This window comes from Rhipicephalus microplus, chromosome 8 (assembly GCF_043290135.1).
Source record: "Rhipicephalus microplus isolate Deutch F79 chromosome 8, USDA_Rmic, whole genome shotgun sequence".
Classification (NCBI taxonomy): domain Eukaryota; kingdom Metazoa; phylum Arthropoda; class Arachnida; order Ixodida; family Ixodidae; genus Rhipicephalus; species Rhipicephalus microplus.
Window position 1 is genome coordinate 94,582,476 of NC_134707.1, and position 72,089 is coordinate 94,654,564.

Here is a 72,089-nt window from a genome sequence, read left to right on the forward strand (position 1 = left end):
GAGTAGTAAGACTCTACGTACTGTTGCCTCTGGGACAAGTTCTGAAGGCACATGGTACCGCGTGACAAATAATACAAGGGTTCGTTATGTGGGCCTTGAAAGTAAGGCGGGTTTGCCAAGCAGCGACTGAGGTTGTGGGAAACCGGATTTTCGGAGACGATGCACACGGTGCACCTGGGCGTTTTTTCTTAGCCATAGAACTCGCCATGGCACGCCTTGTGGTCGAGCCTTTCCGCCGAAGTGCCGTGGATCACGTGGAAAGGGGCAGGCATTTCGGCGTCTGCTCAAAACTCGTTCAACTTGTGGCTGGTACTGAACTCATGAGGCCATTAGAAGGCGAAGTCGTCGCTCGCTTTGACGTCGTTGCGTGTGTAGTTCTGAGGCTGGTTGAAAGCGAAGTCACGGCCCATGAAGGGGTGGTGTTGGACCCTGGTGCGTGATCGTTGTGTACCGAGGCGTTGTTGGTACGCTCTGAGCAGTTCGTTACGTTGTTGATGTCACACAGCGGAATAAGTGTCGTCCCGCTCATCGGCGGCAACGCAGGGTTTCGGCCGTGCAGCAGTCAGTCGTGAAATGGTTGCGTTTGGCGCTGTCAAAGCATAGCTTCTCTGCGTGAAGCCTTTTCCGCATCTCTTCCGGAGGAAGAAGTTTGGAGCAATCCTGGACAGTGTGTTCGGGGGAGGTGAACAGGACACAGAGGTGCGAGTACAAAAATTGAAGTTCTACTGATAAAGCTGCAGCGCACAAGGGTGGCTGACGGATCGGCAAGTCTTGCTGCGGAAGTCTCCGACTTGTATATGATATTGTTTGCGAGAGACCCTTTCCTCCCGTATCTCTACTTGTACTTTCAAGAAGCTCAGGAGGTTTTTCACTTGTGACCGGGATTTCCGGGATGCTGTGGCGTTCTCAGTTAGCATGGTTTCCTTCTGCCGTTGTCGATAAAAGATGCTGAAGTCTGGAAGTAGCGCCTTCAAGAAGACGTGCCGCCGCACCATGCAATATTCTCCTGGAGACACTGCGGGACCTCCTAGGGCGTTAGTGTGAAATGTGGCTTAATCATATAGATTTCGTAGCTTGGTCACGTCGTGGGAACTTCAGAGTGGTGTGACTGACGGCAAACTTTCGAGATGGTCGTCGACTAGCAAGTCGCGGCGAAGCGGCCCGACAGGACGATAGTTATAGCGCCAGAACAGAACGATGACACAGAGACAAGAAGGACATGAGTGCTCGTGTCCTTCGCGTCCTTATTGTATCTGTGTAGTCGTTCTGTTCTCGCGCTATAACTATAGTCTCGTCTTACCGATTACCCCAAGCTGCCACACGGTCTGACAACATATGAATGGCGACGTAATAGTTCGCTTCGGTCAAGCGAATGCCTCGAATGACTGACTGCGCTGCCCCGGCCAGACATGCTAATAGGTATAGACACATATTGAGTTTCGGGATTCAGTCGTTGTGGATGCTTGCTTGTAGCTGGTCCCGACACCCTTGCCGGTTGTGGCGTCCGCCTGGAAAACTCGGGACGTGCAGCTTGGGCGTTGCGAGTTGAACCGACGTCGTGGGAGTTGGAAGGCCGGGTGAATGCAAGTTCGTCGCTGGCAGCGATGTGCCTGCCAGGGGGTCAGCGAGTGGAGTGGTCGCGACGTCGACGCATGCTGGTGGGGTTGGCAACTACGACACGATTGCACGTCGAACCCTTCCCTTAGCGCAGATAACGCGATCTTCCCATTCGCCGGCGGTGGTCCAGTCTGCCTCGAGGTCCTCATTATGTAGCGCAGCTTGAATCTCCTTGTCGAAGGTGACGAGGTGCGCGTGTTTCGCCAAAATGATGTCGATGAGCTCCTGGAGCTTGTGCGCCGGGGGCCATCGAGTCCACCAGCAGGGTGTAGAGAGTCGACATTGCCTTGGTGAGGACTGTCCGGCAGAAGCCATGCTGCACTCGGATTTGGTCTATTGTCGAAAGCCGAGGGCCAGACAACCGGGTGGATCTCGGCACCAGAACGAAGTGTGAGAAACGAAGAAAGGGACCCGGACTCGATGGCCTGGCTACACAGAAGGTCAAAGGAACAGCTGATCGAGCCAGCACCCCTGGTTCGTGCTCGTTCCCACCACGCCTTCTTCCACTTTCATTTGTCACAACCACATCGCAAGAAATGAGCAAAAAAGACACCTAGTACCAATGACAAATTGAGACTCGAACCCGGGTCCACTGGGTGCCATCCTAGTACTCTACCACTGAGCCACGCCGGTGCTTGGGACTCGTTGGCGAAATTGCCTTCGGCAGGCTTCATGTCGGGAAAGCAATCGTGCAATCACGTTGACATGACTTATAAAGCGTTTCAAAACACCGAAAGAACAAGCAGTCGTCTCGCAATGCGAATAGCGTAGCAAGTATGTCATTCGATGCCCCGACCCATTACGAAGGTTGTTTTCGTTCATGTAATAACTCTGGCGCATACACATTTCGGATTTCCTTCCTCCCCGTAGTCAGTCACTCTATGAACGATTGGCTCAAAATTTCTTGCAATAATTCAGCGTTTCCAAGGTTCTCAGAAGAATGACGGAAAATAGCATAGCGAATGCCAGCCTACTCCTCTAAAATTTTTAATAGTAATGCCGTAGTGGGCATCAAGCAACTGTGCTTGCAGCAGCTACAAAATCAGTGCTTAGAAAAAGCACTGAAAGGCTGCTACTCTAGCTTTGGCTAGGACTGTGCTCGGCCTTTCACGCAAGCATGGCGTTTTTTTTCTGGGCGTTATCGCGGCTTTCTTGGACTCTAAGTCAACATACGCAGCAATCATCTCACTGGAATTACGGTGCTGAGGTTTTTATGTCATATACCACATATTTTATTTCTAAAAGCAATAAAATGAATTCGTGCACTTGATTCAGTTGTACAATAACTGTATAACATTTATATAACAAACGCCTGAAGTAAGTGCTTTTCTTTTTTCAACATTCATTTTATACGTTCTGTGGCATTGCATTCCGAAAAGAAGTGGCTAGCCGCCAGCTCGTCTAACAGTCACAGCTGCCGCGTTGTTAAAGTGTTGCGAATTATTTTCTTCCCTGTCAATACCAGAAATACTTTTTGAACATAACTCTATGTAGCGGCAAAGGTGAAGGACCAAGTGGCTTAGCTAGAAACTGAAACCTAACACAAAGTGAGGCTAGCAGTGAATTTCCAGCGCATGCTCCTTCTCAGCTAATATGTTTCCCTTAGTTAATTTTTCATTTGTGCCATTCAGTTGCAAAATATATACTTCGCCATGCGTTTATCCTTGCTTTAGTCTGCTTCATTCTCTAGTATCACACACAAAAACTGCAAGCAGGGTTTGGCTCAAGCCACGTCTAGGGTGTACTATAAGTGAGCGAGTGTCAAAGAGGGCAAAGAAAGTCAAAGTGCTGGCAACGGCCGCAGCACGACAGCTCAGAAAGTGAAGCCGAAAGAGGTTAAAGCCGCCTGTGACTCTGTGATCGGTAGCTTGTAGCGTGTCGGCATTCATGAGTTGTGCGCGTATCTACCGAATCTGTGCTCAAGTAGACGGCCCACTTGCCACTCTGTGGACCTTATTTATAGTTGCTGCTGTAGCTGGTGGCGCTTTAGTGGTGGTAGTATTTGTTTCAGCCGTATTGCTTTTATTTTGTCTATCGTTTCTTAGAGCGGGTCTTAGGATACGCACTGTTCTTAAAAGGAACGTTACATGTGAAACACTGCTCTTGAAATCCGACAGCGAGCGTAAATACTAACAGCCCACTTAACGGGGTTTTAGATATATATGAAAGAAAAAGTATGTCCCCCAAAATTTCAGCGAATACAAAACACTGCCTGCGTGTGTTCCATCCGCTGGTCTTCACTTTTGTACTCGGCATTCGGTAAGCGGAAAACAGCCAATCCTTGAATACTGCAAAAGCAACGATACCCTGTATATCCTTCAGTGTCGCTTCCGACTCTAAAAAATGCTATTTGGATGGTGGATTTATTGAAGCAGTCATGAGGTATGCACAACTATGTAAACAGGTACGCAGAGAGCTCACGCTTCTAGAGCTACTTTCCACAACTTGGATGTCAGTCAAAATGACGCGCACGCTTTAAAAACTCGCGTCTTGTACACAGCATCCTACCACACACAACAAGATTACCAAGTAATACTACATGGCGACGTGTGCATTCCCAATGCCACATTCAAAACTCTATAAAGCACAGGCCGTCTCGGTGCGCTTACTTTAAATTCATTTGTACCCGTCGTTAGCATACCTAAATGCAATTTATCCTCACAAACTTTCCGATGCCGCCTGTGCCGCTCGCGGGCAGACCACTACGGTAGCACACATGCTCTGTGAGTACGGGTAGCTTTTACCGACTTATAGCAAAGCCGAGTGGGATTCACTTCTGCGCAGCCCAGAACTTCAGGACTAAGTCCTGGCCTTGCAGTGTGTGCGCGACAAGGCCGTCAGGCTAGACCTGCCGGTCCCCACGTGTGAGTAGCCGGGTGACGCGTGGCAAGCTCAGCGCCTGCACTGTATCCTAATAAAGTTGTTTTCACTTACTCACTCACACGTTATTATATTACCTACTTTGTAGTTTAATACGGGTGACCCATTACAAAAGGTGCACATGATACAGTGTATATTCCCTTGAGACTACGTAGTGGGTACATGGTGAATTTGAAACTACATTGTGCACACAATTGTACATGGTTTAAAGCATGCCACCCTTTAAACAGATTGCAGCCATATGCAAAATCTCCATTGACAAAACACCCTTTCAACTTTATTGATTACAATATGAAATTCCACAATTTCAACTGTTCGAGTAGCATCCTCCTGTGGGAATAGAAGGCGTGGCCACTACTGTAGAATAACGAAGTGTGCACTAAGTGGTTGAAGTACGCACTAGGGAGATGTCATCCCTAGCCCTTGCCTCTTTTGAAGGCGAAGCCTAAGGGCGCTGATTTTTTCTCTTCTACATAGCCTGCCATTACGTTCGGTATTAGCATCGCGGGATTACTCTTGTCGCTGCTTGCATAAAATGCAACGTTAAGTATCGACATTTCAAGCCCTTACGGGTGATCCCCAAAGAGAACCCCATCCGTCAGCTTCCCGCAGAACAGCACTATACAGTAGTCACCTTCACTGGGAAAACATTTCAAGTTAACAAGTCTCAAGTTTAAAGGTGAGGACATTTAAACCAACTCATGTTTTAAGCTTTGTTTCTGATTGATTGGTTTGTGTTTCCTGATTCATGATTTATGTAGGTTTCAGCTGGGCACGGTCACAAAGTGTTTGTCAGTGTAGTTATGAACCTCTAAAATGAGTGCATGTAGCACGCGTTTTACTTACATTATTTTCCTATTGATTTTAAGTATGGCGGTTGTTTCTAGTGTACAATTGCAGCAATGCAGAAGTCCTAATGAGTTTCAAAGTGCAATCATCGTGAAATTCGTTCAATAAAATTAAAGTTTATTACAGGTACTGCGGTTTGCAGTACACATGCACTATATGCATAATGATCTTTTTATGAACCAAAGCTTACAGCCAAAAAAGTTATTTTATAATGCGTGCTGAAGTTTATAGAATTGCCAAACTCATTGCCGGCTCGTGTGTCCTAATGAATACCTGCACTTGAACAGTATACATGGAGTGTTCTAAAAAGAAAACACACGTACACAGTCGATTGCAAAATGAACGCAGTGAAATTGTAGATGGCTTAAGTATTTCTTGCGAGATGATAAAAACTTTCAGTAAACAACACCATATTCGAAGGAAGTTCATAATCAAGTGTTTTACAAATGCTACTGTCATCTTAATGACGTGTGTTTTCAGATGAACAGGAAAAGCAGCCAATTGAGCTTAAGTAAGTCTTGCGGTGCTTGCTCTCTAAGTTGCATTCAAACTGAATCCAAAGCGCTCGAGGCTTGGTTTTCATTTCGTGCCCGAAACTTAAACGGCGGGTTCTCGAAGGCTACGCCGTGGCTTATAGAGTAAACTTCGGGTGTCTCCAGTGCAAGGGCCAAACATCAATTTTTTTTTACGCTGCATCATCCCCTTTTGCTCGGCGTCTAGCCTTTCCCATCGATTTGAGGCAAACTAAAACGTCGGCCAGATGTTTTACTTGTTCATGTCCTTTAGCGCATTGTAGTCTAATGTGAAGAATTGGGCATTATTAGAAAACAACGCTTTCAATTACGCGGCCGGCAGTAAGTATCACTTTATTCTTGTAAGTCGGTCGTTAGGGGACACACGTTTTGGACACGAATTATAGTTTATATTTATAAAAAACGTGCGAAATTTTCATGTGATAAATTCAGACAATCCATAGCACGACTTCGTCGCTGCTGCAGTTCAGCCCCTGCCTCTCGGTCATGGGTATCTAGCGCGTTGACGAGGCAACTGTGCTAATGTCAATATCTTCACAATAGTTTTACTACCATGAATACTCGCCATTACTTCTCACGGCACATAAGAAATCAATCATTATTTTATTACTTGTACGTTTTACCCACCACATCGCGACGAATTTCGAAGTCCTTATCGACTTATCATATCCTTTGTCAACATCTCTTGTTTCATTGCTTCGCCTTCTTTCACCACCAAATGGCTCTTGCACCAGAAACCACCACACATCATCATCATCAAATTTTTCAATGGCAGAAAGGTGGGCATATATGTGGCCGCATGCTTTGTGCTAAAAATAAATAGCATGCTTTGCGGTGTTCAGGTACTTAACGAAGTCGAAAAAGAAAGTTCTATCTATCCTATGTTCTCTTGTATTCAACTTGCATTACCATCATACTTGTCTAAGAAAATAGTTCAGGACAACGTGAATAAAACGTTACCGTTTATTCCACTGATGCAGTGCTTAAGTTATGAGCAAAACGAGAATGCCTGAGTCAATTTATATCTTGGGAGTAAAACGTGAATGCTGCAGGCATCAGTGCGTGGCGTACAACTAAACCGTGACAAAGTGAGGCTGGGATGAATAATGAAAAGAAAGAATACTACAAAATTTGCAGATCATATATTTGTTTTTGGATGTCATGAAATAAAATGTTTCAAGAACTTTTTTCCACAACTCTATTGTTCCCAAGAAAAAAGGCTAATTCACGCTACTGTGTGAAACCTAAAGACCGCAAAGCGGGTTAACCTTATCGACACAACATGGTTTGCTTGACTGATGCGAAGTCTGTTCTGAATGTTGAAAAAGTGTAATCAAACCACAGCGTGCCGAGTCGAACCAAAGTATGTTTCCTAGCATGAAATTGCGAAACGAAATACTGACACAGGCTTGATTTAGTGTGGCGAGTCCCGTCAACACATCTGTTATTCCGCAAATGTGAAGTATACAAGGCAAGATTTAGGTGCGCCCCGCTACGGTGGTCTAGTGGCTAAGGTACTCGGCTGCTGACCCGCAGGGCGCGGGTTCGAATCCCGGCTGCGGCGGCTGCATTTCCGATGGAGGCGGAAAAGTTGTAGGCCCGTGTGCTCAGATTTGGGTGCACGTTAAAGAACCCCAGTTGGTCTAAATTTCCGGAGCCCTCCACTACGGCGTCTCTCCTAATCATATGGCGGTTTCGGGACGTTAAACCTCACATATCAATCGAAGTGTACAAGGCATCAACCGATGTCCATTGCACAAAGAGCGAATAGAATAAAGACCCCTTTATTTTAAAGACATAAAGAGTGATTTAAAATCGACGCTAGCAACGAAGTGTGCCGACGAGCGTATTGCTCAAGTAGGGCGTTATTCGCTCTTTTCTAATATGAAAAATTATTTTGAATGGGCATTGGCCATTTACATGGATTATTGGGGAGTTTCAAACTGCCAATGCTACGCCCACCAACATTCATTTTTTGCCGTGCACTTGAGGTGCGATCTAGAAAGTGAAGTGTGGGAAGCAAATGTGACAATGCATTGTACTTTTCATAACACTCTCCCCAACTTTGTGGCCGTAATTCACACGAAATATTCAAAGATGTGGTGAACAATTTGTACCTAGTAAATTATTTGCCATGATGTACCATGGCGTGAACAGTTTTACTGCACTATGCTGAGATCTGTAGTGCCATCATCACCATCATCATTTCTCAATCACCGCGCCGCGCCTCTCGCGCAGCTGGTGCTAGCTCGAGCTGCGCGAGGATTAGAACAAGCTAGCGCACTTGGTGTGTTGGACGTGGACAGCCACCGCGGCTCCGTCTGAGGCGTGGAATAAAGTGGCGAGAGAAGACACGACCACGTTAGCCGCCGTCTCGTCTTCCTCTCTCGCTACATTGGTGACCCGGAGAACACGCCCTTCGCCGAGCGGCCCGCTGCCATGTTCCCGCAACTCTGCGCGCCAGTGCCGCCGTTCCAATCGACCTACCCCAAGGTATGGTTCATGCAGCTCGATGCCGTTCTGGCATTAAATGGCGTCATGGACCAGCCGCTGATGCACGCCATTCTTCAAGACGCCCTTCCGGTAGAGTTGCGTCATCTCTCTGGCACTTCAACCTCCAGCCAGCAGCCTTACGATGACCTCTGCTCTGCGGTGCTTGCCAGCCATGGCCTCACCTACCACCCGCTGCCGTTCACCCGCGACTTACAGGTTTCGTCTGCGTCGCAGCGTGCGGTACCCTCCGGCCCGAAAGTCTTCACTGACCGGGACCTAACTTCCCCGACTACGTCTCCTACAACATCCCGGCAACTATCAACGCGAGTCCCGCGTACGAATACCCATCCGACGAGGTTCAGAACATTCGTGCTGCACGCGACCAGTCAGCCACGAAATCCGACGAGCTTCTTCAATACTTTCCTGTAGCCAACGACCGGGTCGCCACGAGGTGCATTTTTTCTAAGTACTCGGCCGATTGTCCCTCGGGCACTCTCGCCACCCGCATGTCTTCTCCGGCCTACACAGACCACGATTTCTCAGACATGTCAGACTCCACGACGGCTTCATCGCCGCATGCCCCGGAGTCTGCCAAGACTACGGATATCCTCACGCTCACTATTCGCCCCTTGGTCGCAGAGACTTCAGCGTCGACGATGTCCGAAGGCGCCTCCCCACCCACCTCGACGCTCTCTGCGTCCTGCCAGCAGCGACCATCTTCAGCCCCGCAGTCTCCCGCAGCCGAAGTTAAAGTCATAAGCCGTCAACCACAGCGGGACTTCCGAGAGGCTGCGACTATGACTGACGCAGCTGAGGACGACGTACCTGGCGCGCCTATGGCACTGCAGACTACATATGCCACACACGCTGTAGAGGTTGTCATCGATCATGCAGACCTGCACACCAAGCCTCATGCGCGGAGAACCGATGGTCTTTCAGGTGTGCCACCCGATCCTCCATCAAAGCTCACGTCTTCTGAGCTTCACAACTATTCCCCAGAGCATTTGGCGCCGGATGCAGTCCGACACACAGGCTCGTTGGTAACAACAGCGACGACGAGCGGTCCAACTGCATATCTGCCGCCCTTGATAGTATGCCAAAGAAATCGTCACGTTCGGCATAGTACAGAGAGGCCCTTTTTCAAGCCTCTTGCTAAACAGTCATGTGTTGCAGCCTTGGCCTTCAAGACGGCGCAAACACCTACGAGGTTTTCCCGACGCAAGGGCCAACCACTTGCCATTCACATGACTAGCCGCAATGCACGGCGTTTCCGCATCCGTCGACTCGGCCACACGCCCCGGCATGCCGGTCGCAGTGCTACGCGGAGGCCGGTGTTTCATCGACAGATACGTCCGCACCAGCACGACCGCGACGCTGGACCTTGTCGACAGCATGCTCGGCACCCTGTGCGCTGTCCGAGACCCCGCTGTGGCTGTGAAACTTCAGTGCTCGGTCATCATGGGTGCGTTCCGATCCTTCACACTATTTCGCCCACATTGCCGGTGCGAGCTCTTCAGCGCCTGTCCACAGTTCCAGCTGTGGGCACGTTTGTCAGCCGCGTCTACTCGAAACGGCGGGTGCGCATTCGAATGGTCCCGCCGCGTAATTGTGGGATGGACGTGTCTATGAACAGAGCGACCCGGAACTTCCTCCTTCGTCCCTTGCGCTTCTCCCAGAGTCGCCCACCGGAGACTCACTGCCTACTGATGGCCCATAAACGTTGACAACCTGGACTTGCCAAATGAACACTGTATGGATTGCCGTTCATGTATATAGCATTTGTCGCTCTCTTTCTTTTTTTCATATGCCTTCAAATCGCGCAAAGCGCTAGGGGGGGAGCCCTGTAGTGCCATCATCACTATCATCATTTCTCAATCACCGCGCCGCGCCTCTCGCGCAGCTGGTGCTAGCTCGAGCTGCGCGAGGATTAGAACAAGCTAGCGCACTTGGTGTCTTGGACGTGGACAGCCACCGCGGCTCCGTTTGGGGCGTAGAATAAAGTGGCGAGAGAAGACACGACCACGTTGGCCACCGTCTCGTCTTCCTCTCTCGCTACAGATCTAAAGGTAGCTTTGGTTGTACTCTAACTGTAGTGTTCATACAGCAGCAGACATGAGCTTTGAAAACCACGCCGACTGGCTAGCTCGGTGTTCATCCTTTCAAATGCACCCGATAACACCTGCCGGAACATGAAGTTTATTTTATGTTGTTATGCTGGCGTTGTTCATTGTTCTTGAGCTTCCCCGTCGTTTTCACGCTCTTTTGGTTTACACTGGCGCCGATGTGCCCGCCTAAATCAGGTGGACATATTTCCACGTAAATTAATGTATATAATAAAAACTCAAATTAGGAACATGACAGCGAAAGCTTTCTAGGACTAGCAGAAGCCAAAAATTTGTTTGGAATCGGCACCGTGAACAAGTGGTCTCCATTAGCTGTACCATCAATTACATCATTCTCAGCGGATTACGCAAGCACGCGTGCTATTGGGTGCGTCATGTGTGACGTCATTCTCTTCATCACATCCGGGGCATCGAGCACGCGCGCATCTGTTTCTACTGAGACTTTCCACATGAGTAAGACATAGATCACTTTAGATGAACACCGACACTGATAACGTGACAGAGCTCGTATTTACAGGGCTGATGGTGCAGTCCGGGCACAAAAAAGAGGCCCGGGAGGCCGACTGCCGTCCGGAAGTGCATACAGATAATCCGGCAGCCTTGAAAGCCGCTCTAAATGGTGAACAGGAATGAAAGCGCCGGTGTCGGGTAGATTCTGCGATCCACGCCACCGAGTTATCTCGCAATGTTACATGCTTGAAACAGTGCTGCACTGGACAAGTGCCGTTGGAGGCATGAGAGCGTCGAAGTGACAATAACGAGCGGCACGTTCAAAGGCCCGCTTTTAGCGACAATTTCTCCAGCGCACTCTGGCTTCGGCTGCAATGTCTATGATTACCTGTGGTTCCAGAATAACCACTATGATTACCGCATTGCGAAATGCATTTACCCGCTCATTGCACTCCCCATGACTATGATCATTGAAGCACAATGTACAGCATATGAAATAGACACTATAGTAAACCGAACACAAACGTGTGTTAGACTTCATTATAATTCGCGAACATGTAACAAATGTTAGTAAAATGCTTCAGTGCAGCGTCAGGTTGATTCCACTGCTACACACCGGGGCGGTGCATTTCAGCTTTCGCTGGTTACCCATTTTACAGGGTGCATGGGCAGCGAATTTCCTTCACTTTGAATGCTTCATTTATCATTAGCGCACGCGCGGAGTGCATGAACTTCACCTTCCATTGCAGATCACGATAGTCTAATCAGGGCGCATATGCATCGCCTTGTGAATTGATAGCCTGCTTTGGTTCTTGACGCAGGCCTCAACCAACGCAACGATTGCGCGCGTAACATCAGCTGTTTCAAAGTATGATTGAGTGCTAACTGCAAGCACAGTTGTGAAGTGCCTACTAATTCATCGTTATTATTTTGAAAATGAGGGAATGGTTTGATACATGTCTGTAGAGACCCGTGAGGATATGAAGCAACGCGAGCCTTTCAGACGCACATACCGTTATTCCCATAAGGGCAACGGCAACCCCTAAGAAATTCGCATTGATGTGGACGCCATACTTTCCTCTAACCGTTATTATGAGTTACTCTATGCATTAGGCAGCACCTGATGCAAAATTAGTTCTTACCCTTATCAACAACATAATCCAAGAGGTCTGCTACTCAGGTACACACATTGACACAGAGATCCGTAGTGGCTGCTTCACAACTTCGCCAGACGCATTGCAGCACGGCAGGTGCTTCTTAACTGTACCCGCAGTAGGCACGAAGGGTTTTCTTTCCTCGATGTATGACTGAGGTGTCCACATACAAAATGACGCTTTGCAATTGATTGTGGGACAATGGGAAATGGGCCCAGTAACGGTGTCTCACTCAAGTTGAAGCGTTAGTATCTTCCAACTGTTAAGGAGAAATATTTGTGCCAGGGTGCGTCATGATTGAAGCAGGTCATTTACTTTGAGTACACGCATCCGATAAAGTTGCTTCCTTTTTTCCAGAATCAGTTCGGTCATGAAGCGGCTGAAATTTTCCCGGGTACCGTTTACCACTGTTCCGCGACTCTTCTCCAGTAGTGAACAATACAAAATTGAGATACTGGAGTTGAACGTGCGTGTAAAAATAGATTTCCTACGCTGTTGACTCTTTCGAAACATTGAGAACAATAATGCCACCGAGGGCATTGCATTTACACCTTTAAGCATCCGAAGTTTTTTTAGTTACTGCAAGTACGATGGTAACGCTAGCAAAATGATCTGCACAGCATCTTTCTTTCCAATGCAAACACCACATTGAGATACTGGAGGTGAACGTGCGCGTACAAATACATTTCGTGCGCTGTTGACTCCCTCGAAACATTGAAAACGATAATGCGCCGAGGGCAACGCATTTAGACTCTTAAACATCCGAGACGTTTCATTCACTGCAAGTACGGTGGTCAAGCTAACAATAGTAACTGCACAGAATCGTTATTCTTTGCAATGCAAACTCAACACAGCCCAGTGTGAACGTGGCCTAAAAAAAGCCATTCACTAAGAAATGAACATGTGACGAAGAGCGTGAGGCACACAACGACTCTGTGCTATTAGTTTTCTACGGATGTTTAACAAAATAATTCAAGCGTCGTGTAACATACAATACAGATTTCATGCAGGTGGCTTCATTTTTTCTGCCAGTTTTCTGTCAACCAAATGAGAAACTCAGCGCCAGCGATTGACAGTTGGAGTTCATCGTAGTACTAGTGTAGTTTGTCCGAAAGAAGTCGGACACAACTTTTGCAACTTTCACACGGCTAAATTGGCTGCTAAAGGGATCAAAGCCTAGCTCCGTGCACGGTCGATTGTAGTCGAAGTCCACATCGTAGGCGGCCAGCGTGAAATTTAGCTTCAGGTTGAATTGTTTGCCGTCACATGCCTGCAAAAAAAAAAACACTCCATGTGTCACAAAGATCGTATAGAGGTAGTTAGTGTGGTGTAACTTTTCGCAATTTTTTTAGTAAAGCAGATGGTGAGAAACAGGGCGAAGGGCTCTTTTAATAGAAAAAAGCTTTTTATTATCAGCTTGACTTCAGCCAATGCAGAGCAATGGCCTCTTTCACGTTCTGCCAGTGAACCGAGTCCTGTCTTTTTTTGCTGCCACTATACTTGCGAGCTTCTTAATTTCATCTGCCGACCCACTTTTAGGCCTCGCTCTCACGCGATTCGCTTCTCTTAGGGTCCAGTCAGTTACCCAAATGACAGGTGATTATCATGCCTACGCACTACATGGCCGGCCAATGTCTATTGTTTCTTCATTTCAACTATGACATCCTCAAACCTTGTTTGTTACTTAGTCCACTCTGTTCTCTTCTGGTCCCCTAAGGTTACGCATATCAGAGACATTTACATCATTCTCTGCGCTATCCTCAATTTAAGTTAAAATGTTTTTGTAAACCTTCGCGTCTTTGCTCCGTAGGCAAGTACAAGTGAAATACGGCTTGTAAATACCTCACTCTTAGGGTATAGTGGTAGAACAGAATTCATGATTCGAACGCTTGCCGAATGTGCTCCCCTGCACCCTTATCCTTTAGTTATTTCACTCTCATGGTTCACTCTAGAAAATCGAGTTTTCGGTGTCGGCAGCATTTTTCATAACATAGGTTGCGTATGGTAATTGCCCTATTAGGATAGTGACTGACCGAGTACCGCAATTCGAGACTGCCCTCTTTCCCGAGCTACTAATTTTGCTCGGTACACATTGTCTCCGCACGTCCACCTACCATTCATAGACTAATGAACTCGTGGAACGCTTGCATCGGCAACTCAAGGCGGCACTGACTGCCCAGGGCACGCCATCACAATGGGTCCACCGTCTGCCACTGGAACTTCTCAGTATCTGGTGCGTTTTGAAATCGGAGTTTGGGTGCTTGAGCGCGGAGCTTGTCTGCGGTACTTCGCTACGTCTACCCAGTGACTCTTTCCCAGAACCACGCTCGGTAGCTCTGTCGGCTGACATATATGTCCATCTTCTTCGGGGCCTCTTCCGGGATCTTAAACTTTGTCTTACAGGTCCTCTTTCAGAACGCACACCGTACATCACATTCAACCGGACCAATGAAACACACGTGCTTTTGTGCTTCGGACCTATTCTACGTGCTCTCCATCAACACTACCTCAGCCCATTTCCGGTACTAGAGAAACACAAGTTAAACACAAGTTGACATATCTGGTGGATGTTCATTGCAAGCTTATCACCATTACACTCCAGCGACTGAGCCAGCCTACTGTGTGACTGCCCCCACACATGCTCAATGTGTCTGCGTTCCCGTTATTGCAGGTGCTACTTCAACCCGAGGAGTTTATGGAAGTTATGTTCTCGTTCGGAGGCCATGCTGCTCTCGACGGGGAAGAACTATCCAGCACCACTGGCATAATCAGCATTGCATCACAAAGGAAGAAAAGGAATCGGGCGGTGCGGCCGCAAGGCTGGTGTCATGGGCGCAGGAAATAAGAAAGTCAGTATTTTTTGCGTTCTGGCGATAGAATGATGTGTCGAGTGGCTTTTTCATGGGGCACCACACAATGTAAGTGAGAATCTCTACTTGACCGACGAGGCCATTGACCATCGCTTGATGCTGCCGTACACGCTACCGTTAACCATGGCTATAGAAACTCTAAACAGCCGGTCTCTCAACGCACATGCTTGAGATACAAGGGGCGTGGTTTCGTGCTAAGGAATGAGGCGTGCTCTTTCTCACAGAAGCGCGCAATGCGGCAAGACTGATCATCAACGTATAGGAACTGGTCGTGTGTACTTGGGAATCGTTTCGTTGCCTTCGTCGCCCACTACAGAGAGAGAAAGACAGAGGGGAAGCATAGGAGCGAAGAGAGAGAGGGGGAATGCGCAGGTGCAGTGGGGGGGTGGACGCCGCCCTACTGAAGAAGGGTTTCGTTGACTTCGACGCCGACTTGAGAAAGATACGGGGAGCCTAGGAAAGGAGAAAGAAAGGAGGATGTGCGCGATGGGCAGCGGAGGTTTGGACGCCGTGGAAAGGAGGGTGGGTTAAATTCAATGGCATTAGCTGCTTCATATCTAAAAAGTTGGAGGATTCTTGAGCTTTTTCTTCAATAGCGATTCGCGAAAGCTCAATGTGGCCCTATCTTCATGAACTTCTCGAGTGCCAGCCCAGCTTCGCTTCTGAGTGGGCACCTCAACCACGATGCGAAAGAAGGAACGTCTGTGCATGTAACATTGATCCTTGAAAATTATGCATAGTGCAAGTTCAGCTGACAAAACTCCTACATCATAACTCTTCCCCTGGAAAATTGGCGAACTTGGCACAAGAAGTTAGTAAACCAACATTTAATTCTGCGAAGCTTCTCACTTCGTTATTTTTTTACCGTGATGGTGATTAAATATGTCTGAGCACTTTGAAATGGGTGAGCTTTTAAACCCGTTATTCATAGTGCAACTAACATTCTTGACGTTTGATGCGCTTCTGTGATTCTCCCACGCAGCAATACATGCTGAGTACTCGTTAGACAGAGCGAGGTAATGCTGTACAGAGATGCAACTGTTCACACATGCGCCTATTCTGTACGATATCGCACGGTCTAACTTTTAACATTACATGCGTTAAGGAGACTGCCTGCAATGCATAATAATTGTAATGTAGTGTTTTATTTTGCTGCGGCAGCATGCAGTTCAAAGAATTGGCGTGGCTCTGTGGTGAACAATTCTTTACCAGCAGTCGTCCTCAGCTTGAGTCTGACTCGCTCGAAGTTTATTTTATATTGCTGGTTTATTTGCACATATCTAGAACTTTTTCGCTCAGAACGAACCACGCCGGTGTTGATACCAGAGTTTCTGTGAAATGAGCTGTTTATTGCTAGTATATTGAAAAAGGTATGGTATTCACCAGTATTGCTATGGTTGCATCGGTCAGGTACGTCAATGCCCTCTTTTCCTCCAGGTTAGAGGCAATCAAAGGCAGATTAGCAGGCGCAGCCCAGTTTTCCTTGCCGCACAGCTGTAAAATAAGCCGATAATAATTAAACCAAAGCACCCACGAATACTTTGTGAAGCATATCTGTTAGAAGGAAACCTATTTTTCAAAACGTTCACGTGAAGTACAGAATTTTAATAGAAACCAACATAACGCGAGTGAGCCTCAAAGTTGTTGTAGCGCCAACGAATAGTAAAGCTGTCTCACGGCGTTGTGTAATTACTCACCATACCGGGATCCCCTTTTTCGAACTGCTCAAACAGGCAGAAACTAAGTGTATTTCAGCTGGTGGTCTGATAGGGTGTTGTTGGCGGCATTCGTTCAGTCATCCTAACACTGTAACACAATTGGTTAACGAGGCTCAGAAATAGAGACGCAATATTGGAGCACACTAAGTCCTTCCCCTCAAATGGGAGACAAATGGAGTGCAAAAAAACCAAGATAGTCAAAACTATCTCTGTCGTGGTCTCAAGGGCAAAGTTTTCAAGCCCTCGGCACACTGAATTGCATAAAGGAGTACTAACTTATATTACAGCATATCCACAAAGTGAAAGATGATGAGTGGGGTGAAGCGTCCATCTCTCCGTGCGTACGTTCATGCGTTCTTAATCCATACATGCGCCCCGTACATGCGTTTGTTCATGCTTCCGTGCGCCCATGCTTTCGCGTGTACAACCGAAATAATTTTACACGCGAGTGCTGTCGTAATCCCAAAAATATGTGAGTGAAAGCGAGGGAAGCACGCCTACTTAGACATCAAAAGGTACGCTTGGTGTTTGCTTCACACGACTCGTGCAGCCTAATGCTACGCAATAGCCCATCAGAATCCTCTCGAAAATTGATCACAGGCGTGTTGAGAACCACCTTGTGCAACTCCATGCGCCACACGCAACATCAATAGCACAAAACAACTACTACTAAGTGGTTCTAAGAAAGAAAGGAAAAGAAAAGTGAGCCCCGTAACTGCCTGCTGCAGCGAGCGACACCCCAACAGTAGCTCACAAGAGATGGGGGTGAGGAGAGATTGAACGAATAGGAATAAATGTGTAGAGAGAGAGAAAGAGGCGTGAGGTTGTAAGCCAGAGAGCGACGACATATCGAGGGGATAGGAGAGATAAGAAAGATGGAAACACGGTCACAGGATGGGGCACCACTTGCGAGAGCTCTTGTCGGCGTCAGGAGATGGCGTAGAGCAAGTCCAGTCGGTCATAGCTACACTGTCGTCGGAGGTCGGGGTCAGGATATGACGTAGGGCTAGCCGAGTCGGCCAGAGCTACGCTGAAGTCGGAGATTGCGAGGGCACATCCGGTCGGCACGGAATCCGGCGAGCAAGTGCAAAACAACGCGGTAGCCACGTACGATACGATGCGCCGTCCGTTTTCGGCCCAGAGCAATTGGTGGCGCGTCGACTTCTGCCACGGAGCCCCTCTGCCACTCGAGAATCTTTAGTAAAACCTCCTTGGCTCCACCGAGCTCCCGCAATGCGAGCGCCCTTCCATGCCAGAGCATTGATAGATATGTGTGGTTTAACGTCCCAAAACTACCATATGATTATGAGAGATGCCGTAGTGAAGGGCTCCGGGAATTCGGACCACCTGTGGTTCTTTAACATGCACCCAGATCTGAGCCCATGGGCCTAGAACACTTCCACCTCCATCCGAAATGCACCCGCCACAGCCGGGATTTAAACCCGCTATATGCGGGTCAGCAGCCGAGTACCTTAGCCACTAGACCACCGCGGTGGGGCCCACGCCAGAGCGCACTCCTTATTTCGTGTCATTCTCCGCTACTCCGACCGCGCCACCTGCTGCGATTGCTAAGGACGATGATAAGCACGCGCGCACGCAGATATTTCTATGGGAGATAAAATGAAAGTGGAGAGATAACATCTGTCGACGTTCGGACACTGCCGAACGCCGAAAATTTACCTACCATGAAATGCATGCGCGCATTTAAACCGTAGAAGTCAATAGTTTACTGGAGTCGCACTGTAGAAACACCACATAAAGATGAGAACACTTTTGCTTCAGCGTCACAAAGGAACCATCACTTCAATCAAAAATACTTTTTTTCTGCCAGATGTCTCTGGTCTACCTGACAAAGAAGCAGCTGTCTACATTGAACCAATGTCATGTGGTGGCACGTACATAGACAGGGCGGAGTGTTAATGTTAGAATAAGAGAACATAAGACGGGTGTGCGTAGCGAAGGCCTATCGCGCGTGGCTTCGCGTTGTCGGCAGTGCGGATGTAGTACACCCCAGTTCAGTGAAACCAGCAAAGTGTCGCCGTAACATAACCACACCGCTCGATAGATTGTTTGATTGATTTGTGGGGTTTAACGTCCGAAAACCACCATATGATTATGAGAGACGCCGTAGTGAAGGGCTCCGAAAATTTTGACCACCTGGGGTTCTTTAACGTGCACCCAAATCTGAGCACATGGGCCTCAAACATTTTCGCCTCCATCGGAAATGCAGCCGCCGCAGCCGAGAATCGAACCCGCGACCTGCGGGTCAGCAGCCGAGTACCTTAGCCACTAGACCACCCCGGCGGGGACACAGCTCGACAGATTACCGTTAATTGGCACATACAACAAGAAATTGAATCATAAATCAGATCCTCGTCTGTAGCTTTGCAAAACAAGATTTTTATGTTTGAATGGAAGATACATTGTTTTCGTGTATTTTTGTTGGTTGCTCACACCTGTTGTCATAAGTTTACGTGCGTTGATGTCATCTATATGAGGCCACGCTTGGGTACATAATTATGTGCTGCACATGCGAACAAATGGTGAGTTGAGAGTTGGCGCTTGTTTTTTCTGTTGCTTTTTTGTGTGCATTCGTCTTTTTTTGTGGCGCCGTTTTACTAGCATGACTACTATGGGTGACTACTACCTGCTTCATGTCACCACTTGTAAAGATGCCACCCCGAGTGATACGTGTGTTACGATGTGCTATTGCCTATATGCATAACATAATGCTCTTTACTAGTTTATGTTTATTTGTTCATTTCAACAAAACTCATATTTATTGAATATGCTTGCCAATATGTGGTGGTGATGTCACTAGTTTTTTTCAGACCACCATAGAACAACAGGACGACTATCCCCAAATGTCCACTCTGCAAGCACCTTGAAGCATATGAACGTCTGCTAGAACAGGTAGCGGACGTTCATAGTAAGCGGACAACAAGAATAACCGTTATATGTTTTTTTATAGCTTCGAAAGCCCCGTATGAACACTGGCGGTACGCTTATTTTTAGGATGAGTTAAATATGCATATCACTCACGCCTTTGGGGTCCTCGTAGTAGGGCATCTCGTGGTCTTGGCAAGGCTGGAATAATTCATACTGGTGGTCCTGTGTTAATACAGGCTGGGCAAGCCTGGGGACATAGTACACTCCTTTTAAACTGAATGAGATCGCCAGAGGGATTGAGAGACTCAGCTTTTCCACTTCCCGAAGTACCGCCAAGCTTTCGTTCTGTAAATGTAAGCGGAAAAAGGTACGTGCATAAGAATTGGCTCGCGCATGTACTAACCTAAGCATCACGAGGATGCTTGAAAAAATGAAATACACTGTCGTGGCGGAGGTCGTCATAACGAAGTTCACGGAACACCAATATGCTATCTTTCCGATACTACATTTAACACCGCTTGCACTCACGGGAAAATGGAATAGTGAATGGCTAGACGCGCAAGCGTCTTTTTTTTAACTCGATCATGGAACTTTTTTATATTCAATCGTCGAGGTCACAACCCAACTTACCCTAAGGCACCTTTACACTACAAGTGTTAATTGAAGCAAATACGTACAACAGTATGTCCATAAGAGTAGTCTCTTCCACGCACGAGGTTCGGAGGTAGGGCGTCCATAGCCACAGGAAATATGCGGCAGTCGCTGAACTTCCTCACCGGGTAGCTGAGGTGCGAAATGGCGATGAACATCGATGGAGCAAACACGGTCCTGAAAAAAGCAACAGTTATTATTACAGCGAAAGAACTTTGCTGATGGCAAAGAACGATAGATATAAAGTCACGTATTTGAATATAAATGGCATGCTCTCGGTTCCCATCCACACTTACTGTTCGTGTGGGGAACCATAGGTTAGCGCACATAGGGGAGAAGGGGCGAGGGGGGTCATAGGAGACTCCGACTTGTGGGCACGAACTCAACCCCGCACATTGACAGATTGGGAGGGGGCACCGGTTGAATTCCATACGTTTACATATTACGGTGGACAAGCCAGCGACTCACCTTTGTAGCCCCTGACGGGGAGGAAAATGAAAAATTCGGTCAGTTGGATTACGTTTGTGTTCGAAAGTTTGGTTCAAGAGTACCGAAAAACATGTACGAAAGAATCTGGCAAGGACAGTGGGCCCTGACGGGGTACCCTGCGCATGCCTACGATGAAAACTTCTATATTGAAAAGCAGCATCGATCGTGTGCTTGTAGGTGAGCTGGCGTTCCTCGTATGCGAGTTATCGAGTTGAATTTCCATTTCACGTTGTCACATTTCATCGTTGCCTCGATCTGAACACTTGCCCATCGTCGTCGCTAGAAAAGGACCCACTTACTGGTATAACTGAACATAGAGTACGCGATTATTACTCTTGTGCAATGAAACATATGCCATTTTCCACTAATACACGAAAGCGCCGGCTTGGCTCAGTGGCAGAATATTGAGCTTGCACTCAGCGGACTAATATACGTGATCTATATTGCAGGGGACCCACTTCATCAAATTGAGAACCTGGCTACTAGCTGGATTGTTCATGGACAAGCCAACGACGTAGTAGGAACTTGTAGTGGTTGTTCTCGGCTTCAGGTGAAGGTACAGCGCCTGTAAAAAAAGAAATTCGGTAAGCGCATCCTGTACCCATAAATGAATGCAAGTAGCTGTACAAGGTCGCCGATTAGTACATCGCAAACTGTACGAGACGCTATTGCGGCCGATGTGATAACTAACAACACCAAAGGTATGCGGAATAGTTGTATTGTTACGTGCAAGAGAGTGTTATCTTTAGGGAAAGGCTCAAGAACATAGATTGGGGAAGGCTTACAAACTTTTGTGGGCTTTAGTGAGTGCCAGTTTAGCTCTTTCTAGCAACATGGCCACCCCAGGTGACCACCATTTCTTCATTTCGTTTCTCTTAAAACACGTGAACTCCACATGTCAGATTTTCTTAGCACTTTTTAAAGCATTTCGCATTCTGACAGATATGACGCTACTTCATAGGGGTTCAATCTGACATGTTAGGTTTGCTTTCTTCCAGCTGCTGTGCTTTTTGAGGCGTACTTGACTGTGAAGAAGAGGTATTTTTATGTAGATAAAATTACGTACTGTACCCACTACGTTTATTGTGCAGGAAAGCATGTTGTGAGTAGCTAACGCTAACGACTACACAAATAAAGAGTTGTACTGGCACAGAAAGTGACCGGTAGACTCTTACTTAATGGTGGTTACTTACGTTGACCACTGATAATTTTCGAACTGAAATTGCCCTTTTTTCATGCGATAAAATCATTTCCAGCAAAATATTTTGCTATTTTTTCACTAAAGCTCTGTTTCCAGCCACAAATGTAGTTTTGTGCATGAAAGAGTTCAAAAAAGGTACCCAGCCTATGTTATTCGCTTGCGCTTTAAAAAAAATCCTAAATACGGTGTGTCACTGCAGTCAACCTTTTCTCAAGTGACCATGTCTTCTTTAAGGTAGCAGCTACCGCTGCTTGAAGAACACAACACAAATGGGGAAATGTTATTTTCAACGACACCACAATTTTGACTTTTCAGCACTTCAAAATTCTAGCATTCCGTAAAATTGTGTCTTATCTGAGTACGAACAATCACTATCTGTCACTATCCCCTAAATTTCGATGACAGTGGTGGTATTCGGTACCATAGAACGCCCGTAGTGTGAAATGTGGAGCTCGCTTGGGAAACCTGGCATGATGCGACCTGAGTTTGAACTTTATGAAAGAACAAAGTACCAACGTGTCCCGACACGAATAGACATGCTTAGCTGTTAGTGCTGGTCGCGTTGCTGAAGTTATGTGTACCCACACGTTGCGTGCAAAAATAAATCAAATCAACGGTAAGCAGAGAGATAGTCTCGGTGTTGTGTCAACGAAAGTGAAGTGCAAAACACTGCAAAGAGCAATCAGGACGCAGACGCTGGTGTTTATCAACAATAACAAAGCAACACAGTGTTGGTTGAAAGCATGGGAAAAAGAAACAATCCTGGTCACATTCGGTGTCTAAAAGAAAGAGGTGACAGGTACACAAAAGCTGAGCAAGCTCTGTAACGGCCACTCGAGAAACGTTGAAAGAACGAGCAATTTTACGCATGAATAGAAGCTGTAGGAAATCTGTCTGATCTTTCAACTGTGCCAACAGGGGATTGATTGCTATACGATAGTATAGAATGAAGGCCCCGCCTTCGCTCAAGAGGTTCAGTGAGCCAAAATTCGCTGGGTTGAGCCAACAATGCTGAGAGAAAGAACCACCTTTAATGCACGACTCAAAATAATCATGGAAAGCGTTTCGGACTGGCTCAACACGGCACTAACGAACACAAAAACCCGGAAGGAACAATCCCCGCAGACTGCTGGTCAATCGAACATACGTAGTGAAAAAAAACGGCAGGAAAGCCATCACTGAACATATAACATCATGCCATATAACTCCCTCGTAAATCGCCGTGCAATACGGGCCATCGACTCGCCTTATAGCCGACGCCCCCAAAACCCGCGAGGCGTTGCCCCTGTAGCACGCACCGAGGAAACAACCCTTGCACCTAGCGCGTCCGACGCCCCATACCATCGCTCGCCTGCCACCGAATAGCCTCTGGGCCCATCTCGTACTCTCGTACTCCTTTTTATCTGCCTGCCATTTTACCGCCCCCCGTAGCTTTTTTGGATGCTGACGCTCGTGCCACGCATGTGCAATGCGCATGTGCTCTCCTCGCCCGGCTTCCACCGTGCGTTCTACTGATAAGGGTCCATATTTCCGACAAGAAATAGTACAGGAACAAGAGCAAGAAGATTGTATGAGTAAGTGCGATGCTTACCAACAATCTCTATATCATCACGGCTTCAATAAACACCTCTTAGTTGAGAAGAGCACTGAGAAACACCGTGTAGCGTACTCGCCCTAAGTAGGGGAGAAAACAATACGCCTACACTCCTTGAAGCAGGAGACAAGTGCTAAATTATCTGGCACGAAAAACAGGTTCCAGAAATTGATGGGCCATCTCCCCGAAGAAAACCATATGATGAGATCCCTAGCACTAGCGGCGCGCACGCCTTTGACCCGGCTGAAGCGTGCGTCAACGCGGGTGGTGAAGCGAAACTCGGTGTAGCCTTCACTAGAGTAAACATTTCTTTGACACGCTAAGACACGGGAGGCGGGTTGGGTTTCATGTAAGTTCAATCGCAGATAAATGAGCCTAAAGAGTGTTTGCACTCGACATGTGGTCGAACAATTCGAGCAGTGCGGAGGTTGAAGCGAGTTAGAAGGCGCAAGAGCCGGAAACTGCCACGGGTGAGAGAGTGACGTGATCGCGTAGCTGCGACTTGACCTACTTGGCATCGTTCCAGCAACTGCGGCGGAAAAAACATTGTGCAGAGCGTTGGTATGGACACACTGATGGACAGCGTTAAACATACTAGTGAAATAGCAGCTTCGCATCTCGAACAATAACACAAAAGGTACGTGGCTGCGTATCTACCACGGCACGCTGGAGGTAACGGGAGGCACGTCGGCTGCGTGTGCACTGTGCGCCTCTGCATACGATTTAGTATACACACCCAACTATAATTATTGCAACCACCAACATTCAACAACCACTACGTTCCCTCTCCCTCTAAACCACTGGGTGAGAAAAAAAATCAAACGTGCCAGTCAGTGCATGAGGTAAGCTGGGTTCATGTTGTCGAAAGAAATGACGCCCTCTTTGTCACGAACACGAATGGCCACAGTCTTCTACGATTGCGACACCTTATGGAATGGCCCGTCATACTCAATAATCAATGACGCCTTCACTCTGTCCCGCCACGCGAACACATGGGCTACCACCTTCATGCCTGAGAACGAAAACACTTTTTGGTGCCATCTGACGCGTGGCACATTAAATTGCAGGTGTTCCAACCAGGGATGTTGTCTTTCCGTGTGTCGAAGTAAACCTTCGGTTTTCACGAAAGAATTCTCTCAGAAGTCGAACTGTAGAACCGTACAGCAGTTCTGCTGCAGTGATTCCGAGGTCTTCATTCATTGCGGTACGCAGGCCTGCAGGAGAGGAGAACGAGCTTGTCTATACCCAGTGCTCTCTACCCAATTCTGCTGTTAAAGATGCGTTCAGTGGACGGTGCAGCCGCTCCATCATTCCATTCCTCGCTGGGTGGATAGTTGATCCCCAGCTAGCTGCGTTCGATCTTTAGACATTTGGGCGATGCTGGAGGTGCTGTTTGATTATTTTGACTTCTGCTTGTACGTAATGGCGAGACCCTACAGCAGACATCGCATAAGAACACGGTTTAAGAACACAGTGTACAGGCCGGGCACATCTCCTAGACCTCCTAGGCCTTCCAAGACACCAATGTAGAACTGCTTACTATCATGCAACAGACGAAGCCTTAGGACGTCTGACGAGCTTTTCATGTGACTTAGCGCAAGCAGATGGTCAACATGCTCGTTCACAAGTAGATCCTGGCGTCCAAAGTGATCCTGTAGAATTTTGATTGCAAGGTCATAATTCCGCTCTGCTAGACGAATGCCTTCGACAGCTCGTTTCGCGCTCCGGGTAAAGTAGTTAAGTAGGTACTTGGATTCTTCTACTCGTGGCAGTTCGGTATTCCTGTGGATGGTAGCACCAAAATGGTCCCGAAAGGACTGCCATTCACGAAGACTGCCATCAAAAGGTGGTATCTGGAGCTCGAGCAGTTCAACCGCAAGCGGACGGTGCGCTCTCACCTACCATGCTGCTTCTTTAAATTGCGGAAGTTCGTGGTTGTTTGGCCCGTCTCCAGTGGCTCGCGCCTGCATTCTGATTGCCTTCTCACACTCTTGTAGCCAGAACTTGGCTCGTGACACGGCGTAAAGAATCTTTTCGTTGTACACGCTTGCTGCTGCTGTTGATGATATGTGGGGTTGAACATCCCAAAACCACCATTAGATTATGAAATACGCCGCTCAGGAAATTTCGACCACCTGGGGTTCTTCAACGTGCACCTAAATTTAAGCACATGGGCCAACAACATTTCTGTCTGCACCGGAAATGCAGCCACCCCATCTGGGATTAATGCCGCGACATGCGCGTCAGCAGCCGAGTACCTTAACCACTAGACCACCGTGGCGGGGCTGTACTCGCTTCCTGCTTTTACTGAATGTTCCATGTCTGTTTCGTCCACTGCCGCCAGAATGACGCCGTCGAGCCTTGAAAGTGCTGCTTCTTTATCCTTCAGGAAATTCATATGGCTGTTAATCTGGGAAGCATCAGGATCAGGTTGCTGCAGAAGGTTCAATAACACTGCTAGTGCTTGGGTGACACCAGTTCTGATCAGGGAAGTCTCTGAGGGGCGGCTCCCGGGTTTTGTGCACCAAATGTAACAAAATAACTGGTCCGTAGGCGTTGATCGGAGACGACCCGTTCATTCATCGTGGAGCAATAGCTGTCCTTTTCTTAAGCGCGCCTGTCCTCACTTCTTCTCTTTAGATAGTCTCACCCGCTTGAAGAGAATATTCTGCAGCACACTCCTCAAGGCCTAATACAAGAACTAAATTATTTGGCATGAAAGACAGGCTTCGAAAACGATATCACGAAATGGGCGTGCCGGGGCGCGCCGGAGACAACGCGTGGCATGTTGGCCGTGTTTACACTGTGTGCCTCTGCATGCGATTCTCTATGCGCCCACAACTAGAAATTATCTCGAGCACCAGTATTCAACGCCTGCTACACCAGAACAGTGTGATAATATACTGCGCAACACTTGCCCCTCCTGTTAGCCACGATCGTTTCTATGACGTGACGCCAAGGACCTAATACAGACCAGAAGGACGACGTCTTCGAAGACACCTCAAAGTGCAACAAATGCATATCCTTTCAAAGGTACATGTTCTATTTACTTCCAACGCTCCCTGCCAAGTGCACACCCGATGCAGTACGATTAGCACTGCACCTGACTCAAATGCATTATATATGCCACTGAAAGATGTCTTTCACGACCCCTGTGGAAGCTGCCTCTACAGAAAACCACCAGAAGAATTCAGTTACAGGAACTAGTTTTAGAAGGGTATCAACAGCTGCGCATTTTCCCTTCACTCACGGTCCATACGAACCGTAGAAAGTGTGGAACGCTTACGGTTGGAGAACAACTAGGTGGAATATCGTGAGGGGTCGGCTTGCTTTAAAACGAGTGGCCATTAAATTTGAAATATTGAAAGCAGTGCATTGCGCAATACGAGAAGCATAAGATGGCTGATTGAGAGTGGTAGACAGGAGCACATTTAAAAATTGTAGCTCAAAAGACGCGAGTGAATCTAACTAAGAACGCAGTATTTCAAAAGGTATTGTAAATACCAAGAAAACAGAGAATACTGATCCTCATTTAGTTGAAAAGATGCCAGCCATTGTTTAACAGGATGGTCCCAAAGAAAAACTCCGGCAGAGTTCACGCAGTTTGAAAATCGATGTCAAAAAAGCAGTCAGCAAGAAGCTTTCTTTATTTTTTTCTTCGAACCAACAATCAGGACCTGCAAGTGCAGTTTGGCAAGGTATGTTCACTACCCAAATGCCTGAAAAGTACGTTATAGTTTGATGGCATTCTAGTGTGAAGATCGGTTCACCCACTGCAGTGGGCGGGTTTCCGCATGCTAAAACGTCAGATCTAATACCACAAGGGTGAGCATGTGACAGCCTTAATTCTTAAAACGCCACACGCTTTCCTTATCATGTTATTTGCTTCGCCCTTGAAAATTAAACATTTTTAATCGTTCTTTCAAGAAACTCTACTCGCATCACTACAATGAATGTCAATAATCCAACAGTAAAGTGTTGTGTTCTGGGTTGTCGGTTTATGTTTTGAAATGACATGTGAGGATGCCAGGGGGCGCCGCTCTGGCATCCAGGATTTCAAGGCGACTGTAACATAAATTCAGTGTGCGTTGGGTAACCGTGGAGTGCGGTTGTTGTTCTTCTCTTCGGTGCCTCACGTCAACCCGCGTGTTTGGGCTGGTCGGCGTCCACGCCGGCCGCGTTCGTCTCCGTCGGCCGTCTTCTTCTGCTGCTGCGTCGGGACCAGCCAGCCCCTAACACAGCAATGGTGACGAGGACGTGTAAGAACCCATTTCGTTCTCCGTGTTCGTCTTTTTCTTGCTTCTAACGAACCTACCCTGCTAACCCTAGACACTCTTTGTTCCCAGCAAGGTGGCCGCTGCGTGCTGCGTCGCTTCATTTCTTCTTCGTTCAGCTACGCCGCCTCTGTCTTCTTCCTGAAACAGTGTACTGGCGTCATTTTCTTCTCGTCTGCTCCTCTCCATTCTTCTTGCTTGAAATGGTGGCTCCTATTTTACCTCCCCTATTTCTTCCTTCGCGCGGAGACCCGCCACTTCCGTGGGCTGACTGGAAATTGGTGTTTCAGGCCTACGCAGACGTGGCCGGGGAGGACGCCAGCAAGGCCGAGCGTCGCAAGGCCCTGCTGCTCAACGCGTTGGGCCCTGCCGGGATAAAGCTCTTCTACACTTTGGACGCCACCAACGCGTCGCCGACGCCAGCGTCGGGCAATACCTTCAAGAATGCTGTTGCTCATTTCCATGAGCATTTTAAAGATGTCTCGTGCGATTATCTCGCACGCGTGAAATTCCAAGAAAGGCGACAATTGCCTGGCGAGCCAGTCGCCGAGTTCATTACTTCTCTTCGAACGCTCGCCGCGTCGTGCGGCTTTGGCGCGTTCGAGGCCGATATGATCCGCCATCAGCTTTTCACCGGGGTAGCCTCGCAAGACGCCCGCTGCCGCATGCTTAAAAAAGGCTCCTCGATTTCATTATCCGAAGCCCTCTCGATTGCGCGAGCGGACGAGCTTATTCGCTCCCAGTTGGAGCAATTCGCTCTGCATCCAGTGCAGCAACTTTCTGCTGCAGGGGGCCAAGGCGGCGGCCCTTCATCTTCGTCTTGGCGCGGCGGCCAACATGGACGCCCGCCTGCACAGTCCTTCCGTGGCGGCCGACATGGCGGCCTCTCTGCGTCGCGGGGGCGAGGAAGCCGGCAATATAGCGACCCCATTCCGCCAACTTCTGGTTTTCAGGAACAGCACCGAGCTCCTAACTCGCGTTCGCAATTTTATTCTCCAAGCGCAACGGTGTATTGCTTACGTTACGGATCGGCTCGGCATTTAGCCAATTTTGCGCAGTGTCCCGCGAGAAACCGCACTTGTCTTGCGTGCGGAAAAATCGGACATTTTCAGTCCGTATGCAATTCCCTTCCAGCAAGTCTTCCTGAACCAGTTTCTTCGTCCGCTCCTTCGAGAACTGCACAGACGAATACGGTCACTGTTTTAAATGTGGATGGCCTCCACACTACGTCCGAGCCTAGCATCGTAGCTTCAGTGGGCCATGTGCCCTTGTCATTTCTTGTGGACACTGGTGCCTCAGTCTCTTTAATCAGTGCCGCTGACTTTCATAGTCATTTTTCCAACATTCGGCTTTTGCCTTCACACGTCGTTCTACAAACATATTCCTAGGAAACGATTGATAATTTAGGTCATTTTACAGCCGAGGTCTCCTATTGCAGTAGCACTGCTTCCATTACTTTTTATGTAACTGCCAATGGCAGCTCGCTTTTGGGACATGATGTCGTCAGGGCTTTGTTTATCAACATCGTCGGTGCGTCTATGACGTGTGCTCATGTCGACGTCCAAGATGATCTTCCGGCCAAAGCGCCGTCTGAATTCCACCACCTGTTCACCCGTGAACTGGGTTGCGTGCGCGGTTTCGTGCATAAAGTGATGCGTCGACCAGGTGTGTGCCCTGTGCGTGCCAAGCTGCGCCGCATTCCTCTTTTTCTCCGTGAGCAAATCTCTGCGGAACTCTTTCGCCTTCAAGCCAGCGGAATCATCGAGCCTGTCTCTGCTTCCGACTGGGTTTCTCCACTGGTCATCGTCAAGAAAAAAGATGGATTCCTTCGACTATGCGTCGACTTACGAGAACCGAAAAAGGCGATCGTCATAGACGGTTTTTCACTTCCTCACATGGAAGAACTGCTTCATCAGCTCTGCGGAGCGGTATGTTTCTCCAAGCTGAACCTCGCGTCCACTTATCACGAAGTTGAACTTTCTGAGTGCAGTAGAGACTTAACCACATTTGTATCGCACGAAGGCTCATTTCGGTTTCGCCGCGTGTGTTTCGGGCTTGCATCGGCCCCTGCAGTGTTTCAGAAAATGATGTCAATTATTCCTAAGGGTCGTAATGGCGCTCTTTGTTACTTGTATTACATTTTTGGTGTGGGGACGTACTCGCGAAGAGCACGATGCTAACTTGCATACTGTTCTCAACCGCATCAGTGAATGTGGTATGAAACTTATTAACAAGTGCATTTTTTTGTGAATGAGTTACAATTTCTAGGACATAATGTCAGTTCCCGCGGCTTGACACCTGTTGAATCTAAAGTTCAGGTTATTGTCAATGCCCCACGGCCTACTGATGCCAAAACCTTGCAATGTTTTTTAGGTCTTGTTGGTTATTATGCCAAGTTTGTCCCTCACTAAGCTGATGTTGAACCACTGCGTACTCTACGTCGACAAGCACAGCCTTTTAACTGGTCAGCTGAAGCTGAGGAGAGCTTCATTCGAGTTAAGTCAATACTGGCCTCAAAGCCAGCTGTTAGTATTTTCAATGAGAAGCTTCCCATCGCCATCACGACGGATGCGTCCGATGTTGGACTGGGAGCAGTGTTTCAACAACTCAGAGGTGATCAGCTGACCACTAACTCTTTTGCATCTCGTACATTGACCCCTGCTGAACGCAGATATTCAGTAGGAGAGCGTGGAGCTCTCGCGTGTCTTTTTGCCTATGAGAAATGGCATGTTTACTTGTGGGGCCGGCACTTCACATTACGAACAGATCACCAAGCACTGGTTGCTCTTCTTTCTGCATGATCCGAAGGCCGCCGCCCCATTCGCATTTCCCGTTGGTGTGCCAAACTCATGTATTATCATTTCAGTCTTCAATATTGTAAAGGTTCTAATAACGTGGTTGCTGATGCACTGTCGCGCCTTCCTCTTTGATACCGGTTACTGAAGAGCGGGATGAAGAAGTTGTTTCATTAGTTACTTCCTGCATTACTAAAGCTAAGCTTGAGGCAGCTACAGCTGCAGATTCCACTTTGTCTCAAGTTCTCAAGTATTTACGTGAAGGATGGTCTTCCAAATGTGCTCTTCTGAATTCTTGCCTTACTTCGCAGTCCGACAGTAGTTGTCTTGTGTCGAGGACTTGCTTTTCCGCGATGAACGCGTGATTCCCCCTGCTTCTTTCCGTAACAAGCTAATACAGCTTGCCCATGAGGACCACCCAGGCATTTTCCGCACCAAACAGGATCTCCGAGACAGGTACTGGTGGCCAGCCTTAGACAAGCAGGTCGAGCGTGCAGTTTACAATTGCCATATATGTCAGGCAGCCGACAAGTCTGCCAAACCTGCATTTTCCCCGTTGCAGCCAGTCCAGTGGCCTGATCGGTCTTGGATCCTCAACACGTTGGCACCTCAACACGTAAAACTTCTCGCATACACATCCCTCATCAGGCCAAAACTGGAATACGCCTCCGCTATATGGAATCCACCTCAGATTTACCTAATCAATGACCTTGAATCAATTCAAAATCGCTCAGTCCGATTCATACAGTCGTAATATTCTTATGACATCAGTGTTTCATTCCTAAAAGCCCAATCTGGATTGCAGGCACTTGCCCTTCGACGCCGCATAGCCACTCTTTCCCTGTTTCATAAGTTGTTTCATTCACCTCTCAACCATCCTCCATACGTCATCCCTCCGACGTACATTTCGCACCGCACCAGCCACCCCCTCCAAGTCTCCCGTTACCGCACTAGGACTGCTACCTTCTCCGCATCCTTCTTTCCGCGCGCTGTGAAGGACTGGAACGACCTCCCAAACCACGTCGTCACAATCACCTGCCCATCAACTTTCGCTAAAAATGTAACAACTCATCTCTGTCAGTGAAACTTTATGGCAATGTATATACCCACACCTATGTAGCAATATTTTATACTTTGAATGTAGCAAAAGTTTTATATCCTGTATACCAACCCCTTATGTGGCAAATGTTTTTTATATCCTGTACATCCACCCCTTATATAATACCCCCTTGTGGGGTCTTTAAGGAAATAAAATATGATGAATTTGATGATGATGATAAAACTCGGCATGGACATCATCGGTCCTTTGCATAATGTTTCACTAAATGCCCGGTTTATTGTTTTTCTCATCGACTACTATTCCAAATGGCCAGAACTTTGTTTCACACATACGGTTACTTCTGAGGTAATCATTGAGTTTCTGTCTTCAATCTTCAGCCGGGAAGGTTTTCCTGATGCCATAGTTACAGATAAGGGTCCACAGTTTCAGTCCCAACATTTCGAGGCTTTTCTTTCACAACGAGGAATTCAGCACTTTAGGTCATCAGTTTTCTGCCCCCAATGAAATGGGCAAATCGAGTGCTTTAATCGCGTTCTGAAGGAACATATCTAGGTCGCCCAAATAGAGCATCGTCCCCTCAAGCAAGTCTTGACAGAATGTTTAGCTTCGTACAGGTTCACACCACAAGGCACCACTGGAGTGTCTCCTGCTCAAGTTCTCCACAGTAGGCAACCGCGAGTTGTTCTCAACATAGTCTCTTTGCCTCGTAACATTGCAGTGTCTTCTCCTGATCAAATCCGTACCAGGGTTTTTTCTCATCAACAAGCAATGAAAAAGTATGTCGACACCCGTCGAGCTGCAAAGCAGTCCAAAGTTCGCACTGGCGATCTAGTCAAGGTTCGTGTGCCAGGCAAGCGCCCCAAATCGGGGTCCTTACAAAGTCTTGGGCCAGGTTAGCCCCACTTCTTTTCGCTTAAGTGATGGTAACATCTGGAATGCTTCGTGCCTTGTTATTTTTCATACGGATTCGCCTTCAACACCTAAAAGTCGTCCCCATCACGTTCCGTTCACGCCTTTCAACTACGCATGAGACTGTTACATGTGGCCTCCATGTACAGGCATTTCTTCTTCAAGGGGGGAGGAGTTACCAGTCGGTGTCGCTGGTTCAAGTACACCAAGTCTTACGATTCACTTCGAACCTTCAAATGTGGCTGAGACCGTTGAACCGGACTCCGGTCCACAAAGTCCTTTCGAAGCTCGTGCTGCGAGCTCTGATGAGACAGCGAATTTTACCGCTCGTTCAGAGCCTTCACAATCTTCTACTGCTCTTGATGTGTCACATCAGAGCACAAGTGACCAAGGTGCAGAGACACCTGATTCTACACCCAAAAGGGCCCACCCTAAGCGGAAGCGGCAGAGGCCGCGTCGGTTCGAAGACTACGTGATGTAGAACTCTTGTTCATTACTGTTTGGGAACATTATTGTTCTGTGAAAAGGTCCAATGCATCCAAATCAATATTGTATTGAGTTGTGTACACTTTTTTCAGTAAACTTTCAGGACTTCCATTGTACATTTTTTCAGTGCACTTTCAAGACTCATGATGCATGAGTTCGGTGTGCCGTGCTCTGAATTTTAATGTGTTCTAACGTACGTACCTTGTATAATACAGTGGTACCGATCATGTATAAATATAAACAGTGTATAGGTGAACGTCTTTCGAGGAGGGGATGATTGTTGTGTTCTGGGTTGTCGGTTTCTGTTTCCGAATGACATGTGAGGAGGCCAGGGGGCGCCGCTCTGGCATCTAGGATTTGAAGGTGACTGTAAAATAAAATAAGTGTGCGTTGGGTAACCGTGGAGTGCGGTTGTTCTTCTCTTCGGCGCTTCGCGCCAACCCGCGTGTTCGGGCTGGTCGGCGTCCCCGCCGGCCGCCTTCGTCTCCGTCGGCCGTCTTCTTCTTCTGCTTCGTCGGGACCAGCCAGCCCCCAATACAGCATAAAGATCACCAACATAAATCTCCTTCTGCAATCTTCGAACTGCTAATTCATTTAGAAGCCTGCCTTTATCGTGCCGCGAAAAATTCTAATGTACTGTAAAATTTTTTGCACCGGAACAGTGACATCTTCAATTCGGTAAGCGAGAAGTGTCTGGATGTGTTGTAGTGGCAACGCCGAAGAGCATACTGTTTAGGCTGTATGCTACTGAATCAGTCCTTACTCTGTTGCATCGCCTTTTCGCCAACTCTGTTCACATCTGATCACCGTACCAATTGCTGTGGAGCCCCTGAGTTACCTGGAAGTAGTAGCCTGGGAAGTCTGGCGCCTGTCCACTGTACACCATCATTCTTCCTCTTTTTTTCTTTCTTCACTTTTTATTTGTCATGGCCCTCTGCTGTTTCTTTTCTTTATTCCGGGAATGGGTATTTATTACGATCGCTTCGCAGCCAACAGTTTTAAAGCAACAGGTGACAACGATACTCATGTCTTCATATAGAGTTGATTATTGGAAGACGACAACGCGAGATTTCACTCACCGCAATGAAAGATCAGATTGCATGTCAGTAACAGCCAAAAACCGAGAAGCCCATTAGCGAGATGGGATCAGTTATGGCAAAAGGGCAATTTCTAATACGCATGTGACCACTGCACATTTAAGGCCCGCATTTTGTGTACTCACCCGCACCATAATTTTTGATTGCGATTCCTTGACCAAAACATGAGAGCTGTAAAAGCTTTACTTAAAAACTTCCTTCAGTGGACAGGGTGATCGAAGGGTTGAATGCGGAGGACATTTTGAAAAATCGTGCTACTGTATATAACATTGTTACGTTTAGTGATGTATTTATTACGCTGACGCGTACTGGTAGACTCCAAGGGGTCATGCACCGGAGGCCTATCTCGCTAGCCGAACGTTTTCTTCTCTTATCTGCCTGTTTCCCGCTACCCACCGGCTCATACCCAACTCACATATGCAGCAACATTTTCCTCCGCGCCGACGAAGCCCACCAGGCGAGTTAAAGAGTCTCTCTGGGAATATAGCGCTTCGAGCGTGCTATGTGGACTAGTTCAGTCTTTGCAGTTCGTCGGCCATTTGAATGACGACGTGCTACGCAGTTAGTTACATCGCTTAAGCGGTCTAGAACAACATAAGGTCCCGCATAGTGTGCCAGCAATTTTTCACACAACCCACGTTTTTTATTTGGCGTCCACAGCAACACGTGGTCTCCGCAATTACACGTCATGTGTCGACGTTGATGGTCAAAACGTGTCTTCGAGCGATCTTGCGAAGCGAGGTTGCGCAGGTAAGCAAGACGTCGGGCTTCTTCTGCCCGGCAAACGATCTCGGATATACCGGAATCATGGTGGTTCGTAAACGAGAAGATGGTATCTAGGGTATGACGAGGTGGCCGAGCATACAGAAGAAAAAACGGACTGTAGCTGGTAGTCTCATGCTGTGCGGTGTTAAATGCGTGAATGATGAAAGGTAGCACGTCCTCCCAGTTCTTGTGATCTGCTGCGACATACATAGAAGTCATGTTCGTGAGAGTCCTGTTAGTTCGTTCCGTCAAGCCGTTTGTTTGCGGATGATATGGCGTAGAGTACCGAAAGCTTGAAGCGCATAGACGAAGCATATCTTCCACGAAGTCTGCAGTGAATTGTCGTCCACGATCACTGATAACAATTTTAGGAGGTCCATGTCGTAGAACCACAAAACGTAGCATAAATAAACACACGTCAGCTGCAGTTGCCAATGATACAGCAGCTGTCTCGCAGTACCGTGTTAAGTGATCGGTATATATGACTATCCAGCCATTGCCATTAGAAGACCTCAGAAAGGGACCAACAGATCAATCCCAACTTGCTCGAATGGAGTTCCAGGGGGTAGAATAGGATGTAGTCGCCCTGGAGGAGCACTGGTAGGGCGCTCGTGGCGTTGGCACTCGTTGCAACTAGAGACATACTGTTCCGTCGACTGGCGCAATTTCGGTCAGTAAAATCTTTCTTGAAGCCGGCAAAGAGTTTTCGCTGTGCCTAGATGGCCGGATGTTGGGTCATCATGCATAGCCTGCAAGACGGAAACGCGAAGGCTCTTCGGAACTACGAGAAGATATTGTAAGCCGGTTGTAGGATAGTTCTTTTTGTACACACGTCCGTTGCGCATGCTGAAGCGAGTCGCCGATGGTCTTGACTTGGTAGGAAGGAGCTGCTGTATGATGTGGTCCCTTTGCTGCTCAATCTTAAAGTTGGTATCAGGAAATAGCAGGTCCAATGGCGGATTGTAAGTGTCGAAGTTTCCCGCGTCGCAGTCCGTCGATGGAAGTGGTAGTCGCGAAAGACAATCTGCATCAGCGTGACAACCGCCGCTTTTATAGGAAACTGTAGAGACGTATTCCTGCAGACGGAGCGCCCACCGCACTAGTCGACCAGATGGGTCACGCAGATTGACCAGCCAGCAGAGCGGATGATGATCTATCTGTCATGATGGTAAAGGGGCGTCTGTACAGGTAGGACCGGAAGCGCTGCACTGCGAAGACTACGGCGAGACATTCTTGCTCTTTGACGGTATAGTTACGCTCGGACTTACTTAGAGAGCGACTTGCCTGTGCAACGACATGTTCTCTGGTATCCAAGCGTTGAACCAACACGGCGCCTACACCGACACCGCTAGCGTCTATGTGAAGTTCTGTGGGAGCCAGAGGATCGATGTGTCGAAGAATCGGATGGGATGTTAAAAGGAACTTCAACTCAGAAAAAGCGGACGTACATTCCAGAGTAAAGTCAATCGGCACGCCTTTCTGAAGCAGGCACGTGAGTGGGTGCGCGATATTGGCAAATCCAGGGATGAATCGACGGAAGTACGAGCAGAGGCCCAAAAAGCTGCATAGTTCTTTCGCTGAGTGAGGTTGCTTGAACGCCTCCACTGCAGCCGTTTTCGCGGGATCCAGCCGTATGCCTTCTTTGTTCACCAAGTGTTCAAAGACAAGTGTTTCGCGCTCTCTGAAACGACATTTCTTTGAGTTGAGCAACAAGCGTGCTTTGCTTAGGCAGTTCAGCACGAGGTCGTGGCGTGTGTTGTGCTCACAGAAAGTGTGCCCGAAAATCACAACATCGTCTAGATAACACATGCATACTTCCCACTTCAAACCATGCAGAATGTTGTCCATGAAGCGCTCGAAAGTTGCAGGCGTATGTAATAATTTTTTGAAAAAGCTCGGTAGTTGTTCTCATTCCGAAAACTCCCTTTTGGTTCTAAATATTTATACATTATGAGACATCTTAGCAAGGAACGATTTCGACACTGCCCAATTGTGTCTTTGACAAGGCACTGCAAGTAAAAAATGAAATGGCCACTGCATGAAATGTGAATGAAGTCGAGCTCATTATTAAGATTAAGCGCCGATATTACACTGAACGAAACCACCATGGGAAACGGGGAGCTATTGTAAAATTAATAAGCACCTAAAACTAAGGAAGCGCTTCAGTACTCCAGGGCCCGGATTCACAAAACTAACTTACGAAAACATTTTTGCGCAAGAGAAATTTTCTTGCGTAAGTCGATTCACGAAACGAAAAAACGTCGTAAGAGGCCATAGTTGTCACATCGGCCGCTGCAAATAAAGCGCGCTGTGACTGCCCGGGAACATGTCAGCGATGGTGATGCAGTTGCTATATTTGCTTACGTCCCCGAAAAGTGCTCGTAAGTGGATTCACGAAGCGAAATTGTGCGTAAAAACAGCATGGCTGAGAGAAAATCCCAAGAGTGGTCCGGACCACTCTTAGGAACAATGTGGCTACTTAGAACCTGCTGCCGCAGCGGTATACTTTGGTGCCCTGGCTGGTTTTGAGTTAATTCACGCCCATCAAGGGCTGCCTGATGACTGCTGGTGCGTTTTTATTTCTTTCGGCGCTTTGAACTTCGCGTGTTGTTTCCCTTGTATGTAGTGGATGGTGTTGACAACCACCATCGTCCAATAGGTTAGAAGTCGCAGTAATTGAAGAATTCTATTGGGCGTCAATGGCATAAATTTCGCATGTAAAGATTTGTGGTTGGATGAAAACCAATGTGATACGTGAATGGTCGTTGCATTCGAACGCGACATGGCATATGATCAACCTTATTTGTTATGTTGTTGTGTTGCGCCCCATCTCATCCAATTAAAAATGCGACTCGAGATCCTTGCCTCATTGGTGGAAATTACCACCAAAGAGGTTAATGGGAGCACATTCTTTGCACGCTATTGGAAATAAAAATGAGAGGAAGTTTTCAGTGAGTGGTTCCTAAAGTTTGTGCTCTAGTGTACTTTCATTGGCTCTAACAGTCCAATGGTTGCGATCTCTGAAATACAGCTGTCGATACACTTTGGGACGATCTGGAACAAAGCGTACTTTGTAAACCAAAGCGTATTAGGGGTGCGCATGATTACGCATGGAACTACAAACAAATCATGCATCTTCACCTTCCCTGTTCAGACACCGATAAGAACCGTGATACTATGGCAAGCAATCGGAATGAAATGACCCTAGTAACTTTGTATGACACCAAAAATATGCAAACCCTCACGATTCTAGAGCAAACCTTGGCTGAATTCATCCCTGCATCAATTACCAGCCATTTAACTTGGCGCACGAACATCATTCAAAGGTAGAGCGAGCCACTGACAAGTATTTTGTGCGACGTAGCGACCACTTGAGCTGAGAATAATAGCGTTGCGAAGGCGAATCCCCTGTCGCATGCTCTGATCGAAGCAGACGACAAACGCGAGCAGACGACGGCTTGGCCGACAGGCACAGCTTGTGATTGGTTGTGAAGCAATACCCTCCACATCAGCTCACTCCGTGACGTTGCCAAAACACTTCTTTCATCTGGCACGCCTGTCCTGTTCGTCATATCACCCCCCTCGCACTTAAAAGAAAATTTTTTCACGCCGTGAAAATAGTGCAAGTGCTTTCTAAGAGCTCTCTTATCGTCTTATGTGCTGCGCAGTTGTCGAAAACAACATGGCGTCGTAAACAGCATATCGGTCGGTGCGACTTTCAGCAAACGCTTCTCGCACGAGTTACTTCAGCGTTTGACCGGATGTGTTGTGATTACAGCAGCTCTTTCGGTGCGTGTAAGCAGTGCGGAAAGCTGTGGCAGTGCAATGGTGTACGGTGAAGCGCAGCGAAGCCTGTGCATCGGTGTGGTTATCAAGCGGGGATCAGCGTCGATGTATCGACGGCAACTAGCACTCGAGAAGCCTGCAATGTCTGTTTGTGTGCCGGTAACAGTTCGTTCGCTTGACTTTCCAGTCTCTCAGTTGGGTGCTGTGCGACATTTCGGATTGACAGCGTTTTGACACGTTACTTGAGTGACCCCAAGTACGTACGGAAACGTATGAACTACGCGCTCGGTTCTTGCTTCGCCACTAGTTAGCCCGTACGCTTCTATTTACTTGAGAGCAATGTACTGTTCGGGAGTGAAACGATGTTCGTTGTGAACAGTGGTGCTGTGCCGACGTTACAAGACTTGTGAAGAAGCTGTGCTCGTGTGACCGAAAATTGAAAGACAGCTTTGATAACTGTTTTGCCCTGCGAAGTTGTGGTGGGGCAGGTTGGCGCTTTTGTTTGTTAAGTCGTCACTTCTCCTTTTTGTGATAACCATAGTCCTAGCGCTGTGATGTGATCAACCGAAACTGCGAGATGCTACATTCTATTGTGGATCGTGTTACTTTGGAAGCGTGCCTAGACTGTTGTTCGGTAACAACTTGAGAGTTCTATGTGGCAGCGAGAGCCCGTGAACGTCAAGCTTCCCTCCGGCCCCCAGAAAAAGCAAAGATTTCACCGGTGCCTTGCTTTGGATGAAGTTGTAGGCCAATATCGCCTAACTACAGGTTTCCGAGTTCGTCTGGCCATCGTTTTGCACGGCACTAGAGCCTTGACAACAGCTGGTCATGGCCAGTTCTTACACTTTATCAATGGACGTACACGCCTGGTCAGCCCTTCATTGCTGTCATTGGCACCTTCCAGTCTGCAGATGCCCTTTGCCTGTTGGCCGTACTTGGTTCCTCATGACACCAACGGCCACTAAATGCTGCCATCGGTGAGTTAACTTTACATAACTAAATTTCACCGGTACTATAATTCACGCAGTTCTATAACGTGTGCAAGTTTTCAAGCCCATCAGATGTAATGTTTCTCTATGGTAAGTTGAAGCATGAAAAATTTACTACTACTGTTATATACATACATATATTATGGAGCAAATACATCAAAACTTTTTTGTGATTTGATACAAGTGAGCTCTTGTTTGAATATGAGGTTGGGCCTGTCGATTGACCAGGTTTGATAATTGAAAAGTTAATGTGAATTTATTTTTCAGGAGCCAGGTTGCACTTAATAATTTGTTATTTTGGAAAATTAGTTCTATAGACGATTACCACTGTGGTAGTACTATACTTCAGTACGACATATATATTGCGGTACATAAATTTTACATGAGGCTTCAGTTTATTTCAAAGTAATTATAGCAGATTTTGGTCACATTAACAAAGTGATAGCTTCCTCAAATAAGTATTATAAGTGAGTGCTTTTAATGATTGTTTTTAAATATCTCGTTTTTGGCTCTTCACAGATCGCAGAGATTGGTTTGTTAAGGTCCTGTGATGCATCGGTTGCACATTCTGGCACACCAATCCTCATTATTACTTGGGGCACCTGTACAAAAATAGGAAGGACACGTTCTCCCTAACTATGCAAGCCTATGTCACTGCTGGGACTGTTATCATTTAGCGGATGTGGCGTGGAAGCATGCATGGCAGCCTCATCTGGAAGGACTGCGATCTGCTTGGGAGCTTCGAGGGCACAAAACTGCCTAACGGCTGGCTGCAAGGTTAGTTTTTCTTTATTACATACGATTACGTGAACACCACTTACTGTGCACAAATTGAAAACCCAAGCATGGTTGCTTTCAGTGGATACCTGTAATATTCTTACAGATAATTCTTATTCAACATTTATAGAACTAAATTGCAAGATAATTGAGAATGTTGAAAGCTGAAAGCCTGCAGCTTATGAATGAAACTCCAATAATCTGAGACTGAAAAGCTTGTGCTTTGAAACGAGCACAAATACTTTGATTCCTTATTGAGCTCTCGAACTTGTGACTCCCTCTGTGGATCAAGTGCTCTGGAAGGAAATAGCAAGTGGGTGAAAATTGCCTGGCTTTTCACAACTTGCAAGAAGAAAGACCTATTGAAGAAGCCTCAGATGACATAGGGCCAGTAACTGCATCTTTTACCTAATGTAGCTTTTTCTCTCTCAGTGCTGTTGCTTGTGTTTCAACCGAACATGTTCACCACGATTGCATAGTGATATATATTTTTCTACAAATTGTACCTGACCTAAGTATGCATTGTTGATCTCTAAAGGTGACGTTCAGTGTGTTTCAAAGCCATGGCTTCTCATTTCTCTGTCTGTGGCTAGCCTATTTCAGCAGCAGAGCGAGGCAGCTAGCACACATGCAATCCAAGTCATGGAGCGCTCCTTTGGTGTTCTGTGCAGGACGCAGCATATCAATCCGGCAAGACACTGGTATCAACAATAATGGTGAGTGTTGGTGGCACCTGTAGGAGCCCGTTGTGTTTGTTGCGTATGATTATTTCCCCTGATGAAGTGTATTTTCGAAAGGTTTTCTTCATTTAGAATGATAGATGTCAGCAACAAGCACACTCATAATTCACAAGTTCTTTGTGTCTTCTAGACTGTCCATTTGCACCTATACGCAGTACGGTGAGCTGGCTATGTTAGACAGCCTTAAAGTTATGAACATTGGCTGTTGTGTTGTAATGCAGTCCAACTTGTGTTTCTTAGTGAACTTATTTGTGGTCTGCTTCTCGCACCTAGTGTAAAGTCAAAGTAGAAGAAACTTTATTGGCTTTTTATGTCTGGCAGAAGTTTCATGCCTTCATTTATAACATTGTAGTTTTGCTCTTGTATCATAATTAATATATTTTCAGTCTTCACTGTTTGTGTGTGTGTGTGCTGAGGCTTGTCATTGGCTTCTGAAAATACAATATCGGTAAATATGAGCACATAATTGACAACTATACACTCTTGCATGTAGCATGGTTGTAACAATGATCTGTATTTTTCTAAGTTCCAGCAGTAACAAGGGGTTCGGTGCTCCACGGTCATGTACAGTGTATCAAGAACAGAGCACAGAAGACCAACAAGTATAAAGGGACTGCCAGTGACTGTTCTCCTGCTCAAAGTTTACAACAGCAGAAAGAGCACATTGTGATGTCAGGAGCAGCTGCTGCTTAACTTCTTAGCAGTGCATTATTCAGCAGTTCCTTTGCTTGCATTCGAAATTATTTAAATTTTGCATGGAAGATACCAAACTATGACACTAATTTAAAGGCTGCTGTAGTGTTAGTGGGCAAATATTTTTGAGCTGAAGTTTTTAACAGGTGTGTTCAGTGCCTGCGTGCCTCTACATTTGCATGCCAGAAATCACAGCATCCATGGTCGCCAATGGTAACTGTGTTTGCATTCTTTGTAGTACAAGAAGTAAAGCCATGGATGCAGTAATCATGTACTTAGTCGATGTAATCCTTCAGTGTACACTCATTTGTATAGCACCAATGATGCCATGAGTGTATAAGCTCTGGGAAGTGAATCTATGTGGATTATTTTATTTGGAAGGAAGAGGATCATCACTACTCCTAGTATATCTTAACAGTAGATTTTAGTGCTTGGGTATTATCCCACTGCCTGTCCGTCCTTCAACAGTCTACTTATCTACTGTGTAAGTGTAACTTTTTAAATGTATACTTTGCTCGGATAGGTTTGTTCATAATGTAATGCAAGTGACTTATCATCTATGCAGCTCTACTCAGAGTAGAAATAAAAGTATTTATTTTTTTATATGTAGCTATAGCATGCATTCACTTGTGTTTTTTTTTCTAGGTGCCTGTACAATTGTTTAGCCCTACTCGGTTGCTGACCCGCAGGTCGCGGGTTCAAATCCCGGCTGCGGCGGCTGCATTTCCGATGGAGGCGGAAATGTTGTAGGCCCGTGTACTCAGATTTGGGTGCACGTTAAAGAACCCCAGGTGGTCGAAATTTCCGGAGCCCTCCACTACGGCGTCTCTCATAATCATATGGTGGTTTTGGGACGTTAAAACCCCACATATCAATTGTTTAGCCCTACAAAAGTGCTGGTATACTCTAATTTTGAATCTGGCATCTTAAAATAGTTTGTTAGTGGAAGTAAGAATGTGTTTACAACCAATATTACTATCCTCAGATGAACTGTGAAAACTGTGTGGAAATTTATTTACAGTTTTTGAACGTTGTGAAGGCAAATGTTATGTTCTTTTATTGTGGTCCCTGTTTCATGCAAATGACCCATAATTACTTGGCAGTAGCACAGTATTAGTTGTTATTTTACACATATGTACTGAGCAACATCGCAGTTGAGGCCAGCAGCAAGTCATACATGCAGTGCACTGGAGCATCACCTCACATAGTGTATAGTCTTTACCCACCAGTAAACTCAATATTTTTCAAGCAGACTAATAGACAGCTGTATGGGAACTGTGTTGGTGTGCAAACTTTGAAGTCTTCTTGAGGAGTGTTTTTCATCATTTTTGTCCAAGTGAAGTAGCTACCCAAGGCCACACCTGGTGGGAATGTGGTGGTTTCCTCTCTCCAAAAGCACTCCTACCAGCTGCCTCAATGTTAGCATGGGGTGAATTCACAAACTGGAAAAATAATTGGTCTTTGTTTTCTTGGCCGAAAGAGTCACTTCCACCGTTGAGCCACCACGACGCGCCAGAATAGAAACATTTAGCTAAATAAAGTTGATTCTACTTTTGAGAAGTGTTTTGGGGAAACGAAATGGCACCTATAGCTGTCAATATAAACACTGTTTGCACCAAGGAGCTTAGTAGCTTATATTTGTATTATTCATGTATTGTCTAGAATTTACTCGCACTGTGCCAACTTTCAGCCCAAGTGTCCTAACATGCTTTGTTAGTGGCTTGTGAATGAGCCAAGCTATGTAAATAGAGTGATACTGCAGACATGTACAAAATATTGATGCACAGCCCTTTTCTTTAGCATGACATTGTCAAGGGCTTTATTCTTGTGTTTTTTATAAAGAGTGCTTGTCACTGGGCATCAGCGGAAAACTATGCATCAAGCTTTTGCGAGATGGTTCGAGAAACACCGTGTTCAGACATAACAGTGCCGGTGGATTTCTCTCGTAAGTTACTTTCTGTAGTATATTCAAAATGAGTTTATTAGAATTGTTGTTTTATAGCCATTCATTTTAATATTTACACCTGAGTGTGTGTATGTATGTATGTACGGGTGTACATATGTATATGTGTGTGTGCGTATATGTATGTATGTTTGTATCTTTTAAATGAGAATCCGTTTATCATTGGTGAGTAAGTTTGGTAATGATATGGCTGAATTTGTTTCTAGTTATTTCTCTTTTGAGCCATTACATATTTCAATTTATTTTGTACTGCATAAAAATAAATGTAACCTTACACAGAATATGTGTGTTCGAAGAAGTTGTTTTATTTACCAACCTACAGTCATGGGCAAGCAATTGGGTAAAATGGAACGGACCTGCGAAGATTAGTTTACAGCATAGCTACTCTACATGGCATATCTCGTACACATTGCGTCGGTTTAATATCTCGATTTCAACCTTTCAATTTTATTCAGAATAAGCAAGCTATCACCCGTGGTTGTATATGTGTGTGATATTTATGCATACTGTGATACCGGTTCGCAATTACAATTAAGGTCACAAACCTAGTCAAGCTGAATACACGAATTTTGTCCATGCACCTTTCATCTGCACTGAAACTGTTGTTAATAAAAATAAACTTCAGTTTAGAAATTTATTCTAGTAACCAAAAGCAGGGTATCTCTTTATCACACAAATCAAATTGCTATTGTTCTGTTTCATTCTGGACAATAGGGGACCCTCTCAGCAGAACTCGATTAACTGCTATAGTTCATTTTAACCATTGACAGCGACATTACACTGAAGCGTGCAGCATGAGAAATAGCGGGAGAGAAGACAGAAACTAATCACTCTGTTCGCGTCAGGGCTAACTGTCCGTGCTCTTTGGTCTCGCTGCATGTGATGATGCCCACCAAATTAGCACGAAAGCGTGTCCCTACAAAGGCAGTCAACTTGGCTGCAAGCAGTTAGCTCACTGCATGTGTAGATTTTCTTCAAAACACCGTGAAGACTGATTGCTGGTCGAATATTCAAACACGTGAAAAGTAATATACCAGGTATAATTTGGTATTTCAGCACTGGACACTTTTGCGATAAGAGAGAATGGAGGAAAAAAAATTATGAACCCTGAATTGTTTAATTTTTGAAGGAGCACAATACAGCGCTTTTGGGTCAAAAGGGGAGTGAAAGAAGCAAGTGCGAAAGCCTACTTCTCAAAAAATTAGTACCCGCCACCACGCATAATGTCAGACCGGGCAACCTCTTGAAAAAAAAAAGTGCTCAGTGATTCTGCGAATCGAACCAAGTACCTCCTAGATTGAAGTTGAGCGCTGTAACCGCTCGTCCACTGCACCAGTGCTTGCATTCGCCCTATTGCTGATATATCGTCATTCCTTCGAATGAAGCCAAATGCAAAAACGTCCGGTGAAACTTTGTCAAAAATATAAAAAATAGTTAGAATGCATTTGCCCAAGGTTACTAGAAGATAGAAACCGCCACGTGTGACTGTATAACCGTGCGCTATCTATTCTTGTACATTACTGTCATGACGTTGGGATAGCCGGCTCTAACGTAGGCTACCTTCTCATAGTTTGCCAAATATAAATAAGAAAATAAAAATATATAACAGCCTGTGACAACGCTAATCAACTATTATGAGTTCACTGTCACTAGTGTCACTTTCACTAGATGAATGCTCAGTTTGCTTCCATTATCGTTATTTAGGCAAGTTTTGGCTCATTAACTCAACTCTCCTAATTAGCAATGACTCTCACATCTAAGGACAGTCACACTTCATCTCGCTTTCTGAGTGGCTGTCACTCCCATATAACGCGTACTCCTATCTTTTATGCTCTCCGAGCATCTGACGCTGCTTTGCGAGACTTTCCCTGACGTCTGCTGGGCCAGAAAATTGTCTTTATTATCTATCAATTTCAAGCTTTCGCGAAGCCAAAACGAGAATCTCTCTCTCTCTCTCTCTTCATCCTTTTCGCACGTGTGATAACGTCTCTCGACCTCAAGACTCGTATACACGTCCCTTGCTTTGTTTGCGCACTCAAACAACGCTGGACGAAATATTTGCACCGTGTTTTGTGAAAAGCATTAGCACTGAGACACCTCCCGACGAGTCTCCCTCATTTTACGTAGACATATACCTAAGCGTAAGCGTATGCACGTTCTCGCATTCCGGCTTTATAAAAATGCCACGGTGCATGGAACCAGCGAAATTCCGCTCACAATTTCATTTGATTACTGCTGTTATCTATTTTAGCACAATTCGTCTGCAGGCACCAAAGTCGCTCATGTGTCTTGTAATAAGAATATTGTAACAAAGGCTACCTTTGACTATAGGTACAAAACACCCTTACGTTCACCACCATACCGTGCTAGATTGCACGGAATTAGTTAAGTAGCAGCGCAGCTTCAATGAAATGTAAGGTAAGTGGTCGCTTTAAATAAGGGAAGACATTCAAGGCACATTTTCAAACATTGCATGCATCGATTTATGTGTGGTTTCATTTATGTGGTGCACCTCGAGTGTTGTTTACTTGTACTAGGCAAGATAGTGCATGGATTGCTCGGTGGCTTAAGGCCATCAAGCAATTATTTTTTTTAGCTACAGTAGTTGATTAAAGGCGAGTGCTTGGCTTTGCACCGCCCACCAAAACGTCTATTACAACGTACGCGGCATCCCGTAAGCGCTGTAGCAGACGCTCGCGGAACTGAAACTTAGATGCAGCAAATCATTGGCTATCATCGTATACTCTCGATGCTAGATGCTTTGCGTCCTACCTTGATATTATCGGCACACACTTCTTTCTTTCCTTGTCGTTTTATCGGCTATCGTCGGTCCTCCTTGCCCTCTTAAGTGCCGAATAAGTTAAATTCATACCCGCGCTATAGTAATCCCTCCAGATAAGAGAATTTTTGGCTAAGAAAATGCGTAGCCAAAGAGAAAGCTTTGTGAATTCGGGCCCAGGTTACCGTAAGATGAGCCACCTAAAAGGAATATCGAGTCGGTTAGATGTCGCCGCTGTCATTGAATTTTTCTTTGCGGAAAGCATTTTAAACGAATAAATAATGAGGACAAAATCACTTCGTGAGATGTGGCATGCAATACGCGTAAATATTCTGGGCCCGAATTCACAAAGCTTTCTCTTTGGCTACGCATTTTCTTAGCCAAAAATTCTCTTATCTGGAGGGATTACTATAGCGCGGGTATGAATTTAACTTATTCGGCACTTAAGAGGGCAAGGAGGACCGACGATAGCCGATGAAACGACAAGGAAAAAAAGAAGTGTGTGCCGATAATATCAAGGTAGCACGCAAAGCGTCTAGCATCGAGAGTATACGATGAGAGCCAATGATTTGCTGCATCTAAGTTTCAGTTCCGCGAGCGTCTGCTACAGCGCTTACGGGATGCCGCGTACGTTGTAATAGACGTTTTGGTGGGCGGTGCAAAGCCAAGCACTCGCCTTTAATCAATGACTGTAGCTAAAAAAATAATGGCTCGATGGCCTTAAGCGACCGAGCAATCCATGCACTATCTCGCCAAGTACAAGTAAACAACACTCCAGGTGCACCACATAAATGAAACCACACATAAATCGATGCATGCAATGTTTTAAAATGTGCCTTGAATGTCTTCCCTTATTTAAAGCGACCACTTACCTTACATTTCATTGAAGCTGCGCTGCTACTTAACTAATTCCGTGCAATCTAGCACGGTATAGTGGTGAACGTAAGGGTGTTTTGTACCTATAGTCAAAGGTAGCCTTTGTTACAATATTCTTATTACAAGACACATGAGCGACTTTGGTGCCTGCAGACGTATTGTGCTAAAATAGATAAAAGCAGTAATCAAATGAAATTGTGAGCGCAATTTCGCTGGTTCCATGCAACGCGGCATTTTTATAAAGCCGGAATGCGAGAACGTGCATACGCTTACGCTTAAGTATATGTCTACGTAAAATGAGGGAGACTCGTCGGGAAGTGTCTCAGTGCTAATGCATTTCACAAAACACGGTGCAAATATTTCGTCCAGCGTTGTTTGAGTGCGCAAACAAAGCAAGGGACGTGCATACGAGTCTTGAGGTCGAGAGACGTTATCACACGTGCAAAAAGGACGAAGAGAGAGAGACTCTCGTTTCGGCTTCGCGAAAGCTTGAAATTGATAGATAATAAAGACAATTTTCTGGCCCAGCAGACGTCAGGGAAAGTCTCCGCAAAGCAGCGTCAGATGCTCGGAGAGCATAAAAAAGAGGAGTACGCGTTATATGGGAGTGACAGCCACTCAGAAAGCGAGATGAAGTGTGACTGTCCTTAGATGTGAGAATCATTGCTAATTAGGAGAGTTGAGTTAATGAGCCAAAACTTTCCTAAATAACGATAATGGAAGCAAACTGAGCATTCATCTAGTGAAAGTGACACTAGTGACAGTGAACTCATAATAGTTGATTAGCGTTGTCACAGGCTGTTATATATTTTGATTTTCTTATTTATATTTGGCAAACTATGAGAAGGTAGCCTACGTTAGAGCCGGCTATCCTAACGTCATGACAGTAATGTGTAAGAATAAATAGCGCACGGTTATGCAGTCACACGTGGCGGTTTCTATCTTCTTGTAACCTTGGGCAAACGCATTCTAACTATTTTTTCTATTTTTGACAAAGTTTCACCGGACGTTTTTGCATTTCGCTTCATTCGAAGGAATGACGATATATCAGCAATAGGGCGAATGCAAGCACTGCTGCAGTGGACGAGTGGTTAAAGCGCCCAACTACAATCTACGAGGTACTTGGTTCGATTCGCAGAATCACTGAGAACTTTTTCTTTCAAGAGGTTGCCTGGCCTGACATTATGCGTGGTGGCGGGTACTAATTTTTTGAGAAGTAGGCTTTCGCACTTGTTTCTTTCACTCCCCTTTTGACCCAAAAGCGCTGTATTGTGCTCCTTCAAAAATTAAACAATTCAGAGTTCATAATTTTTTTTCCTCCATTCTCTCTTATCGCAAAAGTGTCCAGTGCTGAAATACCAAATTATACCTGGTATATTACTTTTCACGTGTTTGAATATTCGACCAGCAATCAGTCTTCACGGTGTTTTGAAGAAAATCTACACATGTAGTGAGCTAACTGCTTGCAGCCAAGTTGACTGCCTTTGTAGGGACACGCTTTCGTGCTAATTTGGTGGGCATCATCACATGCAGCAAGACCAAAGAGCACGGACAGTTAGCGCTGACGCGAACAGAGGGATTAGTTTGTGTCTTCTCCCCCGCTATTTGTCATGCTGCACGCTTCAGTGTAGTGTCGCTGTCAATGGTTAAAATGAACTATAGCAGTTAATCGAGTTCTGCTGAGAGGGTCCCCTATTGTCCAGAATGGAACAGAACAATGGCAATTTGATTTGTGTGATAAAGAGATACTCTGCTTTTGGTTACTAGAATAAATTTCTAAACTGAAGTTTATTTTTATTAACAACAGTTCCAGTGCAGATGAAAGGTGCATGGACAAAATTCGTGTATTCAGCTTGACTAGGCTTGTGACCTAATTGTAATTGCGAACCGGTATCACAGTACGCATAAATATCACACACATATACAACCACGGGTGATAGCTTGTCTATTCTGATTAAAATTGAAATGTTGAGATCGACATATTCAACCAACGCAATGTGTACGAGATATGCCGTGTAGAGTAGCTATGCTCTAAACAAATCTTCGCAGGTCCGTTCCATTTTACCCAATTTCTTGCCCATGACTGTAGGTTGGTAAATAAAACAACTTCTTCGAACACACATATTCTGTGTAAGGTTACATTTATTTTATGCAGTACAAAATAGATTGAAATATGTAATGGCTCAAAAGAGAAATAACTAGAAACAAATTCAGCCATATCATTACCAAACTTACTCACCAATGATAAACGGATTCTCATTTAAAAGATACATACATACATACATACATACATACATACATACATATATGCACACACACATATACATATGTACACCCATACATACATACATACACACACTCAGGTATAAATATTAAAATGAATGGCTATAAAACAACAATTCTAATAAACTCATTTTGAATATACTACAGAAAGTAACTTACGAGAGAAATCCACCGGCACTGTTATGTCTGAACACGGTGTTTCTCGAACCATCTCGCAAAAGCTTGATGCATAGTTTTCCGCTGATGCCCAGTGACAAGCACTCTTTATAAAAAACACAAGAATAAAGCCCTTGACAATGTCGTGCTAAAGAAAAGGGCTGTGTATCAGTATTTTGTACATGTCTGCAATATCACTCTATTTACATAGCTTGGCTCATTCACAAGCCACTAACAAAGCATGTTAGGACACTTGGGCTGAAAGTTAGCACAGGGCGAGTAAATTCTAGACAATACATGAATAATACAAATATAAGCTACTAAGCTCCTTGGTGCAAACAGTGTTTATATTGACAGCTGTAGGTGCCATTTCGTTCCCCCAAAACACTTTTCAAAAGTAGAATCAACTTTATTTAGCTAAAAGTTTCTATTCTGGCGCGTCGTGGTGGCTCAACGGTGGAAGTGACTCTTTCGGCCAAGAAAACAAAGACCAATTATTTTTCCAGTTCGTGAATTCACCCCATGCTAACATTGAGGCAGCTGGTAGGAGTGCTTTTAGAGAGAGGAAACCACCACATTCCCACCAGTTGTGGCCTTGGGTAGCTACTTCACTTGGACAAAAATGATGAAAAACACTCCTCAAGAAGACTTCAAAGTTTGCACACCAACAAAGTTCTCATACAGCTGTCTATTAGTCTGCTTGAAAAATATCGAGTTTACTGGTGGGCAAAGACTGTACACTATGTGAGGTGATGCTCCAGTGCACTGCATGTATGTCTTGCTGCTGGCCTCAACTGCGATGTTGCTCAGTACATATGTGTAAAATAACAACTAATACTGTGCCACTGCCAAGTAATTATGGGTCATTTGCATGAAACAGGGACCACAATAAAAGAACATAACATTTGCCTTCACAACGTTCAAAAACTGTAAATATATTTCCACAGATTTTTCACAGTTCATCTGAGAATAGTAATGTTGGTTGTAAACACATTCTTACTTCCACTAACAAACTATTTTAAGATGCCAGATTCAATATTAGAGTATACCAGCACTTTTGTAGGGCTAAACAATTGTACAGGCACCTAGAAAAACACAATTGAATGCATGCTATAGCTACATATAAAATAAATACTTTTATTTCTAGTCTGAGTAGAGCTGCATAGATGATAAGTCACTTGCATTACATTATGAACAAACCTATCCGAGCAAAGTATACATTTAAAAAGTTACACTTACACAGTAGATAAGTAGACTGTTGAAGGACGGACAGGCAGTGGGATAATACCCAAGCACTAAAATCTACTGTTAAGATATACTAGGAGTAGTGATGATCCTCTTCCTTCCAAATAAAATAATCCACATAGATTCACTTCCCAGAGCTTATACACTCATGGCATCATTTGGGCTATACAAATGAGTGTACACTGAAGGATTACATCGACTAAGTACATGATTACTGCATCCATGGCTTTACTTCTTGTACTACAAAGAATGCAAACACAGTTACCATTGGCGACCATGGATGCTGTGATTTCTGGCATGCAAATGTAGAGGCACGCAGGCACTTAACACACATGTTAAAAACTTCAGCTCAAAAATATTTGCCCACTAACACTACAGCAGCCTCTAAATTAGTGTCATAGTTTGGTATCTTCCTAGCAAAATTTAAATAATTTCGAATGCAAGCAAAGGAACTGCTGAATAATGCACTGCTAAGAAGTTAAGCAGCAGCTGCTCCTGACATCACAATGTGCTCTTTCTGCTGTTGTAAACTTTGAGCAGGAGAACAGTCACTGGCAGTCCCTTTATACTTGTTGGTCTTCTGTGCTCTGTTCTTGATACACTGTACATGACCGTGGAGCACCGAACCCCTTGTTACTGCTGGAACTTAGAAAAATACAGATCATTGTTACAACCATGCTACATGCAAGAGTGTATAGTTGTCAATTATGTGCTCATATTTACAGATATTGTATTTTCGGAAGCCAATGACAAGCCTCAACACACACACACACACAAACAGTGAAGGCTTAAAATATATTCAATATGATACAAGAGCAAAACCACAATGTTAGAGATGAAGGCATGAAACTTCTGACAGGCATAAAAAGCCAATAGAGTTTCTTTTATTTCGACTTCACACTAGGGGCGAGAAGTAGACCACAAATAAGTTCACTAAGAAACACAAGTTAGACTGCATTACAACGCAACAGCCAATGTTGATAACTTTAAGGCTATCTAACATAGCCAGCTCATCATACCGCATATAGTAGCAAATGGGCAGTCTAGAAGACACAAAGAACTTGTGGGTAATGTGTGTGCTTGTTTCTGACATCTATTATTTAAATGAAGAAAACCTTTCAAAAATGCACTTCATCAGGGGAAATACTCATACACAACAAACACAACGGGCTCCTACAGGTGCCACCAACACTCACCATTATTGTTGATACCAGTGTCTTGCCGGATGGATATGCTGTGTCCTGCACAGAACACCAAAGGAGCGCTCCATGACTTGGATTGCATGTGTGCTAGCTGCATCGCTCTGCTGCTGAAATAGGCTAGCCACAGTCAGAGAAATGAGAAGCCATGGCTTTGAAACACACTGAACGTCATCTTTAGAGATCAACATTGCATACTTAGGTCAGGTACAATTTGTAGAAAAATATATATCACTATGCAATCGTGGTGAACATGTTCGGCTGAAACACAAGCAACAGCACTGAGAGAGAAAAAGCTACATTAGGTAAAAGATGCAGTTACTGGTCTTATGTCATCTGAGGCTTCTTCAATAGGTATTTCTCCTTGCAAGTTGTGAACAGCCAGGCAATTTTCACCCACTTGCTGTTTCCTTCCAGAGCACTTGATCCACAGAGGGAGTCACAAGCTGGAGAGCTCAATAAGGAATCAAAGTGTTTGTGCTCGTTTCAAAGCACAAGCTTTTGAGTCTCAGATTATTGGAGTTTCATTCATAAGCTGCAGGCTTTCAGCTTTCAACATTCTCAATTATCTTGCAATTTAGTTCTATAAATGTTGAATAAGAATTATGTGTAAGAATATTACAGGTATCCACTGAAAGCAACCATGCTTGGGTTTTCAATTTGTGCACAGTAAGTGGTGTTCACGTAATCGTTTGTATTAAAGAAAAACTATCCTTGCAGCCAGCCGTTAGGCAGTTTTGTGCCCTCGAAGCTCCCAAGCAGATTGCAGTCCTTCCAGATGAGGCTGCCATGCATGCTTTCACGCCACATCCGCTGAATGATAACAGTCCGAGCAGTGACATAGGCTTGCACAGTTAGGGAGAACGTGTCCTTCCTATTTTTGTACAGGTGCTCCAAGTAATGATGAGGATTGATGTACCAGAATGTGCAACCGATGCATCACAGGACCTTAACAAACCAATCTCTGCGATCTGTGAAGAGCCAAAAACGAGATATTTAAAAACAATGATTAAAAGCACTCACTTCTAATACTTATTTGAGGAAGCTATCACTTCGTTAAAGTGACCAAAGTCTGCTATAATCACTTTGAAATAAACTGAAGCCTCATGGCCTCATGTAAAATTTACGTACCGCAATATATATGTCCTACTGAAGTATAGTACTACCAGAGTGGTAATCGTCTATAGAATTAATTTTCCAAAATAACATAAATTTTTAGGTGCAACCTGGCTCCTGAAAAATAAATTCACATTAACTTTCCAACTATCAAACGTGGTCAATTGACAGGCCCAACCTCATAATCAAACAAGAGCTCACTTGTATCAAATCACAAAAAACTTTTTATGTATTTGCTCCATAATATATGTATGTATATAACAGTAGTAGTAAATTTTTCATGCTTCAATTTACAATAGAGAAACATTACATCTGATGGGCTTAAAAACTTGCACACGTTATAGAACTGCGTGAATTATAGTACCGGTGAAATTTAGTTCTTCAAGGTGAACTCACCGATGGCAGCATTTAGTGGCCGTCGGTGTCATAAGGAACCAAGTACGGCGAACAGGCAAAGGGCATCTGCAGACTGGAAGCTGCCAATGACAGCAATGAAGGGCTGGCCAGGCGTGCACGTTCATTGATAAAGTGTGAGAACTGGCCATGACCGGCTGTTGTCAAGGCTCTAGTACCGTGCAAAACGATGGCCAGACGAACTCGGAAACCTGTAGTTAGGCGATATTAGCCTACAACTTCATCCAAAGCAAGGCACCGGTGAAATCTTTGCTTTTTGGGTGGGCTGGAAGGAAGCTTGACGTTCACGGGCTCTCGCTGCCACATAGAACTCTTAATTTGTTACCGAAAAACAGTCTAGGCGCGCTTCCAAAGTAACACGATCCACAACAGAATGTAGCATCTCGCAGTTTTGGTTGATCACATCACAGCGCTAAGACTATGGTTATCAGAAAAAGGAGAAGTGACGACTTAACAAACAAAAGCGCCAAGCTGCCCCACCACGACTTCGCAGGGCAAAACAGTTATCAACGCTGTCTTTCAAGTTTCGGTCACACGAGCACAGCTTGTTCACAAGTCTTGGAACGTCAACACAGCACCACTGTTCACAACGAACATCGTTTCACTCCCGAACAGTACATTGCTCTCAAGTAAATAGAAGCGTGCGGGCTAACTAGTGGCGAAGCAAGAACCGAGCGCGTAGTTCATACGTTTCCGTACGTACTTGGGGTCACTCAAGTAACGTGTCAAAACGCTGTCAATCTGAAATGTCGCACAGCACCAAACTTAGAGACTGGAAAGTCAAGCGAACGAACTGTTACCGGCACACAAACACACATTGCAGGCTTCTCGAGTGCCAGTTGTCGTCGATACATCGACGCCGATCCCCGCTTGATAACCACACCGACGCACAGGCTTCGCTGCGCTTCACCGTACACCATTGCACTGCCACAGCTTTCCGCACTGCTTACACGCACCGAAAGAGCTGCTGTAATCACAACACATCCGGTCAAACGCTGAAGTAACTCGTGCGAGAAGCGTTTGCTGAAAGTCGCACCGACCGATATGCCGTTTACGACGCCATGTTGTTTTCGACAACTGCGCAGCACATAAGATGATAAGAGAGCTCTTAGAAAGTACTTGCACTATTTTCACGGCGTGAAAAAAATTTCTCCTATATGCGAGGGGGGTGATATGACGAACAGGACAGGCGTGCCAGATGAAAGAAGTGTTTTGGCAACGTCACGGAGTGAGCTGATGTGGAGGGTATTGCTTCACAACCAATCACAAGCTGTGCCTGTCGGCCAAGCCGTCGTCTGCTCGCGTTTGTCGTCTGCTTCGATCAGAGCATGCGACAGGGGATTCGCCTTCGCAATGCTATTATTCTCAGGTCAAGTGGTCGCTACGTCGCACAAAATACATGTCAGTGGCTCGCTCTACCTTTGAATGATGTTCGTGCGCCAAGTTAAATGACTGGTAATTGACGCAGGGATGAATTCAGCCAAGGTTTGCTCTAGAATCGGTAGGGTTTGCATATTTTTGGTGTCATACAAAGTTACTAGGGTCATTTCATTCCGATTGCTTGCCATAGTATCACGGTTCATATCGGTGTCTGAACAGTGAAGGTGAAGATGCATGATTTGTTTGTAGTTCCATGCGTAATCATGCGCACCCCTAATACGCTTTGGTTTACAAAGTACGCTTTGTTCCAGATCGTCCCAAAGTGTATCGACAGCTGTATTTCAGAGATCGCAACCATTGGACAGTTAGAGCCAATGAAAGTACTCTAGAGCACAAGCTTTAGGAACCACTCACTGAAAACTTCCTCTCATTTTTATTTCCGATAGCGTGCAAAGAATGTGCTCCCATTAACCTCTTTGGTGGTAATTTCCACCAATGAGGCAAAGATCTCGAGTCGCACTTTTAATTGGATGAGATGGGGCGCAACACAACAACATAACAAATAAGGTTGATCCTATGCCATGTCGCGTTCGATTGCACCGACCATTTACGTATCACATTTGTTTTCATCCAACCACAACTCTTTACATGCGTAGTTTTATGCCATTGACGCCCAATAGAATTCTTCAATTACTGCGACTTCGAACTCATTGGACGATGGTGGTTGTCAACACCATCCACTGCGTACAAGGGAAACAACACGCGAAGCTCAAAGCGCCGAAAGAAATAAAAAAGCACCAGCAGTCATCAGGCAGCCCTTGATGGGCGTGAATTAACTCAAAACCAGCCAGGGCACCAAAGTATACCGCTGCGGCAGCAGGTTGTAAGTAGCCACATTGTTCCTAAGAGTGGTCCGGACCACTCTTGGGATTTTTTCTCAGCCATGCTGTTTTTACGCACAATTTCGCTTCGTGAATCCACTTACGCGCACTTTTCGGTGACGTAAGCAAATATAGCAACTGCATCACCATCGCTGACATGTTCCCGGGTAGTCACAGCGCGCTTTATTTGCAGCGGCCGATGTGACAACTATGGCCTCTTACGACGTTTTTTCGTTTCGTGAATCGACTTACGCAAGAAAGTTTCTCTTGCGCAAAAATGTTTTCGTAAGTGAGTTTTGTGAATCCGGGCCCTGTTTATTGGAGGAATGATGACGTGAAAACACAGTGTCAATGAATCACGAGCACATAAACACTCTCATTTCTCCCTTTGTTTTTACGTGTTAGAGATACACCAACAAAAGTTGTAACAACGCTCGTCCAATGCACTGTTCGTGAAGCTTCACGATTATGCAAAATCGCTGTGTTAAAAGAGTACAGTTTTCGACAGCTGACTCAATAGTCAGCGATAATGCTAGAACCTGCGATGGCGTTTGCATAAAACCATGTGCGCCTTGGGACTTAGCAGTATTATCAATTGCCGATGCTCTATTGGCCGCCATCACGTACATTGCTGCAGCTTGACATGTGTATTCTGGCCACAATTATTGCCAAATTGTGTTCCATCTTGCACATACCGACAACTACTTCAGGCAACTTTATGAACACGCCAAATTTTATGCAGCTATTCGTACATCATCACAGCATCACACTACTACAACTTTTATCCTCTCAAGGAATATATTAGTAAGACCAAAAAAAAAATTTTCCATAACATTTGCTAAAAAAACTTTAAATATACATATATGTGACTGGTGAACTTTTTGTGAACGTCACCGCTAATATTTCTATTGGGAAATATTCGAACATCATTTGATTCCATTCGCACTTGCTTTTCATATTCACACACAGCTAATGGTAAACATAAGCGACCAAGGGCGGGACATGTTTCACTTTTGTGGCTGCAGTCCAAGAATTTTCTGCAGCTATTCTTACATCATAACTGCATGACACTACTGCACGTTTCATACTCTCAAAGAACATGTTTGTAAAATCCAGCAAAATACTTCTGATCATTTGCTGTAAAAAACTTCAAATTTACCTTGTGTGACTGGTGATTTTTGTTGCGAAGTTTACCGTAACTGTTCCTATATAGAAATCTTCGAACAAATTTTGATTCCAATCGCACTTGTTTTCACATTTGCACAGAGCTAAAGTTTAGTTATCAGGCATCCCGATTCAGGCAGGACACGTCCAGGCTTTATAGTTGTGGTCCCGCTGTCTCGCAAAGCTGCTGGCGAGATGATGTTTTTTTTTGGCTGAAAGCCCGCTGTCGGTCACCTCCTTGCTCCCCAGTCCTCATGTAGAGCTCCTTACAGAACCTTTAAGGATTTAGTAAATGAAAAAATGAACCCGCCCCCACCACTACCCTCTCTTTGTACCATACAAGACTGCAGGATACTATACCATATTATACTGTAAATGACTACAATCTGTCTTGTCCTTTTTTATTCTCTCTTTCGTGTCCTTCTTTTCTCTCTTTCGTCCTACCTTTCTCCCCCTGTATTTTTTTCTCGCTCTTTCGCCCACACACGCCATACTCTGTCCAGGCAGCACTCCAGAAAACACCATCACCAGCACCCATATCGTCATCCTGGTCCTAACTGTGAAGCGAGAAGGGAGCCGTCCACAAGCCAGTGTGCCCATAGGCCAAAATAGAAATACCCATTTTCTAATTGCTCAAGCACGATTTCCTGAAAATCAAGGACCTCGAAAGCTTCTTGGGCCAATCCACCCACTCTTCAGAGTGACAGGGAACCCATCAAAGCGAACTACAGAATCAATGCAAAAGATGCTTCAGTTATTTCTGCGAGTGCAACTCGCACGTTGATGCGAGCATCGCATGACATCGTGCTTGAAGCAAGCACCTAAATGTGGGTTTTGTCACGCCTAAATACATCATACTCGGACACACACATAATCTTATAGCGATAAAGTACTTAAACGAGCAATGTATCTTACGACGAGTGGTAGAAAGGTCCCTTCATCAAGCACAATTGTTCTCGGGGATTTTAACCTTTCCAGTTGCATTTTCCGCTCATCTCTTAATTCTGTGAGTTGAACTGTTCTATTACGGATCCTGTAATATTTTGTTGGTTGCTTTTCGTTTGAACTTTCTGGGCATATGTGCGTGTATGCTTTCTCGGGGCACAGCCAAAGGCAAAGCCGTGGCCTTTGATAACGCGGCAGCGAACTTGATTGATCGATAAGTGGCGTTTAATGTCCCAAAACTACCATATGATTACGAAAGACGCCGTAGTGAAAGGCTCCGGAAATTTCGCCCCACTGGGGTTGTTTAACGTGCACCCCAATCTGAGCAAACGGGCCTACAGAATTTTGATTGATTGATTGAATTTGTGGGGTTTAACGTCCCAAAACCACCATATGATTATGAGAGACGCCGTAGTCGAGGGCTCCAGAAATTTCGACCACCTGGGGTTCTTTAACGTGCGCCCAAATCTGAGCACACGGGCCTACAACATTTCCGCCTCCATCGGAAATGCAGCCGCCGCAGCCGGGAATTGAACCCGCGACGCCTACAGAATTTTCATCTCCACCAAACACGCAGCCGCAAGCATTCGTTTCGGCTATGCTGAACCTCTTTTCTGCATCATAGTGCGCAATTTTCCGTGTTGGTCCTGTGACCTGCGGGTCAGCAGCAGTGTACCTTAGCCACTAGACAACCACGGCGGGGGCACAGCAGAGGCGGAGGCCACGGGCAAAAAACACCTCCAGGTGGCCACGACGAGCCCTCTGTGATTAGCTTGCACGGCGCACCGGTTTGTATTTGCAAGTTAACTTGAAAACTTCGAGTCTCCGAAACATACGCGCGCAATATTTATGGGGCGCTTCACCAGCCTGCAATTAAGGGTCACACACAACGCACTGCGGTGGTAGGCACTGCTGAGCTTAATAGGCATGGTTGCCACGATTCCGCATCAAGGCTACTGAAAACAACACACAGAAGGCCGACATTATTACACTTTCTCAGGCGACGAGCTGTGAAAAGCACTCCTGGTCACTGTGGAAAATGCAAATGGCTTACGCGACACGTGAACAACGGTCCGTGATTGAGCCCTCTCACGATTCTGCTTTGTGCGACCACTACAGAAATTGGTATTACTGAACGCTGTTGTTTTGTCATTTACGTCTGACCCAATTCACAACGCAATAGAAGCGTCGATTGTGGAGTTTTCGCGAAGTGCGTGGAACTGTTGCATTGCCTGTTGTTTTCACCGTTGTTCTGCAAGCGCTTCATGGCGGTTCAGTGGCGCGCCCGACTTGTAGATAGAACCTCACAGTTGAGAAATCTTCTTATGCTCGAGGCAGTGTTCGTTCTGCGGCGTCCACACTTATATTGTACATGCGCTGGTTCTTCCCTATAAGTGCTCGCGTGAGCAGGAGGAGGTGAAGTGAGTGCTGCTTCCGCTTCGTTTATTCCCTCCGTTTCTTTTTCTAGCTCCGTCACGGCTGTGTGCTCGTAAATAATACGGCACATATTCGTTCCCTTTGAACTCTGCTTCGTGGGGCGCTATGGACGCTCCCGAAGCTGAACGTAAACGGCTACTCCGGCAAGCGAGTCTCTAACCTGCGAGGCAGCGAAAGCGCGCGTTTTTCTGAGTGTTCAATGCGCAAATATGCTCAATAATCCACTCATTCCTTGTTATTGTTTCGCACTTGCTAGTTACACCTGATTGCACAGCAGGTTCTGTAAGGGCATCGCATTTTAAACTCTCCAAAACGGCTAGGACAGATGTCGTCACGTGGTACTCGAGTCTTACGTTCACACAAATGCGATTCTGTGTGGGCTTGCCGTTGGTGGCTATATTGTGCCAAAGTCTCTACTTCTAAACAACTTGGCGAAAAAACTTTCAAGCTGGCGTCATGGACATTGTCACAGGTAATGGGTATGAGCCATAACTGCAGCGTGAAATCACTTGGAAGTAGAGAAAGAAGAGGACATTGCTTCCTGGCCTGGAAGCGAGCAAGAAGTTGATTCGTGGCTGTCTGTCATTTTGTTCGTGGCACTGGTGGAGGTGTTGGGTAAATGCGCCTCGGCTGCAGATTTTCAGCCGACACACCCAGCTACTAGGAGACAGCTACAGGTCCCACGGCAAGAAGCAGTCGCCGCCTCCGAGACTTATATCCCGAATACGGTCATCTCTCTCAAGACGAGATAGCAACCTCAACTACCAACCAGGCGAGTTAGACCAACGACGCCTATTTTTTTCTCCCGCATGTCTTTCATGCGGCGCCAATACCACGCTCATTTCATGGAAACATTTATGAGGATGTTGATGACTGGCTTGACCACTTCGACTGAGTTGCCAACATCAACAAATAGGATGAAGCTCGCAAGCTGCGAAGAGTTTACTTTCCGTTGGAAGACTCTACTAAAACGTGGTATGAGAGTCACGAGGGTTTCTTTGCGATGTGGCAAGAGTTCAGCCGACAGTTTCGCAATGCATACCGCAGCGCGAAATGAAAGAGAGAGCGGAGCAGGCCATCTAGTCTCGGAAGCAACGACCTAACGAGAGAGTTTCGGTGTTTGTCGAGAACATGCTTCGACTCTTCAAGCGTGCCGACCTTGCAATGTCTGAGGAAAAGGAGGTGCGGCATCTAATGCGTGGTGTAAAACAGCAACTCTTCGCCGGACTCTTGCGCAATTCACCGACGAATGTGGCTGAGTTCATAAATGAGGCAACCACAATGGAGCGTACTCTCCAGCATTGGTCGTCACAGTATGAACGTCACGACGTCACCAGTGCTCCATGCGCTATCGGGGCTGACAGCGTGAGGCATGCCCTCACAGAGTTCCTAAGAAGCGTCATGCGGAACGAGCTGCGCCAACTCCAAGCAGCGGGACCCCAACGAACCTTAAATGCTCTCGCAGACCCAATCCGAAATGAGATCCGACAGGTGGTCACCGCACTCACGCCAACAAGGCGTGAGGCCCCTGTGCTGACTTATGCGGCGGCCCTAAGATCTCCGGCATCACATGCTCCTTATCCCACTATGCGGACAATGGATCAGGCTAGCCATCGATTCGAGGGTGCCTCTTCGCTCCGCCACCCGCCTCAAAGTTTCCAAGTACACCCACTCATCATCCGTCTGGATCGCGACAGAACGCCACAAAGGCCTGCCTGTGGCGTACGTCTGATATTCGTCCACTCTGCTACCACCGTGGCGAAGCGGGACGCGTCTACCACAATCGCCAGTACCGCCAACTTAGTGTCCGTGGCTTTCACCCTGATGCTCGGTGCCCGCGTTAAGGTAAGCGTCCCCGCGACATCGAAGCGTACCTTAGGGACCAGCACGCTCCTCGCCTTGGTCAATGCCCCCAATCACGATCACCATCACCTCAATGCCCCACGTCACCTAGCGTTCCCTCGTCATCTTATGCTCTTTTCAGAGGCCGGTTACCGAGTCCCCACAGGAGAAACTAGAAACCGCGGCTCCGGGAGTAAAGCCACGTCCCAACGAACTGTCAAAAAACATCCCTCGACACAAAGACCCGACGAATACCTTTCTGATTTTTCAGTTGTTTCCGAAAGTCTTGAGACTGTTTCTGCCGACATCACCGTACACGTCGATAATCACGTCGTCACTGCCCTTGTTAACACCGGCGCCGATTATTCGATTATGAGCAGCGCCCTGGCATTCAAACTGATGAAAGTAACTACCCCTTGGCAAGGACCCCGTTACGCAGGGCAGGGGGCCACCTCGACACGCCGACTGGAATGTGCACAGCCCGTGTTCGAGTCTATGCTTTGACGTTCACAGGGTCTTTCCCCGTATTGCCTGTGTGCTCCCGTCCACTCATTCTGGGACTAAACTTTCTTCGCGAACACGGCACAATTATTGACCTACGAGACTTGCAGGTGTCGTTCGAGGACCCGTTTCATTGTGAACCTAAAACACTCGCTTATCGATGGCGGCGCTACGTGTATCCTCCGAATCTGTTACTCTGCCTCCCTGCAGCAGCCTCTTTATCAGCGTTCAATGTGACCAAGACGTCCCCGATGCTGTAATTGCGGAAGGAATTTTGTCCCTAATATTTGCACAACAAATATGCGTTGCCCGAGGTATTGTTCAGCCCAGGAAGAAGCAGGCTAGCCTATTAGTCACGAATTTCAGCGAGGAGTATTGCCATCTTACCAAACACACTGCGATCGCATACCTTGAGGATATTGCCGATGTCCCTGGTCTTTCAACATTATCTGCCCTTTCGTCGTGCGACCATTCCGCCATGACATTCGCAAGCACTCTCGACGTAAACCAGGGTCTACCGTCCGCACACCGGGAACGTCCTTTAAAGCTACTCGACTCAATTCAGGACTGCTTCACTACGACTTCGAAAGTGAACCAAACACCGCTTGCCAAGCATCATAGCATCACCGAGCCTACTGAGAGACCCATTTGACAGCACGCCTACAGAGTCTCGAAAAAAGAACAAGACGCTATACGCCAACAGGTCCAACAGATGCTCAAGGACCATGTCATCCAGCCATCGACTAGTCCCTGGGCGTCCCCTGTTGTGTTAGTAAAGAAAAAAGATGGTACCCTGTGATTTTGCATCGACTACCGAAAGTCGAATAAGATCATGAAGAAAGACGTGTATTCTTCACCACGAATAGATGACTCACTGGACCGCATTCGCAACGCTCGTTACTTTTCTTCCATGGATATACGCAGCGGCTGTTGTCAAATTTCTGTTGATGAGCGCGACCACGAAAGGACCGCCTTCATTACTTCTGACGGACTCTACGAGTTCAACGTCCTTTTCGGCCTATGGTCGGCACCGGCTACTTTTCAAAGAGTGATGGTCACGGTTCTTTCTGGACTAAATTGGAAATCGTGTTTTGCCTACCTTGACGATGTGGTCGTCTTCTCGGACACGTTTGAGCAGCACGTCCAGCACTTACAGACAGTTCTTCAGGTGATTCGAACAGCTGTACTTTCTCTCAAACCGGAGAAATGCCACTTTGCTTTCGAGGAACTGAAGTTTCTTGGTCACGTTGTCAGCCACGCCGGTATACACCCAGACCCTCAGAAAACGAAAGCTGTTGACGCATTTCCTGTCCCAACGAACAAGCGCAATCTGCGCCGATTTCTGGGACTGTGCGCATATTACAGACGCTTCGTCAAAGGCATTTCTAAAATCGCTGAACCGCTAAATGAACTTACAAAAGAGAGCGTACCATTTGTTTGGGGTCAGGATCAGCATCACGCCTTTGACACACTACGAAACCATCTATAAGCTTCACCTGTACTCGGTCACTTTGACGACAACGCTGCTACAGAGCTACACACGGATGCCAGCAACGTCGGACTTGGAGCTGTATTGGTTCAATGGAAAATGGCGTACAGTGCGTGACTGCCGATGCAAATCTAACACTATCATCCGCAGAAAAAACTACTCTGCAAAAGAAAAAGAATGCTTGCCCGTTGTTTGGGCTATATATAACAAAGTTTCGGCCTTATTTGTACGGTCGACCATTCAGGGTAGTTAGCGACCACCATTCTTTATGCTGGCTCACCAACCACAAAGATCCTTCCAGTCCTGTAGCACAGTGGAGCCTTCGGCTGCAAGAATTTGACGTTACAGTCATTCACAAGTTGGGACGCAAACACACCGATGCTGACTGTCTCTCACGTGCGCCAATCGGAAGTACGAACGTGGACGTTGAAGAGTACGATACATTCCTTTCTTCTGTATCAGCAACCAACTTGGCTCAACAACAACGCGACGACATGGAGCTAAGCCCGCTCATCGACTACCTCGAAGGCCGAAAAAGCAATCTTCCTCGAAACTTCACACGTTGGCTGGCCTTGTTTTGCATCAGGAATAGAGTCCTCTATACGAAAAACTTCGACCATACCGAGGATACTTACCTACTGGAAGCGCTGACATCGCTTCGGGAAAATATTCTACATGCTTGTCACGACAAACCATCATCCGGACACCTTGGCTACACGCGCACCTTGGAAAGAATTTGCCGCTCGTACTACTGGCCACGCCTCGCGAAGACAGTCAAGCAGTACGTCCGCACATGCCGCGACTGCCAACGCCGTAAGACTCCAGCTGTCCGACCAGCAGGACTACTACAGCCTATCGCCACGCCGAAAACATAATTCCATCAAATTGGCATTCACTTGCTCAGATCGTTTCCCACGTCTTCGTCATAAAACCGGTGAATTGTGGTTACCACCGATTATTTAACGCTTTACAGCGAAACAAAGGCCCCGCCCAAAACTACCGCAGCCGAAATCACCCAGTTTATCGTCACCAGCATCGTACTTCGTCACGGAGCGCCAGCTGTGGTAATTACTGATCGTGGGACAGCTTTCGCTGCAGAGATGCTTCAAGAAGTTCTGCGCTTAAGTAGTACACAACATCGGAAAACCTCGGGTTATCGCCCCTGAACAAACGGACTCACTGAACGATTGAACAAGACCATTGCAGATATGCTGTCAATGTATGTGGCCGTTGATCACAAGGGCTGGGATGATATACTCCCTTACGTAACTTTCGCGATATTTACTGGCTGCTTTTAAATTTCTGGTTCTACTAATTCAAATAGCTTTACTTTACTCATCAACAGTAAATACATTGTTCAGTTCAGTTCAGTTTATTACCTTAAGGCCCCCCTATCTAGGAGGGGCATTACATAAGGGCATGTTTTCATACTACCGCTCCTGTTCCTTTGGGCAGTCTGTTTGGCGAGAATATTTAATTTCATAGCTACTTAGGATACATTTGGCTTGGGTTCTCACGACTTTTTATGTGAACGCAACGGCAACCCTCATCGTTTGTTTTCATTAAGTTCTTCTTCGGCAACGGTGCCAGTATAGCCGAGTGAATGTGACACTTGGCTTCGGAGGATGGTACCCACGTTAGAACCCGGCTTCTAAATTTGTCTGCAATTTATTGAACTGTTCTCCTGCTCGTGCGATCTCCTTCTAATCTTCTAATATCGCTCCCATTTCCCGCATCGCCGAGCAGAGCTTGAGCTTGTCCTAATGCTAGCCTCCTTTTACAATGTGTCCTCAGCACTTTTCATTTCACAATGCTTCAATGTTTTCCACGCCAGGCTCCCTGCTCCTTACGAAGCTTTCGTCATTATCCTTCCACGCTCCACTAGCTTCCACTGAAGTATTCACTTTCGCTCGCGAATACATCTACTTGATAGAATGTCTTGCCCAATTTCTCTAGGCTGCGACATAAACACGCCGTCGTTTCGCATACATTCTGCGGATGAAATGCCAGCCTAAAACACCTCAAAGGAAGTGAAATTCACTGTTTCAGCTACATGACATGTTCTGTTTTCGTTCCACTACCCTGCTCCTCCTCCTCCCGGTTTAGAGTAAGTGGATTTTGATCACTTTATGTTCAAGTTTCCTTTTCTGAGCCAAACTCCGCTATGTTCAACTCTAAAATCAGAAGTGAACTAATAAACTGACTTCAAAGAAAAATATACCTTCAGGGAATTGAGGGCGTGCGTGACCATAGAACTTTCCGCGTACTCTCTGTAGAGGTCCAGAAAGCCAAAGTGATAAATTTTGTAGTACCAAATGGCATCAATGCGTGCGAAGAATGTAGGGTCCTTGGACTCTTGCAGGAAAGCGAGCCTATAGACAGATTGCAAACAACAGATTAGTTGTCCGAAACAGCATGCGATAACAAAAAATAGCATAAGCACTACAAAGTCATAAACCACATGACGTTGGTATCGTTTGGAAGCGCTTACCAACTATTTAAAATATTTGTATCAAGTTTAGAGAAACACTCGGTATATTTATCTAATGCAATCTTTCCTACAGAACTACTTCTCTATTTCAGTCATATATGCTCTTTTTGTTTCTTCAAGTTACTGTAAAAATTTGAGTGTAACAGAATAAACTGGCAATCTAAGCAATATTGCCAACAGTTTCAATATAAGATATATGTGGCGATGCTTTCTGTCAAAAGAGTACGTGCGAGACATTTATAAACAATGCCAATTCAGTCTGAAACAAAATATAAAATTATTGCTTGTTAGTAAATATGTTGCTGAAGAACGCTTGATAGCACAGATAATTAGACACAATTTCATTCACGAAATCAAGCTATCTCTGTGCACAAGATGTTTAATAAGTCTTAATAATGTTCTTGCTGCTTCATAGCCGACAGATGATCGGGTAAAGCTAAAATGTTGGACAAGCTGCAGAGTGGTATTCGAACTGTAGTGAGCATTTTTATGAACGTTACTGTAAACAGATGCCAATCCACTAGTTAGCCAGAAAGCAGAGCAACAACGCCCACAAAGTAAACAATTCACACACGAAAACCACTGACAGGACTGCTTATAGACATGTGTCATGTTACGTAGTTCAGGAAATCAAATATAAGCTTTTTGTTACGTTCATGAAAAAAAGAACTCTTAATAAATTGACACTTATTCCGTCAAATTGACTTGTTAGTAGTTAGGAGATTTATCATACAAATTCGTACATGAATGTTTCCAGCTACAATATGTAGATCTATGGTAACAAATTTACAAATGTACCGAAGTATATTCGGCTACAATTCAGATGCATCACGTCTAACACAGTAATTTCGGTAGAGGTTGACGATTGATATATGGGGTTTGATTGATTGGTATGTGGGGTTTAACGTCCCAAGACCACCATATGATTATGAGAGACGCCGTAGTGGAGGGTTCCGGAAATTTCTACCACCTTGGGTTCTTTAACGTGCACCCAAATCTGAGCACACGGGCCTACAACATTTCCGCCTCCATCGAAAATGCAGCTGCCGCAGCCGGGATACGAACTTGCGACCTGCGGGTCAGCAGCCGATTACCTTAGCCACTGGACCACTGTGGCGGGATGATATGTGGGGTTTACCAAAACCAGCATATGATTATGAGAGACGGCGTTATTGAGGGCTCCGGAAATTTCGACCACCTGGGGTTCTTTATTGTGCACCCAAATCTGAATTTTGGTAGTGTATTGTAGTAGTGTGATAAATAAATGCTTCTCCAGTATATTGTATTCTTTCGCCATAAAATAGCAAAATGTATTTATTCAGCCATGTTTCTCTCAGTCGTAAGGAGCTCTGACGTGTCTAACGCAGAACGGAGTTCTCAACAAGGAACTTCTCTACCTCAGTGGCACTGGTTTTAGTCAGAGCCCTTATCATGACAAAATGATTGAAGCAATACGGAGCTCGAGCAGTCCGTCCAAATCCAAAAATCATCAACGGGAACTGCCGCAGTAAGTCAACTCCTGTTTCCTGGAATGCCCGGCAAGCTGGCTCGATAAGCTGCGGAATTCGAGCTAGCCTAGATGGCGCTTACTTCTGTCATTGAAGATATCGGAAAGTTTTTACATAATGGGTAATCTCGGCAGTGAAACGCGGCCAGTAGTACGTTTACTGTCTACTTATGAGCATGCGGAAAACACAGAAGTGACAAGACGTCGGGTCATTGTGTAAGACTTGGACGACATCTGTTGCAATTCTGAAGGCTCCTCTAAAATAGCCTGAAGTGGCAAAATTTTTTTCGTGAAACGACCTTGCACAAAAACAAACCTCTGTCAAGCCTCCCTTGAATGACTTCGAAACTATAGGGGGCTTACTGTTTAAGTATTCGGCAAGGCCCTTGAGTATCGGATCGACAGGTAGAAAAACAGGGCGAAGCCCTTCAGACAGGGCAAGGCTTCTGAAACAGGGCAAAGCTGACAGAGCAAGGCCGTTGAGTATCGGATCAACAAGTAGAAAAAGAGAGACGACAACTTCATTCAAACAAAGGAACCCCTGTCTTGATCAACTAATAAAGAATGCAAGGCCAAGCCATGAAACAGCCATAGTGGTTTTACATGTCCGAGTAGTACTCAACAACATTGCTTTTATGATGCTTGGAGAGGATTCCCCCAATCAAACCTCTAGGCTCACAGGTCTTAGGTTTTAGGTATGTGTTCGAGGCTATCGCACGTGACTGAACGACCACTAATACAATCCTACCAAACGTCAGCGTTATCCTGGTAAAGCTTTTTTCTTGTAGCAGAAAAATACACATGAATAGACGTCTTTGTGCCAAAATATGGCACAAAGATACTCCACCATTATAACTAGCAATAATAGGTTTATTTTCAAAAAAAAATAGACCGCTTATATTTTTTAAAGTAAGTTTCTTGCTGATCATAGTGTTTTCGGTGTCTCTTGGTGCATCCTTGTGTCCCTGTGAATTTCCATGCTGCAAAAAACAGTTCAAATGATTTACCAAGAAGCCCGTATTCGAACCTTCATAGTTATCTGGGAGGCTACCGCAGGCAGGAGGCCCGTCCTTATTTTGTATGTAGTGTTGAATTGGGGGAGGTGCCATTGAAGTGCGAGTTTCGCCATGCCTCACAAAAGCAGTGTCGCGTCTCGTCATGAAGTGAGATGCATCAGAATAAACCACGTGGTTCTTGCGCATATCTTCTGATAGTTCACACCTCTCTGAACGCACAGCGCGAATTGACAGTGTTCGCTTCAGTGATTCGGCCACCATAGTGGAGTGGCCAGGTTACTTCCACAGGGCATGGCGGGTGGTCGAGCTCCAGAAACAAAGTATTCTAAACATTTTTATGAGCCCTCAAGTTAACCTGCACTGCTTATTTTAATGAACATGTGTTGAAAACCCCGTAGACAGTAATCTAGAATCCAAAAAAGTTGACTTTGTGCTTGCTCCGTTTGGTAAAACATTTTTGCACGTGGTGTTTTGCACATATGCAACAGTGGGCACTAAACGCCAGAATTTGTGTTGTTGCAGACATGCAACATATTTTTCTACTTGAAACGCGTCCTACATATCGTGACTCGTATTCATGTAGAGTGTCTGAGCCAATATTTATCAGCTATTTTTTTTCTTCTGACAATTTTTCAGTGACATACTGCCATTTAAAACTCAAACTTCTATTCTGTTCCTAAGAAGGATCAAAACGTTTTCTTCATCCAAACCTGCTTGATGTTATCGACACTGATGAGAGCGATTTTTTTGCTGTTAAAAAAAGGAACAACGATGTGTTTAGAGACAGCAGTGATGAAGAAGAGGCCATCCAAACTTAGGATGAAGAAGCTGAGGAAGAAGTTGCTACAGCGACAGATGTGCTTTTGGGCGATTGGAAATCGCGAAACGTGAAAAGGCGGTACACATGGATGAAAAGAGATTTTGATATCAAAGCAGGGAGTTTTGAGAAAAACTTTTCACTGCCACCTGCAGAGCCACTGAGTGCCCTGGAACAATTTGACATGTTTGTTTCTCGACCCATGCTACAGGCTTTCGTCGATGAAAGCAACAAAAACTACTTCCAAAAACATCAAACCTTATTGTGGAAGAAATTACATCTGTGCTGGGTATGTTTTTCAAGATGGTATTCGTAAACATGCACAAGGTTTGTGTTTAGTTGAAAAATTAAAGTTGATATAAATTTGTAGCCCAGATAATGTCCCGTAACTTATTTGAAAAGATAACAAGCCATCTGCGTTTTTCAATAATGAAGCGGCCATTGAAAAAGTAAAAAAAAAGACAAGTGCTAGAACGTGCGCCCATGGCTCATATTCTTGCACAGCAACATGGTTGTCTTGCTCCAAGAAAAACAACTGCAAAGGACGCAATATTGATCAACTACCATGGGCTGTGTTACATGGCGATGTTACAATTGCCAGTACGTGCCTTATAAACCAAATTTTAAATAGGGTCTGAAACTTTGGTACGTTCTGTGGAATCAGGTCTGTGTTATGATTTCAATGTCTACCAGCGCTGCAACAAAGGTATTTATGGCAGCCAGGATGGCTACGAGCTTGGGTTGGGAGCTGATGTCGTGCTTCAGCTGATTTCCAAACTTCCAAAGCGAGACGACAATCTAGTCGTCCCAGATGACTTCTTCAGAGCGCCTCAGCTTGTAGAGAGCATTCACAATTGAGGATTTCCTTTATCGGCACCATCCGTGAAAACAGACTAGGCTGCAGCAAGTTCATGGACGAGTAATTGATCGAAAAGCGAGGTCGGGGCACCTGTGATACTTCAGTCACTTCGTGTGACAAAAATACAATGGTGGCAGTGAAGTGGCACGACAACCACATTGTTACTCTCCTTTCGAACTGCATTGGTGCTCACTCGCCTACATCAGTCAAAGGGTGGGACAGCAAGCAAAAGAAGCGAATTTTTGCTGGTTGTCCAGCATCAATCCGGCCTTGACAAAATGTGCTTCTCGTACTATTTTCCTATCAGGTCTAAACGCTGATTTCTGTATTTATTTTGGCACATGCTCAAAAATGCTGCTGTTAATGCATTATTCATGCACAAGAAAATCCTCCAGCAGCACAAATTGCCGCCCCCGCCTTCCAGAAAATTTCTCCCCGGGCTTGCAACAAGTCTCATCTTGCTCAAAAAACAACCACCAGGAAGCCCATCAACTCAGAATGTCACGCCGCTCAAGAAGGTGTGCCTAAATGTCTCTCGTGACATCAGAAGAGACAGCAGAGGGCACTGGCCCTTAAGAATGCCAAACTGAACCTCTGCAAGGCATGTCCAGCAGGTTAGACCAATGTTTTCTGCTAAAAGTGTAAGGTTATCTTATGTATGAACAAAGACCGTAACTGTTTTGTAAGTTTCCACCAGTAGGCGGCAAACAGCCATGCTTGATTGATGTTCAATTTATTAATGTGTTAAGATTAATGGTGCCAATAAAACGTTTTTTCACTCGGCTTGGCCTCAGTTTTTTACACTACTACCCATTGTTCCACATATAGAACATCCCATTATTCATTCATCGACTACACCTTCAAGCTTTTTATTGAACACTTGTACTCCCAGTGACTCTATGAACATGGCCAAAAAATATTTTGAAGTTTTGAAAAGTATTTTTTATAATTGAAATGAGGTAATGTAAACAACGGGCATTAAGGTTTGACAGAGTAACTATCTATACTAAGGCCGTGTTTTCCGCCTTGCACTGACGACTACAGATATAATGGAAGCCCAATGACAGTGACAGTCCATTGAAAACTTTTACAATTCAAAAGGCTTTGCCTGTCTTAGACGGATATACATTTGTGCCGAAGATGCACTCTCCTGTTGTGATCGTGCTTTGGGATGTTCTGTTTGGATATCCATGCGTAGCGCAACAGGTTGGACCTTGATCTGGCGAACAATTGCCCATAGAGACCGGGTTGTTTCAAATACGATAGGCAGAGTTATATTGTATATCTGTTCACGAAGCAGGGCGTATCGTTTCGTGGAGTGGTAGGGGTTTGGAAAGATAGCCATTCTTCGATCCCCATTAAACTTGGCGTATTGAGGGTACCTAATATAGTGCGTGAAATCTGACAAATCAGAGCCTTGATCTTGGATTTTCGGGTGTTGGTAATTTCAATATATCGGTATTGATACACAACGGAAGTAATGGCAAGAGCAAGGGTGATGTGCCTCACATTGTGTGCTTTGATGGCTGTCAGCTTCTGCTTTGTGCGTTTCAAAAGACGATGACATTGCTTCAGCAGTTGAATGTCCGAACCACTTCTTCGACTTCCCATGGTTTTGCAACCAAAAAAGTAGAGCCTTTATGCTGGGCTTGTTTGATGGGGTCCTTCTGTTTGGAGAGTGTCACGGGTTGATGGTCTTCCTGAGCGTTTGGAAGTTTCCGGTTTTCGACGACAATATAATCAAATTTGGCACTGAATGGAATGAGCACCTTCCAAGGTATCGAGCAGTCGGGTCCATGAAGGAGTGTAGCGTGTGTTTTATTTCTTGTGGGGAACTCTTTCCGGCC

At 45.7% G+C, this 72,089-nt stretch overlaps 2 protein-coding genes and 1 long non-coding RNA gene across 3 annotated transcripts; 1 reads left to right on the forward strand and 2 right to left on the reverse strand.

The window, feature by feature from the left end:
• Positions 1–10,656: 10,656 nt before the first annotated feature.
• On the reverse strand, positions 10,657–23,134 carry LOC142769259 (uncharacterized). Its single transcript, XM_075872350.1, has 5 exons — positions 21,175–23,134; positions 20,254–20,404; positions 19,730–19,921; positions 16,353–16,463; positions 10,657–13,369 (listed from the first exon to the last, which is right to left on the reverse strand). The coding sequence occupies exons 1-5, from the start codon at positions 21,213–21,215 to the stop codon at positions 13,139–13,141; spliced, it is 726 nt and encodes a 241-aa protein (XP_075728465.1). The 5' UTR covers positions 21,216–23,134; the 3' UTR covers positions 10,657–13,138.
• Positions 23,135–38,530: 15,396 nt separating this feature from the next.
• Positions 38,531–44,126, forward strand: LOC142769260 (uncharacterized). The gene is made up of 4 exons (XM_075872351.1): positions 38,531–39,660; positions 40,192–40,449; positions 41,043–41,165; positions 41,716–44,126. The coding sequence occupies exons 2-4, from the start codon at positions 40,353–40,355 to the stop codon at positions 41,880–41,882; spliced, it is 387 nt and encodes a 128-aa protein (XP_075728466.1). The 5' UTR covers positions 38,531–39,660; positions 40,192–40,352; the 3' UTR covers positions 41,883–44,126.
• Positions 44,127–49,624: 5,498 nt separating this feature from the next.
• On the reverse strand, positions 49,625–55,053 carry LOC142769261 (uncharacterized). Its single transcript, XR_012885735.1, has 2 exons — positions 52,381–55,053; positions 49,625–51,829 (listed from the first exon to the last, which is right to left on the reverse strand). It is a non-coding gene; the product is annotated as an uncharacterized LOC142769261 (long non-coding RNA).
• Positions 55,054–72,089: the final 17,036 nt, after the last annotated feature.

What these genes read in the sequence shown, in the direction of transcription:
- LOC142769260 (XM_075872351.1), top strand. Translation starts at nt 40,353, where the DNA reads ATGTGGCGTGGAAGCATGCATGGCAGCCTCATCTGGAAGGACTGCGAT. An exon ending in GCCTAACGGCTGGCTGCAAG is followed by an intron (nt 40,450 to 41,042) that starts GTTAGTTTTTCT and finishes GTCTGTGGCTAG; the next exon opens with CCTATTTCAGCAGCAGAGCG. An exon ending in CACTGGTATCAACAATAATG is followed by an intron (nt 41,166 to 41,715) that starts GTGAGTGTTGGT and finishes TATTTTTCTAAG; the next exon opens with TTCCAGCAGTAACAAGGGGT.
- LOC142769259 (XM_075872350.1), bottom strand. Translation starts at nt 21,215, where the DNA reads ATGAACAATCCAGCTAGTAGCCAGGTTCTCAATTTGATGAA. An exon ending in ACTACGAGGACCCCAAAGGC is followed by an intron (nt 16,464 to 19,729) that starts GTGAGTGATATG and finishes CTTATTTTACAG; the next exon opens with CTGTGCGGCAAGGAAAACTG. An exon ending in ATGCAACCATAGCAATACTG is followed by an intron (nt 13,370 to 16,352) that starts GTGAATACCATA and finishes TTTTTTTTGCAG; the next exon opens with GCATGTGACGGCAAACAATT.